Consider the following 67,345-nt stretch of genomic DNA (forward strand, 5'->3'; position numbering starts at 1 on the left):
GTGTATGAGATACACTAGGTTATTCCCCTTCAGTGGCATCACGAGCCGTTTGCATGAACTATCTTTGACTAGATGAATTAGATTCATACTTGAACAACTAGATATTAGTGTTTTAATGTTTGAATAGAGATTTAAACATAAGTTTGATGAGATCAAATTAGGGTTTTGGATGAGATTCATGACCTAGAAACACTAGAAACAAAGTTTTATGAAAAGAGTTTTCATAAACAAGTGTTAGGGTTTTAGAATTTTGATAGAAATCATCAAAACCATGAAGATTGGTTGATGAATTGATAAAAAACAGTACCTAACAGCAACTGGAACAGAAAGAAAGAAAAGAAAAAGAAGTTGGAACGGCAGGAATTTCCAAAAAAAATTTGGAAACCCTACTGGCCGGACCGGCCAGGACGCGTCCGGGCCGGACCAGCACGTCTCGGACAGATAGTCCGAGACAGACAGGGACACGGACTGGAAATCCCAGTCCGTGAAGGACCGGGAATCCTAGTCCGAGCTGGACTAGGAGTCCGAGACTCTCGGGTCTCGGACATCCCAGAGCGTCTAGGACGCGTCTGGGAATCCCAGTCCAACACGGACTAGGAGTCCGAGACTCTCGGGTCTCGGACGTCCCAGCGCGTGGGACGCGTCTGGGACATCCCAGTCCGAGACGGAATAGGATTCCGAGACAGGAGCGTCTCGGATATCCCTGACGCGTCTGGGACGCGCTCGAGGGAACCTATTTAGAGTCTCGGTCTAGGACCGAGACACTGGACGGGCGTCCGGATGCATCGAGGATGCGTCTGGAGCAACCAGAAGCATCTCGGATGCGACTGGAAGCTTCCGGACGCAACTCGGATGCGACCGGAGCATCCAGAAGCGTCTAGGACGCGTCTGGACGCGTCCAGAAGGCATCCCAGATGGGATGGCCTAGCCGTCTGTGCACAGAAGCGTCTGGGACGCGACTGTGAGGCACGGGTGCATCCCGGACCAAAAATCCGAGATGGCACATGTGCTGTCCCGAGACCAGACACGTCGGGGACGCGTCTGGGAGTTCCAACAGCTCTCGGATTAAGCATCCGAGAGGCATATGCAGCAACCGGATGGTCTGGACGCGTCTAGGACGCGACCAGGACGCATCCTAGACATCTCACCCGAGATGTCTATGGTCTGTCCTAGGACAGATGCGTCTAGCTGGGCTAGGACGCGTCTGCCCGAGAGACATAGCACGGCAGGAAGGTGCTGTCTCTAGGACCGGACCTTGACCAGGCTGAGTCAAGAGTTGACCAGAGACCAGTCAAGGGGCTTTGACCAGGGTTGACTCAGATTCTTTTTGAGTGAGACTCAATGGCCTTTAGGGCCATGATCTGAAAGGGAGTTTTTCAGACTTTTCTCCCGGTTCCGAGCATATTTTTTCCGACTTAGACCCGGGTTAGAGGAGTACCCGAACGGAGTTTTTCCTTATTTTGATTTTGGAAACAATTAAGGAAGAAACGTAATGTTTAGTTTAAGTATTGAGAATACGAAACTTTAGAAACATTAGACATAGAGATGTCACAAAATCCCACGAATAGCTATGCGATAGCAAAACCTAGAAACGAATCTAGGATACATACTTTATTTATTATGATTGTCATATTTTTGTATGTATGGATGTATGTGATTGCGTAGAATAGTATACCTTTAGATAGGATTATCGTTTCTTGTTCTAAGCGCAAGGAGTTGTGCCCGAATAATACTTAGAGTATAGGGTCTTAGAATCTATTGACGAACTGAATGATGAGATCATGGTTCAAGTGGGAGTAGTCAATAGAGGTTCTTGGATAAGAATCCAATCGAACCATAGGCGAACAAGAAATAAACTTAAAAGATGGGATCTTTTAAGGGGTAATACTAAGATTTAACAAATCATTACGCAAACCCACATAAACTTTTACGTAATAAATCATGAATGGTTATGCAAGAGTTCACAGTAACGCAACTTGATAAATTACGTAATAAGTCCCAAAAAGAATTTTGAGTAAAGCCTACCCAGATTAAGACACCTGTTGAGCCCTTGTTCATCGATGGTGGGTCATGCCAAAGCAGGGTGCCATCTTTTACCTCGGGACAATACGGGTAGATCTATGAAGAGGTCTACATGTCTAAATGGTTATTCTCAAACGAGTCAGCAAAAGGGTTTTGGATTTCGAGGCTAAAGGACGATTTAATGTTTAAATCGTTAACCAAGAGTCATATGAGATATGATCAGTAAGGAGTTACTCACCCAGGAGGGTGAAGTTAAGGGCAGTGCCAAAGTACGCTTAGCTTCACAGGAATGGGATCTTGGAATTATATTATTCTAAGGGGACAACAAAAGTAGAATAATATAGGCAAATTAGGAAAATTGCCAGGATAACAAGTTTAATCACTTTCGCATTTCTTACATGTAGTTTAATTATGACAACAAACATCTTCAACCTCTGCACCATACTTGAGAAATTGAACGACACCAACTTCGTTCAATGGGAGAGGAACCTGAGAAAGGTTCTAGGAAAAAGCGCAGAAATATTGGACATTCCGATCCCCGTGCTTTCAGAAACTTCTTCTGATGAAGAACGTAAGCAAGTAGACGATATTCGAAGGAAGTCAGCGCCAGTAACCGGTTTAATGCTAATGGCCATGGAAAGAAAATATATAGATATGTTCATTGAAATGGAGGCATACACCATTATTCGACGGCTAAGAGAAGTGTTTAGAACACAATGTCGAATAGAAAGATTTAGAATCACAATGGTGTTACTGGGGATGCGACTGGAGAAAGGGAAACCCGTTCGTTATCATGTTTTGGAGATGATTGATCACCTCAAAGACATGGAATGGATGGGGTCTCCTATGCCAGTCGAACTGGCAGTTGACATGATCCTGAATTCATTGGATGAAAGGTTTAAGGATGTAGTAGCAAACTTTGAAGATAAGTTTGGACGGGTATCCTTCGAAAGTCTACTGGCGATTCTGGAAGTTGCTGAAAGTGGTTTCAGCACCCCTGAAACTCTAGAAGAGATTCTAGGAATTCAGGAGACAGTAAATACGGGAACGGAAGACGTTAGGAGAAGGAAGCCGTCTGGCAGGAGAATGGGCAAGAAAGCACCAAGACCCAGAACCATCCTTCCTAACAAGAGATGTCTTGTGTGCGGTAGTACATCTCATATTCGATTAAGAGATTGCCCGCGATTCTTGGAAGAACAAAACGACGGAGCTGGGAGTTCCGGTCAAGGTAAAAATTGTTAAAAGTTATTCAATTAAATACACATTCCTCAAGGTATGCGATACCTAAAAGACTCTTATCATTGTGAATGACAGGAGCGAGAGGGAGCTGAGTATTTATTGAAGAGGAGATGAACCTGTCGAAAGCTGAAGAAGGCAAGAGTTGCTGGAAAAGCTCAAGAAGGATCATAGACTCGATAGGCAATACTTTAAAGTAGTTTTAGTATTTCTATTTCTTTTTAGAACATTGACTCTGTAATGAGATTATGGGAGTGAATAAAATATGAGATATTTTATGATGTTCTTAAAAGAGCCTATCTAACTTTTAAGTAAATTTTAACGGACGATCCGACTTAGTCATTCTAAATCTTGTAAGAGTATACAAGAGTACAGTTAATCGTAGAAAACAATGTTGGACATGAAAGTCTGCGATTAGTGTGATTAGAATGGACATAAGACTTGATTGTGGAGGAGTTTTAGAAACAAATCCAAAATCGAGAAGTGGATCTGGATGATTAAAGAATATGATGAGATCATGAGTTCGATAGTCATCGGTCTTCCAAAACACAAAGTCTAATACGTATCTGCCAAACCACTAAAAACCTAAAAGCTATAGTGAATAATTGAGTCCATCCGGATATGGACATCATTTTAGAAGGAGTTCTAAAATTATCAATTATTCGAATGTCTAAAGCGTGTTAGACATAGGTTCTTCAAGAAGAAGAACGGGGTTTTCCTGCCAAACATCGGAACACAATGAGATTGTTGCTCTCGATGGTGTCTTCATTAAAAGGAGGGTCCTTCTAAGAAGACAAGTGGGAGGAAAAATCGAATGGGATTCGATAAAGAGCAACAAGAGGAAGTAAGGAGTTACTTGCCTTTAAACAAAAGAGAGTAAGAGTTACTCGACTTAAAACGAAAGAGAGTAAGAGTTACTCGTCTTACGTGACAAGGGATGTCGACTTGAATGGTTCAAGGGACGATCGCCTAGAAACTTCTTAAGGAGTTAAGAAGGTTGCTCAAAAACCCCAATGAGTCTTGGGAAGATTCAAAAGAATTATAGCAGAAACCACTCTGAAATTGGATCGGAAATCCAAAGAGATAAGAGTAAGAATGGTTGAATCTTGTGAGACAAGAAGGTAAGTGGGAGTGAAACAAGAGTTGTTTCAGGGGTCCTGTATGTGGGAGACATACAAGAAAGGACAAGAAGACGAGGGTGAATTAACCATGGGCATCAAAAGTCTATGGAGATAGACCTTAGATGATAAAGACTCGTTCAAAAGGAGTTTTGGAGAGGTCTGAATAAGAAATTCTCTTGGAGAGAAATTCTACCCAACTCCCGTGATAAACACAGGAGAGACACTTATGTTAGGAAACATAAGAACGATCATGAGATGATTGTTGTTTACCCGTACATCTAAAAAGTACTTGGAGTACGAAAAGATGTCGTCGCCCATACAAGTCAGAAGATTGAAGAAAGTCATAAAAGTAATCTTCCGAAAACAAAGATAGGAATCTTTTAGGAAGGGCTAACAGATGGGAAAGAGTTTTCCATGCTGGGAGTCGTTACTTAACTCTACTAGATAAGAAAGTAAAATTAGAACTTGGGAAGTACTAATTTCAGTGGGAGAAAACTGATAATATCATAACAGCTTACGAAGAGTTCGAAAGCAAGATAATTACAAAGCGAAGTGAAAAGGAAACTAAACTGTCACCTTAGAACGATCATGAGATGCTCGGGTCTAAGGAATTAGGATCCAGGAGGAGAATCCTAAAAAAGACTTGTAAAATTGAGAACGTGAAGGAGTTCACGCGGGTGCTCAAATTTTACAAACTCTTGTTATCCGAAATAAACTGGGTTTATTTCGTCATCTAAATTGTGGTTTAGAATTTAGACGACAGTCCAAAAGGATGGAGTGTTCCAGGTAGGTTTATTAGATACGTGATCTAATGAAAGAAACCCTACTAAGTGAACATGAAAGCACATCATCCTACTATCCCTAGTCCAGGTCATTAGTTGGACAATAATGACTTATGAAGACTAGCATGAGTGATTGACAAGATAGCGCTGTTTCTTGGGCTATGGGAATAGGAGTATTCAAAGGTCAACTTCATGGGTGTATAGTTGATACACTGGAAACCCGCCGAATGAGAGTACTTCAAGAGTTGAAGTTATAAGATGTCATAACTCTCATTTAAGCAAATTGGAGAGATTCCTCAAAACATGAGTACTCACTCAGTTTATGGAAGGAATGTCGAACTTTGGTACCGTCAAACGCCATCTGTAAAAAGTGGTTATAAAAGCGGCATACTGGGGGAGACAGGATAGACATGAAATTGAGTGGGAGTACAAGAATGGATTATGTTTTCCTGAGTAAAATCGGGATAAAGTATCTCCGGGCCACTTGATGGGAAACAACTGAAAAATGCATGGCCGTGCTCAAACGGATTAAGAGTTAATCGTTTGGATTGGAAGTTGTTCTCGGGATCAAGAGAGTCTGATAAATATGACATATCAGATGAGATACGAAAAAACATGGGAATCGAGCATTGCACTTGTTCTAAGTACAAGTGGGAGACTGAAGGATATGGTGCCTGAAGTCTGAAGGAATGGTATCCTTCCGAAGGAGTGTCCTTCGACCAAGGATGCAATGCGTGCAATTTGGCTATTAGGATCTTAATGACCTTATTCGGAAGATCATTAGTCCGGTCCAATTAGGGTTCGTAATGCTTAGCTAGAAGCCAACTACGATCGTCGAATCAAGAGTTGATTCGCGGCTAACATAGACCGGATCCTACAAGGGTTACACAACAGAATAATGATTTGAACGGAGAGAATTGACTAGATGGATAATGGCAAATAAGTGGATTGGATCCGTTATTGGTAAGTCCAGAAAGATTCGGAGAAGTCCGAAAGAGATAAACATGTCCGGGCCCAAAAGGGAGGCCCGGAATGGCTTTAGGGAAGCCGGCCATGTGATGGCCGGCCAAGGCAATAGGGCCGGCCATGTGATGGCCGGCTAGGCCCTAAGTGGGCCGGCCAAGGAAGCCCATAAAGGGCTATGTTGGCCGGCCACACTTAAGTGACCCAATGGAGGGTATTTTGGGTGTTGCCTAATAATTAGGTTTATGGAATCCTAGTTTGAGTCTAATACCTCTTCTAGGGACTTCTATATATACCTAATTATACAACCTAAAGAGAGAGACATAAAACTGAGTGTCTGAAAGAGTTTCAGAATATACATCTCAGAGAGAGAGAGAAAAGGAGTTTTCTCAAGTATCTAGTCAAGAAGAAGGAGTTCTTCATCTCAACCTTCAAGAAGGTCCTAGCTGACTGAAAGGAGGGAGTTCAAGTCATTATTCGGTGTCTCAAGTAGAGGAGCTACACTTGAAGCTCTTATCTTCCGAATACTGATCGGAATTTAGTTCGTGGGAAAGCGATTAAGAGGTAATCTTCTTTCCAATCTAGTTCATTGGTATGTTCATGTATAGATCCTGGAATAAGTGTTAAACATATGATGTTTGAGATTCCGCTACCAACACTAATAGACAATTAGGTGTATGAGATACACTAGGTTATTCCCCTTCAGTAACAGGGCTGGTTCCCTCTAACCGACCTCCCAGTTAGGAGAGTGTAGCGGATCGTCAAGGATTCAGCGGTCCTGTTGCCTTAAGTCGGGTTGACCCGTTGGACTTCAGGTCTGATCTTAACTCTTCAGACGTTAGTCAACGTCTGAACATTTTTATGCATTATCAGTTATCACCTAAGACATCCCACTACTTTCTCTCTCATACGGGAGATCATCTGATTCTGAGCGAATACATCGACTACTAGTCATCCAATTCCCGACCAAAATACTCGATCATCGAGCAATCGGCAAATACACCCATTACTTCCTCTTTCATACAGAGCGAACATCTGAGGGATCATCGAGCTTCCTTCCTCTCACCTAAATACGATTACGGTCTAATACCCAGGTGCAAGACCCTTCCAAGTGTCAGACCCATGTCAAGTTCAGGACCATTCCAAGTACAGGACCCTTGTCACGGGACTCATCCAAGTACAAGACTGGATCAAGGGGCTGTCTACTTTTCTCTCTCTTGGGCGACCTGACAATCAAGGAAGTCCGACCTACATTTCTCTCTCTTGGTCGACCTAACATTCAAAGAGGGACGACCTGATAGTCGTTCTTTTCTCTCTCTTGTACTATCAAAGAAGGGCGACCCACCTTTATCTCTCTTGACGAACAAAGTAGGCAGGCTCCTTTATCTCTCCGGGATGTCAAGCCTTCCTTACTTCACCCACGTGAATATTCACAAGGTCAGACCTGAAAGCTTACAATTTTATTTACGGTTCATACCCTCGGCCAAGGCATACGTCACCAGGGAGGTCTTAGTGAAGGACATACCTTACCAAGGTTGTCTTACTCGCTCTCCAACCAAGTCAGTCAATCCGTAGAGAGCGAGTCCCGACCACTCTAAGAGTCGTGCCTAAGCTCCGATCATTATCCAGCTAACGGTAACATTTAGAGATATCACTCGCGTACTTGTTACTTCTCTTTCAAGCTTACTAACTTGACCGTTGGAGCCCCCTTAGGCCGACACCATCACAGTGTCCCAAGCGACTTACGGTCACGTGAGTTCTTGTCTCTTTTGTCACAGGTTAAGCCCAAAGACGTCGTCGGTGCCCGCACAATAATAATAGACGGAGGTTCGATATCCGGTCAACGGCCCAGGCCAGCTGATTTCTTGACCCGCGATTTCTTACCCTCACAAGAGACTATGAACGAGATCTTACATCGGTCTAAGTTTAAGTCCATGACTAACACAAGGAAGTCAAAAACCGAAAATGGTCACCAACTTTAGTAGTTAGTAAACGTGCATGCTTCGGAAATCCATCGAGGGAGTGAAGCAATCAAGAGTTGGAATCTTCGATTAAAATGGGAAATCAAAGACGTTTGATTTCTGCAAGAATGAAGAGAATCTTGAACCTAAGGATTCCAAGAAGGTTATTGGGAGTAACGGGTTTCCAGGTCCGGTATGCAGAGTACATACCAAAATTGAGAACATAGAGATGTTGGAAACAGTTAATGAAGGACCGCAAAGGATGAAATGTTTTGGGCATCAAAGGTCTATGAGTATAGATCAAAGATGACAGGACTAAAATAAGAAAACTTGGGATTCTTAAAAGTCTAAATACGAAAGACTCTAAAAAGAGACATTTGACCCAATCTTCATGGCACATAGCTCGGCAAGACTCAGAGTCGGGGGACCCTGATGAGTAAGCACGCATGAGGAAAATAGTTATGTTATACGTGATGCGTATTTAAACTAACCTAAATAATAGGCTAAAATAAATCCGTATTTTATACTAAAATTTTGCAAGTGCATGGGTTTATGTAATGTAGACCTAGCAAGTACGAGTCGATCCCACGAAAACAAGTTGGAAATCTATCTCAACCTAAAACTAGTAAAATGATAACTTTGAGATTTATTTTGACAAGAAAATAAAATAATGAAAATAATGGTTCAATCGGAAGAAAATTAATATGAGAAAAATCCTAGAGTTTAGAATCCACCACAACCACTTATAAAAAATTATCTAACCATTAATAATTTTCTATCTATTTTATAACTCAATATTTAGTATACCTCCTGCATCCAAATATCGGAAGATAAATATTTTTTTAAAAGCATATAGTCATCTAAAGAATTAAACCCGTTATATAAACAATAACAACTCAACTATCATTTATCAACTAATAAGTATAGACCATTAAAGATTGTAATCTAAATATGATAAATCAAATCGGAAGGATAAATGATGAAAAATATGTCATGTGAAAGAATAACAAGAGTTTAATATGTTCATACAATAAAGCACATTCTCAAGAGAATCATTATGATAAAATATTGTTTATTCATGTTGATGGTTTCATCTTTCACTCTAGGTGAAGAGTCCAGCAATCCATTACAATAATCAAGTAGTTGAAATGAAGAGAAAGAAAAAGATATCACCCATATTATGCTTCGTAGTTGATCTTCGTCCACATCCACAAATGAGGCGTCAACATTAATTTTAATGAAAGGGTGAGACGGAGGTTGCCATCTGGCCATAGAAACTGTCGGGTTGTTATGTTGAGTTCTACTAACCTTTGGGAAAGCCGTGATCAGATTAATGATAATTTGAAAGTTTTATAAAGTTTGTTGAAAGCAGTGATCACATCTAGTTTTCCATATATGCCATAAGATAGACAGAAAGTGAATATTATCTATGGTGCAACTAATTTGTTCCGAGTTTTGCCATGAGAAAATCCACTCAGATAATGAAGTTTTATTAGTGGATATAATGTTAAAATTGTTGATGTCGAAAATTGGCCTCCCGTTAAATCAGCGTGAAAAAGGGAGTTGATGCATGACAGCCTCCGTTATGATGGTATATTCTGTCGTGAGGGGAGAGATTCCTCTGTTTAACCCTGGTTCTCTGCTTTGGTTCTCTGTTCCAGTTCCTCGCTCCTTGCTCCTGGTTCCTGTTCGCCTGTTCACGAGGGGGAAAACCTGCAAAGGGTTCGAAAACCGCTTCGACGCTCAAGACAGTCAGGGTGCTCTTTGTAGTAAAAGAATGAATATTGATCGATCTTTTTGGGGGGCGAGTTATGGGAACTCTGAGTATTGGGTGATCTTTTCGGGGTGAAGAGATCGTGTCCTATGAAGGACGATGTGGGAGGCCTTTTATAGGCAAAGTTAGACCGACTGTAATTAGTGGCGAAGGTGAGGCGGTTGCCGTCAAACCGTAAGGGAAGTTTCCTCTTTAGCGTATCTAGGGGTTCTCTTTGAGTCTATCCCGGATCTTTGATAAGCGAAAGTTCCTAAGTTCAAGGATACTTTGTATGTATCTTGCCGGAGTGATAGACTCTAAAGGAGAAGTTTCCTCCTTCGGATACGTGGAGTTCAATTGGGCTTAAACACTTCAAGATATGTGGCCGAATGAGATCTTTCTAGAAAGTTCAGGATTAAGTCTTTAGGTCGCGCAACGCTGATATCTCCCCAGTTCTGGACGTAAGACATGGGCCGAACCTGTGGAGACCCCCTTTTTCTTTTTGAGATCCCAGGGTTGATCTATCCATGTCAAGGGCGTTTTGTGCAGAGCAAGTTTCTTCCGGCCGACCTCCCAGTTAGGGGAAAATGTAGTCGACCGTTAGGTATTTAGCTGTCCTGCTGCCTTAAGCCAAGTCGATCCAAGAGACTTCAGGTCTGATCTTGACTCTTCATACGTTAGTCAAGGTCTGGACATTTTGTGCATTATCAAAAATGGATCCCCTTCCTTTGATAACTTTTTATGACTTCGGCTATAGGTAACCAAATTGGTGTATGTATGGAAACCAAAGTAAAATTCCATTTAAAATAAGAGTTATTTCCTTAATAGCCCCCAACTTTGAGATCGGTTTCCTGCCTAGCCCCCTACTTTATCAAAAATACCCAGATGACTCCCTTTTTCAGATTCCGTTATAACACCATAAACTAGTCATCATCTCTCTCTCCTCCATCTCATCTCCTCTCTCTGCCACCTCATCTTCTCACCACCTCATCATCTTCACCGGTGAAGGTCGCCGGCTGGCGACCTTCAAACATTAAAAAAATATATATATTTTCTCTCTCCGCTCTCTCTAAAAAAAACTTTTTTTTTGAAAAGACCTAGATCTGGTCTTTTCGTGAAGAACATACCAGATTTTGGTCTGTTCGTGAAGACCATACCAGATCTTGGTTTGTTTGTGAAGAACAGACCAGGATTTGGTATGTTCCTCAAGAATAGACCAGATCTAGGTATTTAAAAAAAAAATGTTTATAGAGAGAGAGAGAGGAGATAAAAAAATATATATAATTTTTTAATGTTTGAAGGTCGCCGGCCGAAAAATTGGCCGGTCGGCGACCTACGCCGGTGAAGATGATGAGGTGGCGAGAAGATGAGGTGGCAAAGAGGAGACGAGATGGAGGAGAGAGAGATGACGACTAGTTAATGGTGTTATAACGGAATCTGAAAAAAGGGGTCATCTGGGTATTTTTGATAAAGTAGGGGGTTAGGCAGGAAACCGGTCACAAAGTTGGGGGCTATTAGGGAAATAGCGCTGCTTAATGAGTGTAACACCCTCACTGTATAGTGGTGCTATTAGCAAGAACGAGGGTGCAAATAGCAACACCCCTATAAAGCTTGAAAACCCTTTAACCTTTCCCGACCCTTTAATTTCTTTCACCCTTTTTATTTCTTTTCCTCTCATCAGCTGTGAATTGAAAGAAGGTAATACAACCTAGAGAGAAAGTGATTTCTAGAGAGAAGAAGTGTGGGAAAGTGAGGGAGCTTCAAAGGGTTACTAAAGGGTTTGGTTTCTTCTTCTTGGTGTTTCATTATCAGGTAGGTTTCTTCTTCCCTAGGGTTTACATAGCCCTCTTTAATTTTAAACCTAGTTTTGGATAATAGGACTATAATAGCTTTGAACCATTGTTGTTTATTAGGTTATCATCAACTTAGAAGCAATTAGTAATCCAATAGATATCCATTATGATTAGAAACTATTTACAACAACAATATAGTAACCCTAGACGATTATAGTTATATTAATGGGGTATGTATATACCCGGACAGCAACCTAGACTATTAGGATTATATAAACATAGTAGAAAATACATCCGGGCAGCAGCCTAGACGCTAATGATTATTAGTGTTTATGTTATTGTTATTGATAATTGATTGTATGAGATTATTTGTGTGATATTGGAGCATGGGTGCTACCAATAGTTGTGTGTGATATATTGCTTTAGGTTGTTAACCTAGAAAGCATAGGCTAGTCGGAACCAAGACTGGTTGGCTCGACATGTGAGTCGATTGCAAACACTAGTTATTTATGTGATATTAGATAACTTGGTGGACCATGATCTTGAGTTCCGTTAATGGAATGAACTAAGACTGGTTGGCTCGACATGTGGATCGATTGCAAACACGGGTTTGTCAATGTGATATTGGACAACCCAGTGGACCAGGGGTTTGAGTTCAAATATGGATTGACGATTCTAATCCATAAGTAATCGGCGGTTGGCTCGCTTCCTGCTCATATGTGCTCGTGTTGCACGGATCCCCTTTTTGGGAGGTATCCATAGTTTATGAAGAGGTCTAAGTTGATGCAAACACAAGATCATTCTTGTGGACCACATACTTCTAGTTTGAGAAATAATTACCAACTAGAGGTTGGCTCGCCTCCTGCTCATATGTAAAGTGCTCGTGTTGCACTGTGCTCGTGTTGCACGGATCCCCTTTTTGGGTGGTATCCTTTGTCTATTGAGGGGTTTAAGTCGATGCAAACACGAATGGCAAGTGACGCTATCTTGTGGACCTCAAAATTGGTTATGCCCCTCCAAAAGGGAAGTTGTATTGTATGAATCTCTTCAACCGTGTAACAGGTTGACTTCAATTGTGTTGGTACGAAAGGTGTAACATAATGGACTGTTATTATTGTTCTGTTGTTCGATACTTGATTTTGTGTTGAATTGGTCTATTTAGACCTTAGGTAATTAAAAATCTACTAGTTGGGTTCTGACCCAGCCTACTATTTTTCAGGTGATAGAGATCGGGGAGCGCCACCAGTTTGATCTCAGTTCGTCAGCTCGGAGTTTCTTTCTTAGTTTTCGCTTTCGGGATTAGGTAGTTATTCGGAGTTTCGCCTCCTAGACAGTTATTTATTTCATTCGATATTGTCCGACCTACGTCTCGATGATTTAGTAACATTGTTTGAGTTAAGAAAGTTTTAATGGATTTCTTTTAGATGATTTATTGATTCTTATGAGCTTCACATTTGATATTATTTGTCTCTTTTGATGGATATATCGACTATGTTTACTGTTCTGCGGAGAAATGCTTTGAGTTTAGGTTTTCATGGCGGCCGACGTGGAAATCTAGATTTGGGGCGTTACAATGAGCCTACCAATTACAATGCCAAATTAAAAGCATTTCACGTGGGCTACTGGTGTTGCATATTATGGAAACTAAAGTTTGCCTCTTGTTCACATTAGGTTCATGTTCTTCAGTCTATTGCGTAAAAGACCCTTTGTTAAACATCTATTACAAAATGATTCCTAAATTAACTTCGGTTGCTCCAAACAAATTCTCTTAGGTACCAAATCAAGCATCAAAATCTCATAATTCTCAACTTCTTCACATCTTTGGGTTATTTCTGGAAAACTCGGTAGCTCAATCAGTTTTGTCAAATATAAGAACTAACATACATAATTTTGATGACAAATAATTGAGTTCTAACAAACTCATCAAGACGCATAAGATCGGTCATGTGGGGCATGGTTTAGCATTTACCCAAGACATCTCGAATAATGGAGTATTGAGAGGTGTTAACATCCGAACTCAGATAAGACAATCTGAAACCACAACTAACATCTTAAAAGCCTTATAAAATTGCTAGGATGAGTTAGAGTCGAGAAAGTTGAACATGTTAATGCAAACTTCCAGACATGGAAGGAAAGTAGGCTGAAAGTGTTTCGAGTTGGGAACTGTTGCAGACTCTACAAAAGAAAGAATGGAAGTCTTAATTCTAGTAAAGGGTTACTAGAAATCATCAATGAAAATCAAAGGAAGCGACCTTCGATTAATTGATAATTAGCAATGTTTAATCGGACTACATTCGTAATCAACTAAACTATCACCTAAGACAAAAGTATGAAAGCCGTACAAAATGTCCAAGGCATATGGTATTTTCGGAAATAACCTCGACTAGAAAATTGAGTATGTAATAAAAGCGGTTTTACGGAAGAGGCTCATATTTACAAACTCTCGTTATAAAAAATAAGTTAGTTATTTTACAATCGTCTAAATTTGGGTTAGTATTTAAACGACAGTCGACGAATAATAAAACATTCCAAATAGGTTTGATAGATACGGGATCTGATAAATGAACCCCTATTAAGTGAACTTGAAATATTTAATCATCATCTCCCTACTCCAGGTCATTGCATGGACAACAATGACTCAGGAAGACTAGCATGTGAGGTCGACGAGATAGCGTTGTTTCATGGGCTATAGGAATAAGAGTATTCGAATCGACTACGTGGGTGTACTATTAGGAATATACACTGGATAACCCTCATGAAAAGTACATGATGAACGTCAAAATGCTTCTCATTGACAAGATTGGAGAGATTCCTCAAAACATGAGTGATTCACTTATCTTATGTAAGGAATGTCCGACTTTAGTTCCGCCAAACGTTGCGCCGTAAAAGGAGGTTATAAAAGCGGATACTGGGAAAGACATGATAGACATGAAGCTGAGTGGGAGCACAAGAATGGATGGTGTCATCCTAATAATATTAGGAAAAAGTGTCTCAAGGCCGCTTGATGAGTAGCAACTGAAAATGCGTGGCCGCGCTCAAATAGATTAAAAGTTAATCATTTTTCTTTGACAGTTGTACTCGGTATCAAGAAAGTCTGGAAGATGTGACGTATCAGATGGGATACAAATTGACACGTGAATCGAGCATTGCACCTGTTCTAAGTACAAGTGGGAGTCTGAAGGAGATGTCCTTCGACCAAAGATGCAACGCGAGCAATTTGTCGGATATGACAATTGGTGAAGAAGATCATCAAGTCTGTACGATTTAGGGGTCGTAGTGTTTAGCTAGAAACCAACTACGATCGTCGAATTACGAAGTAATTCGCCGCTAACTTTGATCGGATCCTACATCGGGTTACACAAAAGAACGTCTATTTGATCGGATGATATGACCATTGGGATGAGACATTTAATCATGGGAGAGTCCCATAAACATGTCTCATATGCCTAAAAGAAGTTTGGGCAAAGATAACACGAAAGGCCCGAAAGAAGGGATTTTGGGTCGGGGCATAAAAGTGAAGATTTAAGACCCGGATTGGGGCCTGCGGGATCTACCCAGTGGGGCTTGGTTTGGACGGCCACAACTAAGGAAAATAGAAACTACTTTCTATTTTCGACTATTTCCTTAATGTTATTCAAAATGGACTTTTAGAAAACCTAATTAGGGTTGGACTCTATCTTAGGACTCTATCTTAGGTACTTGAATAAGGTGTAGAATTTCTCAAGAAGCTTTCAGCCTGTACAACATCAAGTAGAGAGAGAAAGAGAGATAATTTCCAAGCTTTCTAACTAGTCATAAAGAAGAAGGTGTTCTTCATATCAAACCACCATTGGAGTTCTAGCTAGCTACAAGGTGGGAGATCAAATTGATCATTAGGGTGTCTTGAGTAGAGGAACAACACTTGGAGCTTTTGATCTTTGCATTCGATTGGAAAGGTTCGACAGAAAATTTAGCGATTAAGGTAAATTCTAACTCTTAGTTAATTATTAGCTTATGCATGTGATCCTGGGAATACTAGTGTTAGACATTAGATGTCTGAGATTCTTCTTAGAACACTAGAAGTCTTCATAACCTAAAAAGGGATTCTAGTTTGTCCTTGTTATTCAGATCTTTGAAGAATCGTCAATCAAGTTTATTATTAAGTTTATTATTTTGTCATTTATTATTATTTTATCGGTTTATTTATTTAGTTGATCATATTTTTAATGGTGGATTCCATTACTTTTACGCTTCCGCAACAATCTACATCATTTTCATAATGAGAAATAAGGACGGAGATAAACTGTGAGCCGAGAATAAATAAGTAGGGTGAAAGAGGGCACCATTCTCAGAGGCCTCTAGAGACTGTGAAATTACCATTGAGCTGAATATTAAATCTTGTGCTAGTAGCACATGACATAATTAGGCAAAGTATAAGACCACTGAACCAAGTGGCCTTTAAGACCAGTTCGAGGTACTCCCAACTTACTCGATTGTAAGCTAAGGCCGACCTAAGCTTGGCCGGACCAGCAGCTCGGGTTGAAAAGCTCGGGAGCCAAAGGAAAACCGAGAGGAGCAGCAAGATATCAGCTCGGGTAAGCTCCCACTGCTCGGGAGCAACAAGACCGGAACAGCAAGCAGCAGGCTAGCACGGGCCGTTCTTTACAGCAGTTCCAGACGCAAGGCAGCAGCCCGAGCTCCATTGGAGCAGCTCGGGATTTCTTCTCCCAAGATGGGATGCGACCAGCTCGGGACGGACAGCACGGGACAGAAACAGCTCGGAACAAGAAGAAGCAGCTCAGGACAGTAGCTTGGGATCCGGCAGGACCTTTATCTTGGCCGGAATCTTTAACTCTCGGCCGGAATTTTCTAGGGTTTCCGGCCACTTTATTGGCCGGAAACTTTAGGGCTTTTGTTCCCCATCATCTTGGCTAGCTACCCATGTGTTTGATTTTGGTTTTGGGTTAGAAATTGCTAGAGAGAGAAAGCTAGGGTTAGCTTTAATGGAGTTTGAGTAAAAATGGAGAAGATGTTGATGGTCACTATGGGGAACCCAGAAATTTACTAAGGGGAGATCGGCTGCAACTAAAGACTCATATTTTCCGACGATCTTAGCCTCGAACCACGTCGAAAAAGGGGGATTCTCTCATCATTTTCTTTCCATTTCTTATTCAATCACCATGTTTAGCTAACTTTAGTGTGTCGATTATATGAGATGAAATGTGATGAATTTGTGATTGTGTTTAATATGATTTGATGTTTTGATTATAAATTGATGTTCATTTATTTCGATTATCGTTTTGATCGTATTATCATGTGTCTTGTCAAGCACTTCACATAGTTAATAGACGAAACGAAGTATTCGATATCGATCGCAGTCTAAGTCATAATTTCATGTGTCTTGTCATGCACTTCACATAGTTAGGCGACTAAACAACACTTTCGTTGACTCGGGATTAACCGATTATGACGTTTGTTTGACTAAGTATGATCTCCGAATATACGTAGTGCTTATAGACATCACCTTAGGAGTCGAACATCGATTATACTTTGAAACATTAGATCGGACTACACATAGTCGTAGATTTATCATTATGGATTCCCGGACTTAGACGTCTCTCTCACTTATGTGTCTCCCGACTCTTGTTCCTCGACTCTTGTTCCTCCGAACTCTTCTCTCGAATCTCTCTCCCCCGTTTTACTTATATTGTTTAGTTAGTTTTGCTTGTTTTCTTGTTTTGTTACTCATTCAATCTAAACCCCCCCTATTTATCTTATTTCCTTTCCTTTTTAGCCTAAGTTAGTATTTGACATCTAAACCGAGGGATAGGACCCTTCATTATCCAAACTACCAACTTATCCTTGGATCGACTCCGGTTTTACCGGTTACTACTTGATACCTCCGCTTGGGTTGCAACCTTTTCGGGTGCATCAGTGATATGATAGCATTCAGGTCACCTATAAAGCAGATAGGATTAGTTATACATTGGATTCTCATCAATAAATTATCCCAAAACAGTAAACGGTCTTGTTGTTGAGGAAGACCATAAAGACAGAGTAGGTCCCAAGGTACAAAACAAGTAGCAGTAGTGACAATAAGGTGAATAACATTTGGGGATGCAAAATTAACATTAATACGTAACGTATCAGACCATAAAAGAAGTAAACCTCCATTACGTCCTCGAGATAGAACGTGGAAGTGATGAACTAGATTAAATTTATGAAAAGGAGAAATAGAAAGCATACATACTAATTTGGTTTCGGTGATGAAAACCATGGAAGGTTTGGTCGCTCCAAGGAATTGGTTGAAAGTTTCTTTTGTCGGATCGTTTTCAAGTCCAAGACAATTCCAGGCAAATAGATTCATTTATTTTGCGGCATTTCGGCTACCGTTGCCCTTTCAAGAAAGATGTCGGTAGAGAGATGTCTTGATGTTCGTTTCTACTATTTTTTAGCCCTCTCTTCTTTGGATCTCGAAAGTTGTAAATTCCTATTTGTTGCATCTGTATCACTAACTCGGAACCGCTACCTATAATCATGTGATGATCTTCTTGTTCTTCATAGCTAAAGGAAGCTTTAGATGAACTACCTCAGTCTGTTTGAACCTTTGAACGTTTAGCCTGGGCAAGTCGAGACAATAAATCACCAAAGTTAATTTGTAGTGAAACATCAGAGGGTGAATTTTCAGTATAACCCTAAAAAGGTAACTGTCTAGTCTTGATCGTAAGGTACCTGCCGGTCTAAGCCGAAAGGCCCCATTTCCTTGTCGTTTCCCTGACACTAAAAGGGACTCGAATAGAGTCCTTGTACTTTAGTTCCATTGCCATTAAAACTAATGATTTTTGTTCATCTGTTAACCGTTGCTTTTAAAGATCACCAAATGCGAGGATAGTTGGACATAATTTTGTTGTATGCCCCGTAAATCCACAAGAAACACAAAAACGAGGGAGTTTTTCAATACGAATTTTAATCGATATCAATTGAGTATTAGACAATTTGAGATTAACCCTCTGAGGCAAAGGTTTTAGCAGAGAAAATTTCACTTTAACCCGTCCGAACAGCCTCCATTTTGTGGCATTATCTGTGGTAGTAGGGAGGAAATTTCTAATCGAGCTTGCTATCCAATTTACGTTGTGTTGTTTAAATCTCCCAAAGGAATACCGTGAAACTGAGTCCAAAACCAAAGAGTATCAAAAGAATGATCTCCAAGAGACTTTTTGTTGGGGTCCCTCCTTATATAAAAAGGAATCCTAGTTGAAATAGGATTTCCCTTATTCCTTGTTTAGGGAAAAAATAGAAGTTTCTATTTTTTCAAGCCTAAAAAGGAATTCATATTTTTATTGGTAAACTTCCTTATTTGTCATTATAAATAGGGAATGAAATGGATGGAATTATTCATACTTTCAGGTTGGAGAGTATCATACTTTCAAGTCAGAAAGTATCCTCCCAGTTGGGAGAGTTACAAGAGAATCCTCTCAGATATATCTTCTCAGGTTAGAGAGAGAGATAAGAGAGATGAAACAACTTCCAGAACAAAGAGAAGTCAGAGAGAGAGAGATTTCTGAAGTGGTTCTTTCAAGAGATATTGAAAGAGAAGAATATTGGTTTGAAGAAAAGAAAATTATTAATTTTGTGAAGCAATTTAGTTTGTGGTTATCTTCTTCAGCCTTTAGTAATCTAGGATTTGTTCAAATCTTAAGGAGGAAGAGATTTCTATTTCTTTGTTTCTTTGTTCAGTTTATCCACCGTAGTTTTGGTGTAGAGTTGTCATTCAAGAGTGTTTCTACACATCTTGAAGAGTCGGTTAATCCTCTATTTGTTTAGGGAAGAATTGGTTAATCCCCTATTATTTTAGGGAAGAATTGGTAAATCCTCTATTAGTTTAGGGAAGAATTGTTATCCAAGAGTGTTTCCACACATCTTGAACAATTGGTTTATCCACCATAGGTTTGGTGAAGAATTGTGTAACCCATTATTTAATCATTGTAGAAGATTTCTGGACTAGGTCCCGTGGTTTTTTACCTTCTATCTTGGAGGAGTTTTTTGCTACGTTAAATAATCTTGGTGTCTCTACTTTTACATTCACATAGTTTATCTTCATATTCCTGAACAAGTCAATTAGGTTATTTTTCCTAACATCTTTGTGGCAGATGTGAACGACTATTAGGTCTTCCTGAATTACCCAATGAGAACTCTCCCAAGCCAAATCCAATTCCGATCTCGTTAAGAATCTAAGTAGGAAAAAATTATCCTTTACTTCTGTGAGGATGAATTCATTTAGGCCATAAATAACCCGTGAGAGACGCATCATGGCTTGGTTGATATCTATTTTCTTCTAACAGTACTGAAACCACGCTACGCAGCCCTTGATTATATCCACATCCCATGGAATTAAATCATCCCCTTCAACCACGACTGGTGTTTCTTCATCGGTCGTAAGGGCATCAAATTTTCTGAAGAATTGGGAGTGTTATTCGTCTATTCTGAGGTTGGAAAGTAGGGAAATTGTAAAAAAAAAAAACCTAGAATATGAAGAAAGACTTAATCCCATGAATGAGAACCCTCTAAAAGGAGGCAACTAATCTGGCTTTAAGTTGGAAACGAGAGGGTGCATTGGTTGGTCGGTAAATTGCCGCAAAACCGTCAACAACTAACTGAAACCGTCAAATGAATTAAAAAAGACGTGTAACTGTCAATATTAGTGGTGGCGCCACCTAACAAAATTATCTCCGCCGCAGAGCACAAACGAGACAGTTGGACTGTCTCCTCTCAAACCTAAATATAATTATTGTTCATTGTATTATATTAATCCTAAATTTATTTCAAATATTCTACAACTTGATATTATCCCAATCATTAAACTAAAGATACCCAAATAAACGAAACCCCAACTTTAAAAGAAAATCACAGCTTGAAGTCCAAATAATATTGAGAATGAGTAGATTAACACAAAATATTTCATAATTGTTATTCAGGAAAAATACATTCGAAGACTAAAATACTCTTTTGTCATTTTATATAACTAGTTCTTTTATTTTTTTTATTTACACTTTAAATCTATATATTTTTTCTCGAGATGTCGGATTTCATTGAATTTCATATATTTCTAGAGGAGTTTTCATTAACTTTCTAAAAAGATCCACATACACAATACCTTTCTTTATAAAAAAAAAATTCAGGAACAACGACGTTTTTTCTGACCGTTTTTCCGCAAACTGGGTTTGGAAATGTAAATTGCAAACTTGATTTGCAAAATCTAAACTGCCATCTTGATTGTGCAAGCTTTGCAGAACGTAATTTCGATTGTGGATCTTGTAAACTCGATTTGTAGATTTTGCTAACCCGATTTGCAGATTCTGCAAACTCGATTTACAGATTTTGCAAATCAATTCGCAAATCAAGGAAAAAAATGGAAGTTTCTTCTTTTTCAAATCTGAAAATTTCATCTTCATCATCACCAAATACATTAGGGTTCAGATCCAGCCTCACATCATCATCAACATCAGCATCATCATCAAAATCAAATTCATCATCCTCATCTAATGTATCCATGAGTTATTCTTCCTAAGAAGTAGAGAGAGGAAGAAGAAGAAGAAGAAGAGCATAAATCGAGTTTAATATAGGTTATGATGACTTGAATAGTAATTATTAAAATTATTCTAAACTTGCCTATTATTACTTAATATATTTTGGTAACTTCTTCTTAATAGGAAAAGATTAGGTTTTTTATTATTATGATATTTTCGAACCCAAACAACCATTTCCTAAGATGTTAAAGGGTCATGTGATGAGACTAAACTCCTTATAAATAATCTCAAACACTCTCACGTAAGATCGTAGCGTTACAACACAAGTATTAAATCCTAACCGGTATAGTATTTTTATTTTTAGGGAGTGCACGAAGAACATTATCATACATATTTCCTTGCACACTAACCCTAATAATTATATACTCATGGAATTATTTGATTACGTCCAATATATAAGTGCTTTGTCTACCACACAAGATGTATACTTTTCTTGATAATCCGTTATAAATAAGTCATAAGAAACAATATCATGTTAACAGATTGTACTACTAAATATTATACATATATATAGGAGTATACATATATACACTCCAGGTTATAATGTGAATATACATATTGGTACATTTATGCAAATATCTTTGCTAGATGCGCATAAGGTAGACTAATTCTAATTGATGGCATATTTATAACGCTAAGTGATATTAATTTGACGCATTATATATATTTCCATAAACTACTTTATTTTAAACTGGAGAAAAATTAAATCGAGTTTTTATATCCTTCTACTCATTATATTTCCATCAATTACTTCATTTTAAAGTAGGGAGGAATTAAATCGAGTAAAGAAATCCCATAAATACCTTATGTCAAATATTGTAGCTGTCAAATGAGAGAGTAGAAAGTCCTTTCGTTTCTGCATGGACTTGTTTGCTTGAAAAAACGTTTTTTTCTAAAGAAGAAAAAAACGTGTTGAATTTTGGCGATTAAAAATATATTTGGACTTTATAAATAGCAAAAACTCATTTTGGCGAAATTGAAATGTATAGAGAGAAATAAGAGGGGACGCTTGCTTGGTTATAGTGTTGTATTTTGGCGAAGGGTTCTTCTTAAAACCTTAAAAATTAGATCCATTTTCAATAACATTGCGGAATTCCTCAATCCCCATTACTGGTTGCACTTCAATCTTGTAAGTTTCATAAATTTATAGTAACAATTTTCACTAATCAATCTTCGTTTCGGTCTTTTCTTCGTCATACATTTCAATCTGTTTGTTCTCTAATTTTACATGACTCAAAAATTCAGATTATACATAGGTAGCAGTGAAAAACCCTAATTTTTGGTCTTTTCAAGATACTTCGTTTGTTGTGTAATGCTTTGTTGAATCTGCTGATGATTAAGTGTAAAGAATAAACCTTGAAAGAACATTATGGTGTAACAGAACATATCATGGAACCAGAAGCACGTACACATGTTCCACTTTCTTATTTAATCAAGTTAGGGTTTTTGGAATAGTATGTGGGTTTTAATTAGTTTTTTTTTTTTTTTTGAATAATTTGAATGAGGGTTTTAATTAGTTTCGTTTGATATTGGTGGATTCTGATATTTAAAGTTTGTTTTGATTGTACTGTTTCGTTTGGTTATTAAATCTATAGAAAAGTTATTTGATTTATGGCTATATTAGAATATGATTTTGATACTGCCTTCATTCCGTTATTTGCAAGTTTTAATTTAATTTCTAAGATTAGGGTTTTGGTGGGAGAAGTGCTACAATCACTTAGAGGTTTTACTCAAAGTCTTCCTTAAGGAATTGAAGGGTCAAGGCTTTTGTTGATTTTAGAGCACTGAGTTTGACAATAAATAGTAAAAGTATGTGGTTAGGGTGATGCCTGCTTCTTAGTATGCGAATTGAGTAAAACTCTAGGTGAAAGAAGCATTTCCTTTCTTTGATGGACAAAGTTCAATCCTTGAAGCAGTACGTGGTAAAATTAGGGTTAATGGATTAGTTATTTGTGCAATCAATCTTTTATTCCTATGTAGGGAACTAAGTCTGAAAATAGCATTACTTTGAATTATCTAACCTTTGTGTTCCGTACTGGTGATTATGTTCCTATTATATCGACGATACTAATTTATTTGAACATTTTTTAAGACCATACCGGCCTTAAGAGGGATTTACCGCATGCACGGTCCTGTCTATTAGTCGGACCAGAAAAATTAGAAGAATACAGTGGGATGCTAGCAGATAAATATATATAATTGACATCTCTACTGTGGGTTAAGCTTCTTCCAAGATTGAAATATGTTTTTTGGACCAAACGAATATTATTTTATACGATGTTAAAGATGGCAATGCAATTGATTGCTATGCTTTCTTATTATACTGCTAATATTTCTGTGCGGTTGCGTTTATTCTTAGTTTTTTTTACATGTTCTGATTAATAGGGATTATATCAAGGTGAAAACAATTTGGTGAACACCCTTCAAGCGAAAGACTTGTACGAGAGTGAAATTGGGGGCTTTCAACGTCTGTGCTGCACTGTGCTTGTCTTATATGCATTTAATGTCAAATAAAGAAGTTATAGAGAATAACAGTCCCAGTTCAGGGTCTGGACCATCTGAAAATGCAAACTTTTTACACCTGAATGAGAGCGTTGAGAAAGCGCCTGTTGTTAAGGAATCCTCCTTGCAGTCACAGTCTCAGACTGCTGATGATAGTGATGACTCGTACGTCGTGGAGGATGTAAGTAGTGATTCTCTCTGTTCTCTATGCTGGTATTTCATTGAGCATGTTTAATATTTTGTTATTTTTTGTTCTGGGTTAACTTAAGATCAGAAGATGTTATACTCTGTTTGATATGGTTGCATTCCTGGTACGTCAAGCTCAAAAGGCTCGTTTTCCTCAGTTTGTTTTGTTTAGTTAGTAAGGTTACGTCTTGTTCTTCATGGAGTAGTAGATCTCTGTCCATTACATTGTTGTACATTTTCATTTAAGAGCAGTCTTCGAAACCTCTTTACTCTGTTTGTTTTGTTTAGTTAGTAAGGTTACGTCTCGTTCTTCATGAAGTAGTAGATCTCTATCCATTGCATTTTGTGCTTAACATTTTCATTTAAGAACATTCTTCGACACCTGAATACATTTCCGGATCTTGCTTGAATGCTTATTAGCCATATGACATGGACATATTTGTAAGGGTATCAATAACAGATACAACAACCAAAAATTATCCAGTACGTGGACATTTTCAGACTCATATATATTTTATTGTGTTATTTATTAAGTCATGTTTTACTTACACTTTCTGGATAAACTATTTTAACACTATAAAAATGACATGAACCAGAATAGTATTTTAGGATCCTAACCCACTTCACTGCAAGCATACCCTAAATGAAACTGATACAATATTTAAGACTTATTGTAGTAGGAAAACGTTTTCTGATGAGTCAGATCTACCTACTTTGTCTCTATTGTGAGATTGTGTTTCAACTATTGTGATTAAAAGTTTCTGTTTGTTTTTGAAATGCAATGAATTAAATGCGTTCTGACTTCTTTTGTACAATCTGAAAACAGGTTAAGGTTTGTGATATCTGTGGAGATGCAGGTCGGGAGGAACAGCTTGCTGTATGCAGTAGGTGTAGTGATGGGGCGGAGCACACGTATGACTATTGCTTTCTGCTTTCTTTGGATCTTTATCAAGTGGGTGTATGTTCTCATTGTGTAACATTTCCAATTCTTTGGTTTTTTAGTTATTGCATGCGAGTAATGGTTGATAAAGTTCCAGAAGGTGATTGGCTATGCGAAGAATGCAAGTTGAAGGAAGATATAGAAAATCAAAAGAAGTTGGAAGTAGAAACCTCAAAACCTTTATGCTTGGATGAGAAAAATCTGAACTCAGGAAATGCCATCGATCTTAAACCTTCTACCAAGTTGGGTATAAAAGCGTCAGGTTTGGAGTCAAAAGTTTCTCGCAAGGTTGATTTAAGTGTTCAAGTCACTTCGAGCAGACCCTCTGAGCATGTGAATGCGATGAAACAGCAGGCTCTTAAGAGTACGAGCAGAAAAGCTACACTGTCACGGGAGAGTTCCTTCAAGGGCTCGGATCAGGGGAGAGTAAAGCCAATAAATTCTTCATTGGGGTCTTTAGCTAATAATTCTTCATCGCGTATATGTCCTCCTCCTCCAAGCCTTAATGCTTCTCTTATCCAATCACGTCAATTAAGTCGGGGTAATATTATGTAACTGTTTCTTTTTTGTTTCACTTAGCATGCATAATGTGTATTGCTTAGATGAATTCCAGTAAAATGGCTTGTAAGTTGTAACTAGTCTTCGAAGTAAATTTTTCTTGAGCTCTAAACATGTGGTTTCATACAGGTACTCTGTTAAAGTCAAACTCTTTCACTGCTGTAAATTCAAAGCCGAAAACCAAACTGTTACAGGAAGATTATTCTCATAAACCAAAACTGGCTAGGGATGCTGCAATTGGGGAGAGAAAGAAAGGGCATGTTAGAACAGTTGGAAAATCTCAGTCGTTCAAGTCTGCTAGTTCACGCACAAATTCTACTTTATCTAAACTTCGAACTAACACCCGTGATCTCTTTGGCAATGATGACCGTAGAGGATTGAAACTAACAAAAGAAAAGAGTTTCACTGAGATGAGGAATTCCTTCAAAACAGAACGTTCTATGATTACTTCACCGAAAGCTGGTTCCAATATGGCTACTCCTAAAGCTGAGGAAAATGTTTCTCGTGGTGTTCGATTGGATTGTGATTCATCAAAACCCACCCGCCCTATACATAATAGAGGATTGGAAAATCCAAAATCTCAGGGTAGAGACATCTCTCTTTTTCTCAGCCACATACTCGTACACTAATACACATACTGACACCAACACCCTCCCACACCCCCATGCACACAACGCGCACACAAACCCACACTCCAACAAAATCACAGAGACACTTACACTCCCACACACTCCGCACATCCACTTATCTGGATTTAGAATTTATTAGCATTTATAATTTCGTTGAACATCTTTCTCCTTATACTAACTATTCGTTTTTATTGAAATTTATCCATTCACGATATTTAGTCGGATGTCGTGATCTGAAGAGGCAGTCCTCGTCTTTATCACGTGGCAATATACCTCCATCTTTAAGAGGAGCATTGAACTCTTTTGAACGAGAGCCTAGTCGAACTAGCCGCAAGGAGGAAAATGCTAACTTTTTCCGCAGTTCTGATAAGCCTGGTCGCAGTTCAGAACTTTCCTCAATTCGCAGTTCTCGTGTTCCTGTTGTTGAAGCTTTTGCTGCAAGAAGTCCAATGGACGTAACAAGTAGAACTGAAAATTCAAAAGTTTCAGCTGAAGTTGCCACATCAAGATGGTCTGGAGCGAGCAGAATAAGTAGAACTCTTGATCAATCTGATGAGGTGTCCATGTCATGCAACGATATGAGTTGTGAAGTAGCATCTAAAGATCAATCATCAACTTCTTCAAGTTGCTTGAGGAGTCTGACTCCAGCTGATGCGGTTCTTGATGAAAAGGACATTTTCAGGATTACAGCTTCAGTCGTTCCGCAATATGACTACATATGGCAGTAAGATCTGTTCTCTCTATGATTTTATTTTTTGAGTGGACTGAATCTCTTAGTTCGGGTTTTCATTTTGGAAAACTGTAATGTTCAATTTGTTGTTTACATCCAGAGGTGGTTTTGTTGTGCAAAGAAGTGAGACACTTCTGAACTTCGTTGATGGAATTCAAGCGCATTTAGCAACTTCTGCATCACCTAGGGTTCCTGAGATGGTGAACAAGTTCCCTTGCAAAGTTCTCTTGGAAGAAGTACCTCGATTGACTACCTGGCCGTCACAGTTTCAGGATCAAGTCAGAGATGACAACGTTGCTCTATATTTCTTTGCGAGAGATACTGAGAGGTATCTGTATGCGTATTGATTTACTTCAGCTGCATTGTTCTCTTTCTCAGATATTCATTTATTTTGATTTATGTTCCCATGAAGCAGCTATGTAAGTAACTACCAAAGTTTGATGGAAAAGATGATTGTGAGTGATTTAGCCCTGAAAGCAAACTTCAATGGCATTGAACTGCTGATATTTCCTTCGAACCACTTACCTGAGAAGTCCCAACGTAAGCACTTATCTTTGTATTTTCTATTTATCTGCAGCAACCTTTGTTATTACATACTTTGCTTTCATATAAAGCTTTGTTAATTGGACACGGGTATGGGTATTTCTTATTTTTATCCAGTACCAATATGACGTGGTTGATATGACTTATTATGAGTACTAGTTTAGAAAAAAAATTATGCTGAGTGGAAAAGACCAGTAGGAACATGGCTGTATGAATGTTGTTTCGCAAATAAATATGTTGTTATTAGGTCTTTATTGTTTCAATGTTTTTTCACGAATAAACATGTTTTGTTGGTGTAGTTATTAGTTCTTTATTGTTTCTTTTTGGTTTTGACCACCTTTGTTACATTAGGAGCAAAAGAAGCTAACTTATAATTGTATTTCACTTTCCTTGTACGATTTTGTGCAAGCTCACAACTTCACCTAAAAGGTACAGAAAAGTATATCATTTCATTTCCATTGAAGTAAGTGGTGTGTATATGGAAGACAATTAGTTTCTGGCACAAGTGTATCCACGTCACGAGCTTAACTTTAAAAACTATCCAACAATCATAGTTATCAAGTGTTACTGTGTCTAAGAATTTGATCTTTTTGGAACTTGGTTTATTTGTCTACTTCTCATTAACTCTGATATGTATTTATTATAAAATGCGTGATTTGTTATTGACAGGTTGGAACACATTATTTTATCTATGGGGTGTATTTAAGGTCAATATCTCCGGAAATATACAAGGTTCGCAAAATCTCTTCGGAACTAATTTGGGCACAGTTCAGTTGAACAGGGAGTTGCCTACCCCTTTAAGTACTGGCACCGGGAATATGAGAGATATGTCAACATGTAGCAGATCTCATAATACACAAGAAGCAATAAAATCAGGTGACTCAAAGGGTTTCTCGTTCTCCAAATCATCTGGGAGGGCATTGGATTTGAATGTTTCTGAAGAAGCATCTCCTGGTCATGAAGGTACAAATCTGCAATCAATTAACCGTCTTGGGAGTATAACTGACATCAACTTGTCTGGAATTCAAAAGACCGAAGAACTTTTGCATGAAGAAATGGAACTGGACGATTCCAGAAAGGTAGTACTTTTCTTATCATCAACTTTGTGGTCAATTCTTCCCACTGGCTGCTGTTTTTAATCTTTCTCGATCTGATCGGTTGTGAGCCATATACATGTTGTCTGTTCTTAGCATATCATGCTCCTTGCTGATTGCCGTTTGGCTTTCTTACTTTTTAATGCACCTGTTTGGCCTGTTCCCACCTGAATTGGAATGCGTAAAAGAACTAGCAAATTGCATGCCCTAGTTCGTTTTATGATAGCGATGTTTGCTTCTAGTATTCTAGTCTTTTCTTGAGCAACAAGGTTGATACTTTTAGCAGTTGCGATATGTTAATTATCTTCATTACTTGTTTTCCTTTATGGCGTTTAGAGAATGCTCCTCATAGTGATGTAAGAACACATTTGAGAAGAAAAAAAGGAAAAATTAACTTCTAAATTTGCAGTTCATTAATAACGTGAATGTTGTATATACATTGAAAATTTTGTAGCTGTCTCACTTGGAAAATACTTTGAAAAATGCATATATTTTGTGATATATACTAAGGGTAAAGTAGAAGCTAATGTCTGTAAAATAATAGTAAGGTTAATGTCATAGCCTTTATATTTGCTGCAGGGAAATTGTAAAGATGAGAAGAGAGACATGGAGCTTGAGTCACGCTCTATTGTCACTAACAATGGTGGCCTTACTTATGGTAATTCAGGAAAGGTGAATTTTGATAAGTCCAAGTGCAGTAAAACAAGTCTTCCTTTAACTTCATCCAATCGGATCAAGATATCGACAGATGTAGTCGGGGCAGATTCTAATGGCAGCAGAGAAGAGGAGAACATTCAGGACAGTAAAAGAGGAGATAAAGTGATATGTATGGGACAAATGGCGAACGAGGAAGACAATGAAAATGCAAGAACTTCTTCCGAAGGTGACGAATCCAAGAAGGATGTGATCCCTGAGTCGAAGTCCAGCAGAAAACGACCACACTCGAATAACTCAGACATGGTCCTGCAAGCTTCTGGTGAAACCTCTACTAGCTCGAGCCAATCAATTCCGTTGAAGGCGGCTAGCGGCTATATATTGACTGATGAGGAAAGTGAACTCAAGAAGATGAAAACTAGTAATAGTGACGCGGGTAATACTCCTACAGGTCCGTATTCTATGGATGTGTTAAGAACAGCTGAAAGGTGTTTTTCTCTTCTAGGGTTATGTCCTCCGAAGGGCTGGAAAACGGGAGGAAGAAATTCTAAACCATTGGAAATCATTTCATCCGATGACAAGGAACCGCTGATATCAAAAGTCCCTGATCTGGAACTTGGTTTAGGGGCTGAAAAGAAGCCTACTGCTCAGGAAATCAAACCTTCTTTTCTCAGAACAGATGAGCAAAGAGAAGAAAATAAGCGCCTGATCGATATCAATAAGGACGAGGAAGTGGTGGCGCTTTCTCTCGCTTTTCCCTTCTCCAAGAACGAATAGACAGTAAAAGCCGCTGTTTCAACTTCAGAGCAGATCTTACTTGATCGTCGTCCCAGTATCGACACTTCACTCGTCCTCTTTGGTGGATTGTCTGATCCTTAATACAAGGCAATAGATGCAGATAAGCTGTAAATTTTGCCTTAGGCATTATAGTTTCAGACTGGGTCTAGGACTGAATAATCCTCCATACTAGTCCCTTAACAGAGGTTGGACCAAACTACCCATAAGTTCAGAAACATAGAAAATCGAGTCGGCAATTTTCTTTTACTTATTTTTTGGTCTATTTCTGTTTTTGTTTTTCATTTGTGTTGGATAGTTAAGACTGGCTGTTTGTATATATACAAAGAGAATTACTGAACTTTTTTGCTATCTCCACTGATGCTCTTTCTTTGTTGCCATACAAAGATGAGTTGGTGCATACATGATTTTGTTTGTTGCCATACAAAGATGAGTAGGAGATATATAGCTGGCTTTGGTACCATCTGTGAACAGCACCTACAATGTGTTTGCTTTAGATGTCCAAGCTCAACAAACACCTACATTGTTTTTTTTTGCTTTAGTTATCCAAGCCCAACAAAACCTAGGGGAAAATGGTTTATGTCTGACTAACATAGAGCGCAAAAGTGTTACCCTGAGATTTGAAGACATTTTCTGAAGGCATCTTTTGAAAAATATTAGTAAAAATATGTTATTTCAGATGATGATGATGATAAATAATATTATAAATATAATGATTATAATAAATGTCATTGCTCTAAAACTAAATTATCTTACTATCATCATTATCATTTTTGTTGAAGAGAGAGAAATGTCACTCATTTTCTAATGCACAAATTTGACTATTTCTCACACTAGAATTTAGCAAAATATTCAAGAAATGAATTCTTCAGGTCAAGCTCGAATTCTCCGAATTCGTCTCCAATTCCTTGTTTTGGATTTGATCTTCAAGTCTCGAAACCCTAGGGTTTCATGTACCCAAATTAGTCCAGAAAATCCTATAATTTGTGTTGTTCAATAAAATATTTCAGCGTTCTCCATGTCAACGAAATACTTCGTGGCGAGCCTACCACGAAACTGTTTCATGGTTCATCAATCACAAAATATTTTGTGGCCGACCAGCCACGAAACCAGCGAGGTGGGTTCCCTTGTTGGAACTTTGTGATAGAGAGACCGAGAAAGAGGGAAAGAGAGAGTGAGAGACAGAGACCGAGAGAGATGAAGAGAGATAAAGAAAGGGACAGAGAGAAGTAGAGCAGTAAAGTAAGAGTGAGATGGAGAAAAAAAGAGCCGAGAGAAGAACAGTAAGGGAGAGAAAAACATGAGAGGAGAAAGAAAGAAAAAAAAAAGATGAAGGTGATGTTTGTTTTCTTAGTTTTTCAGATGTTTGTTTTATAATTTAAGAAAATCTGAAAACCAATCTGAATTTGGCAAGGTCTGAATTTGGCTGAAAAATAACCCCCAAATTTCAGACTTCAAAACAAGTCTGAAATGAGGATTCAAATGCTGAAAAGTGTCAAATGACGCTTATACCCCTTAAATTTAGAAACATCTCTCATTAGAATACTCACCCATCACCCCAAACAGAACACCACCACCCCCACCACACCACCACCATTGTCCACCGCCACCACACCACCACTACTGTCCACCGCCACCACACCACCACCACTGTCCACCGCCACCACCTCAGACCACAAACAGACCACCGCCACCACCTCAGACCACAAATAGACCACCACCACCACCTCAGACCACAAACAGACCACCACCGTCTCACAACACCACCATCACTTCAGACCACAAAATGAATCACCAGCACCACCATAGCCCAAACCACCACCACCACCACCACCACCAAGGACTACATCACCACAATAACAGACCTCGCCACCATCACAATCTCAGATCAAACCACCACACACTAGAAATCAGACAACCACCATTCTCTGCAACTATAACCACAACAACCACCGCGACTATGAACCCTCACCAGATCTGGCGAGGTTCATCTACTTACCTTATTCGAAACCCTCGCCGAATGAGGGTTTAGCTTTGGTGCTTCTGTCGATGGTCATCTACTTACAACTCAAATAAAAACCATGAAGATTGAGATGAACAATATTACTTGGATTAGTATTGTTGTTGTTGCAGATAACTCCATTCCATCTACAACAATCTTCACCAACCCAAGATGAAAGATTATTTGATAAATCATCACTATCTTGTTTAAAGGGTGGAAGAGATTTTCTCTCTCTTGGATTCAGAGAGAGATATTCAGAAAGATTTTTGTAGAGATTCGGAGATAGAGATGTTCAGAGAGAGAGAAAGGGGAGAGAGGTGGAGACAGATGGGTTCTGACTTTGTTGGGAGGGGGGGTCGGTGAGAGAAAAGAAACCCTAATATAGGTTTTAGGGTTTTTTTTGTTAGAGAATAATGAGAAAGAATTTTTTTTTGTCCAAAATACCCATTAGGGGTATAATTGTCAAAATTTTAAGTCAGACCTAATAATTCAGATCTAAAAAACAAACATCAAATTTGTTGTATAATTCAGCAAATTCAGATTTAGCAAATTCAGTTCAGCAAATTCAGATTCAGCCAATTCAGATTCAGACATAAATAAAAAAACAAACAGCACCGAAGACTAGAGGTCAAAACTAAACTGAATGAATTTTTAGCTAAAAATATAAATATGACACCTGAGTCAATATTGATTGAGTAAGTCTTTATCAAAGCCGCAAGCTTCTAGAAAAAAAAGTAAAAAAAAATGGTCGGTCCCAGGCCGGGTTAACCTGGCCCGATTTCTACACGGGCCGATCCTGATCGAAATACCACTAAATTCAGGATTGACCGACTGACTATCCCCTACTTAAACTAGGCATCATATGGGAAATATTTTAATTTGAAGATTTCGCTGGGTTCATTAGATTCAATAAGCCAGCAACCCCTCTCTCTCTATCGTTTCTCTCTAGATTTTAATGGCAACTTCATCAGATTCAAGTAAGCCTAACTTCTCAAGAAATTCATCAAGGGCGACGATTCAGCGGAAATCAAATCAACTTGGAAGAAATAATAAGTTGTCTGTGTTTGCCCAGTGTATAAGTAAGTTTTATTGAATTTTAGTCCATTAGAAAATCAAATTGTGGTAATTTCGTGAAGGTCTTTAGTAAAGGGACCTGTCTCTACTTTATTGGGACACGATTAGTAAAGGGACATTAGTCCTTTTGGTAAGTTGACATTTTTCTCTGAAAAACAAATAAATCATCATATATTTATTTTCAAATGACAATATTAATATTACTTTAATATTTAAAATTAATCACAAAACGATAAAAAAATTTAATATAAAAAATTTCTTTTCGTATCAAAAAACACGGAACAAATGGTAAAATAAAATTTAACAGGAAAATTTCGGACGAAGTAATCGAAATATGTCCAAAATTTCAACCGATATGGTCGAAATATGCGCAAAATTTCGAACATTATTGTCGAAATATGAATATTGGTAGAAATTTTGGACATATTTCAACCACGATGGTCGAAATTCTGACGACGAAAAAAAAGTGATCACGGTAACCGAAATGTTTACTTTTTGAGAAAAATGTTCATCAACATTATATATTAATAGGATTAAATAACAAATGTGTTACATAGGAAAGAAAGAGATGGGAACAACTTAAATGTAAATAAGAATGTAGTGTTGATAAGTGATGGTTGATTTATATAATATGTTGTTTATAGGTGATCGTTGTTTCTAGGTTAAAATATGATTTTGTTTTAAGATATGTAGATTTAAAGGAAGGACATGAAAATAAAAGAAAACTTCGGATATTTGTATTAGTTCAATCTTAGTTCTTATTCAAATAAACATTAATTTATTCGATTTAAATATCTAAAAATAATGTCTATTTTTCAATTGATAAAGGGACCTTGAATCTAAAAATATGATATTTTGGCCATGTCCCTATACCATATATCAATCCCTATACTAAATCTCTTTCGTGAAGTAATAAATATAATTTTCTTGCCAATAACAAACTTATAGGTCAAAAGACTAAAACATGAACAATTCAACCCAATTGACACGAACAACAAGAACAAAACAATCTAAACGAAGAAAATTCATGAAAAAACCAGCTGACATCTAATCCTATGCTACCACCACCATCGACATATGAAGAAATTCAGATCAATTTTAGCATAAAAAACAACACACAAAGCTAAAATCACCAACTTCAGATAAATATCAAGGTAGCTAGATCTAAAACCCTAGAAATAAAAAAAAGTAATCGAACCTGAAATTCGTCAATAGACGGTCAGATCTGATACCGATGATGAAGAATTAGGAGAGGGGGAGAAGAGAGAGAGAGAGAGAGAGAGGAGAATCGAAGAAATGGCGAAAATGGGGAAGAGCTTCTTTCATGGGTTTGTATGTGGCTAGATTATTATTTTCTTTCTCTTGACTCTTCCTCTGCTTGTCGCTGTTTTTTACTTCTCTCTACGAATCTGTTCCCTGCTGCATCATAACGAAGGGGAACCCCCTTCATCTTTAATGAAAGAGATGAAGGGGATTCCCCTTCATTATCTTCTTCAACTCAGATTTTTCTGAATTATAGAAGATGGTCTTTAGAGAGAGAAAGAAAGACAAAAAAGGAGGGAGAGAGAAATGAGGTGAGAGATGGAGCGAGAGAGAAAGGAGGTGAAAGATGAAGATGGTGGCCGGAATCTGTGGGATGAGGTGAGAGGAAGATGAAGATTAGGGGCAAGTGACAAGTTAGTAAATTTTTGGGTCAAAAAATTAATATGCCCCCTAAGTCAATCATAGTTGACTAAGTCTTTATGCCCCGGAGATTTTTCTTTATTCCCCAAAGCCGCAGCCTAAATATTTTGCGAAAATTATAGTGTTATTAATGAAATTGAATAACCTGTAAATGAAAATGTCATTGAAGAAATAGTTCATGAACGCGTAATTAGTAATTTTGCATCTCAAACGGCAATTCACTTGGATACATCATAAGCACACTTTTTTTCTAAATAACATGATTACAATATACAATCACGTGTAATACATCAATTGATTTGGATACATCATAAGGATAAAATGTGCTCATAACTGCCATGAGACACTTATACACCATAAAGACCATAGAAACTACCCTAAAAGCCATTATTTTTACCCTAAAAACACAAAATCGATAAATGATGGATTTCCACCTCCAACGATTTCGATCATGTGACCTCCATTTTTCGAAGTGGATGCACTGGAGCAAGACCCCAATTGCATTAAAGTAGAATTGAACCATAGAAGTGTGTAAAAGTATAATCTTTTGTTCTTTGTGTTACCTTCTCCTTCTCTTTTTTGGATATGAGAGTTGTCTATCTGAAGAACTCTTGCTCTCGAGCAAACTGAAGAGAAATGAAGATGGGTTAGTAAAGAGAAAGGCAATGAAAGGAGAAAAAGAGAGAGAGAGAGAGAGAAAAAGAGATTTCACCTCTCTTGGGACATCATCAGCATTGGTCTGCTCAGCAATCCACTTCTGACGTTGATTAGGGTAAGAAAGAGGATGCCATGGCTTCTAATTAAGGTAAGAATGGCTCCAATCCGTACCTGCCTTTTCCTTGTAATCAACCTCACCATTACTACCACCACTGTTCTTGTCCATCTTCATCATCTTGCTCATAATCCCTCCCCCACAACCTCACCATCCTCCTCCATCACTACTCCTTCTTTCTATGCGACTTCTCCTTCTAGGTTTTGAATGATACTTCGATTCGATTCCTTTTCTACCCAAAACTAAGACAAATTAGTCTGAAACTATCAACATTAGTTGAAACTAACAAAACAAAATTCCCCTCACAGACATTTCGTTGAACACCTTATTTGCATACATTGAAACTACAAAATTTAAAACTAAACAAATTGTAAAAGTGAATATTTGAAAATCTATCAAATAGATAAAATGACTAACCTTAGAGACATTTCACAGTGAATATTCGAAAATCAAACACAGTAGCTTCACGGTTGGTAACAGGGAGAAAGAAAAAGCTAGTAGATTGATATTGAGAGAGAAAGAGATATTCGATTTACCATAGAGAAAGATAGAGATAGGGAGAAATAAAAACTGAACTAAAAAATAGGAAACTGAGATTTGAGAAAGATGTTTTTTTTAGGGAGAGACCGGAAGTAGATGATCGGTTAGAGGCTTAGAGCGAGTTGAAGTCGGGAAGAAAGGGAGAACGTGGGAGAAAAAAAACAAATTGGTTTAGTAAATGACTAAAATAACCTCTACTAGGGTTTCTAATTACTCAGAGGTCAGACTTATCCCCTGGATAACTAACTGAGCTGTTTTAATATATAGGATATCCAGGTTTACGATTTTCAGTTATGTTTTTGTGCTAATTTATTTCTTACGGAAATATTTTTCATTTTTTTAGTTTGTGTAAAAAAGATCCCGAACTTTTCTTTGTTTTAGGCCTCCCAACTACTTAGACCGGCCCTGTCGGACGGTCACGGATTCGGACTCAGGCGCTCCGTCGTGTGCGAGTTCCGGGCCAAAACCCCACCGGAGGACCGAAATAGTGAAATATCACTAAATTCAGGATTGACTATCACTAGGCGTCATATTGGAAATATTTTAATTTGGAGATTTCGCTGGGTTCATCAGATTCAATAAGCTAGCAACCCCTCTCTCTCTCTCTCTCTCTCTCTAGATTTCAATGGCAACTTCAAGCACAGCTCTTACCATCACTCGTACAGTCTCCTTACTTCAACCCTTTCACTCTATTCTTTTTTTTTTCGTTAGTAAATCTACTTTCTTCAATACTCGCTTAATTTCTGTTGATAGTTATTTCTATTTTGTCTTTTTTAGGGTTGATACTCATCACTTAGTACTTAATAGTTATTTCTATTCCTGTTATTATATTAATCTGTATCCAGTTTTACTTTAGATTATTCTTAACTCTTATATTGAACAAGTCAAATTGATTCTACAAACCTAATTTGCTATAGTTATTTATTCATAAATAAAATCCCTTGCTTTATCATTCCGTTAACCTAATTTTCTTTCGTTTGGTGGATAGTGTTTTGGTTAATGTGATTATTTGATGTTTTGTTACTATGCTATAAGTTTCTTTTGTAATTGCCACTGGTAAGATAAAGACATTGAGGTTTCACCAAGGAGTAATTTGAAAATTTCAAATTATGCTCGACCGAGGTGTTGTCTATCCTCCTCGTATTTATTGATATTTGACGTTTTATTTGGATATAGGTGGATCCAATTTCAAGTTGCAAGAACCATGTACTACTAAGCGTAACTTCTTGGCAAATTCATCAAGGGTGACGATTCCGCAGAAATCAAATCAGCGAGGAAGAAATAAAAAGTTGTCTGTGTGTGCCGAGTATAAGTAAGTAATATGGAATTTCAGTCCATTCAAGACTCAAATTGTAGTCATTTTCGGGAAGTTATAAATATAATTTTCTTGCCAACAACGAACTTCCGCCTTTTGGCTTTTGGTACTAGTTGCTTTATCTATTAAATTGATATTTGAAGCCCCACTCCTTTAGTTTAGAGTCTTGTTCTTACTGTCATAACGGACTTCAGATGCCCTCGTTACCATTAGTTAGTAATTAGTGGATCCGTGTGTATGAGACTATGAGCTTGGGCTAGAATGTTATGCCATTATTGTTTAATTTAAGGTACATGTCTTCTATATCGGTTGATGTTTATTTTTCTATCTCTTCAATGTTCAAGTGATGATAGTCGTGGTGGAGGTGGTGATTTTGTTGCCGGTTTCGTTCTTGGTGGTGCAGTATTTGGGACTCTCGCATATATCTTTGCTCCACAGGTAAATCAAACCTTTTTATTTCTAGCTCTCAGAACATTCTTTTTCAAATTATCTTTTGATCAGTGATCATGCATTGGCATATCCAGTCACGGATTTGCACCGAGGGGAGGCTAAAACTAAGACAAATTTACAATAAAATTTTGTTTAAAATTCGGTTATTCGCAATTCTTTTCTACCACTACGATCCGCCAAAGAGAATAGAAATAATACCCTTGAAGGTAGTTAGTTGAGGATCACTTGCACATAGACAAAAATCACCATACATGGGGACCATAATCAAATCGTGAAAAGTACAAATAATGAAGAATACCGAATCAACCTTGTCTGTTTGTTGTTATCATCAATATTTAAATCATCATTTTTGAAGGAAAACAAATAAAAGAAAAAGCGGGAAGAACTCAAGTTCAATATCTTTATGTACATTATGGTAACCAATTAAAGATCCACAAATATGATCAGAAAAATACCTAGAAAGAGGGTCATAGAAATTTCTGCGACAACGGAGGATGTACAAGCTTTGGTCTCTCTGGCAAGTAGCCAAGTAGCTAACAGTTCGAGTAACAAACCTTACATGAGAGGGAAACAAATGTGAAGCCCATTACGGTTGGATGGTAATATTTATATTTTTCTACCGTGGAGATTATATTGCAATTTAGAAAAATGTGAAGATTTGAATTTTAAGCCCTAGTAAGAAAAAGAAAGAAATGATTTAGGTAGCAACTAGCAAATCAACTTATAAAGAAAAGAGGAAAGATAAACAAAATAATGAGTATATACAAATTTACAATGTATTAAAAACAGTTTTCCAACTCAAGGCGGTTTCCTCTAAAGAAGCTGTGCCGCCTTTGACGCGTAGAAGGCATACATTGTTTTTTAAAAGAAAATGTTACACCACATTTATATTAACAGAAAATATGAAATATTGTTTTGTACTTTGCTATAATAATGTGAAGTTTTAAGTGTATAAATAAACTAACATTATTCTTAGTCTATGAAGAAAAAGTCGGGATTAATTCCCGAGCACACCCCGACTATTCCTCAGTCCCCATCTTGCCGACTCGACTAGGAGCCAAAACCCTAGTCCCGTGGAATTCCGAGTAAATCCCCGACTTGGTCCGACTAGGACCGAGACGACTAGTCGGGCCAATCGGGATTATTTAGCTGAGCCTTTTTTTCTTTTGCTCAAATCGACAAAGGTGGTTTAGGATTTGCTCATTCGGCTTTTCACCCTTCCTCTCCCCTCCAAATATCATTATAACCAGATTGAAGTAATTTTGAAGTTTTCTTGCTCTCCAAACAAGATTCCAAGTTTCTCTATCTTCTCAATCTTTTTTTTACTACTTCTTTTTAGAACCCATATTGTACTCTTTTTCTCTATAAACTCAAATAAATGTTAGTTGTTAGTGTTTTATACTTCATTAATGTTGTAGAACTTGTTGATAAGTATATGTGTACTTCTTAGGGATGAATTTTTAGTGTTTATACTTCATTAAGACCAAGTATATGTGTACTTCTTAGGGATGAATTTTTAGTGTTTATACTTCATTAAGACCAAATACTTATATTTATACCTATATATAATTATATATTTATATTCTACGACTAGTCCCGTGTAAATACGACTAGTAGCGACTATGCCTAGTCCCATGTCCGCCGACTAGTCCCCCTTGCCGACTTTTCCAACATAGTTCTTAGTCTTGCATAAACTCCACCTCGTAACAAATAACATTTTTTTTATTGAAAGTCGTAACAAATAACATGCCAAAATAAAAGCTAATGCTTTTACATTCTCCATATATATTTTTGTATTTAATGTTTTTCTTAAATTATGGATGGAAAAATATTATTATGACCCATTTTCCACAGTTATAACCCAATCTGCAACGTGTATGCCTTACAACTGAAACGCGTATGCATTGTTTCAACTTTCAAATGCATATGCCTTAGGGTTGAATCACCTTGAGGCGGGCCTCAAAGCGACTCGTCGGAATTTTAAAACATTGATCATATATTCTCAAAAGTTAAACCGTGATAAGAGAAAGAACGAGAGAACTAATAAGATTTTAGGAGAATTAGATAGTGAAATTAGGCTTTTGGGTTGTTCAATATAGTTTGTGAAGGTAATTTCAAGATAAAATGAAAATGCAGATAGTGGGGATTGGACAATCCCACATCTTTGACCATAGAAGCAACACTTGGTTGTTGTTTGTAAATGAAAAAAGAAATGTCAATTCATTTCAAATTGGTATGAATTGACACTTTACTCTCATATTCATGAAGTCCCGTGCGACTTCAGCCTACCCTCGTCCCACACTCCCACTGTAGATCTGCCCCTGGGTATATTCCTTACTTAGAACTCTAGTTGCCTAGTGAGGTTGGTAATACTTCAAGAGACTACGGGGACCATTGTGGCCGAAATCCCTTAAATATCCTCGAGGCTAACCTCATTAAAGCCAAGGATCACAACTTATCTAACACACACCTCTGAGGTTCCTTCCGTATTTTGTTATGTTTGATGATCATTTGGTTTTAAATGTTCTTTCAAACAGATAAGGAGGTCGATTCTGAACGAGGATGAATACGGATTTCGCCGAGCTAAACGCCCGATATACTATGATGATGGTTTGGAAGTAAGTTTAATTCTTTAACTTTTCCTTTTATTGCATTTTATGATGTTTTTCCTTTTATTGCATTTTAAGATGTTACTCTAAATACGTGCTGGATCTGAAAACAGAAAACAAGAGAAACTTTGAATGCAAAGATAAGCCAGCTTAATTCCGCCATTGATAATGTATCGTCGAGGCTGAGAGGTGGGAAGAACAACTCTGTGACAGACCCCATCGAGACCGACTCTGAGATAGAAGCTACAATGTGATCAAATCATCAACATCGGTAATATCAACTCGCGAACAAGCTCATTGCTCATGTTATCATATTAGATTTGCGGATATTTAAAATGTCTTTACCTAGGTTGAAAGGAACGACATAAGATCTTATTAATGGCATTGACTTTGTTTATTACCGTTTATTTTGTTTGCGACTGAACAATAGTTGATCTGACTTAAGAACATGTACCACCTCCGGGTCCCCCGAAAAACATAGCCAACTCGTACTCACACTCAAAACCATCGAAAATAAGATCATAGCAATTAGGTGATGCATATTTTTCAAATTTTACTCTACCAGGATCAAAATCAATCATATCCCCTGCACCATCAATGATCTTCATTTCCTCCATGAAGCAGGACCTGCTATAGTCTTTAGTAGGTAAATGCCCATTTCCCATTGGTGGGGGTGGTGTATTTGCCAATGAACTTGCTCTTCCACCAAATTGGATGATTGATGCATTGTTGGCTAGGTGAGTAAAGAGATTCTTTGGCCAGGAACCTATTGGATCATCTTTAGCGCCACCCATCAGCCACCAATCACCACTGGCTTTGTCCTATTGGATCAAATATGAATTTTAGTTATAACCATAAGAAAAGGTTGCTATTGACATTTGAAGGTGGAAAACCTTCACTTGCTGAAAACACAGAATTTAAACAAAAGAGGGAGAAAACCAAGGATAGGTGATTTGCAAAGGCGAGTGAGGTTCGACCATGTGCATGTAAGGTTCAATAAATATTTGCACTTCTATGAGATCAAACTTGGACCTCTTGTGTCACAGAATGAGTTCCAACTACTATACAAAGAAGTGTGGATTACACAATATTTTTTTGGAGGTCTATTTGTTAGACCTAAAGATAAAAAATGTGTTTTTGGTCCATCCCCAACGCTCCTCTTTCTCTCTTCCCACTCTCTCGTCCTTGCCATCTACCCGACAGAGTGGGATTTTGTGTTGGTAACTCCTTAGACATCGGGCGAAGATCCCCTTGTTTCATAGAAGGTCTTCCGACTACAAAGAGATCCTTTGCCCTTGCCATCTACTCTAGAGTGGAATGTTTTGTTGGCAACTCCTTAGTCGTCGGGCAAAGATCCTCTTGTTTCATAGAAGGTCTTCCGGCTACAAAGAGGCTCTTTTGCCGTGGAAACAAAACCAGAAGGTTCTATTATCTCTAGAATTTGGAAAATCGCACTAGATTTCCTTATTATACCGCACCCATAGTGAAACCTTTACTGCTGGAAACAATTACCAAATGAGAGATTTTATAGGCAATGTCCAAAGCTGTTATAAGCAATCTCGTTAAAGACAATTCCTTCTCCTCCTTCTCCTCCTCCTCCTCCTCCTCCTCCTCCTCCTCCTCCTCCTCCTCCTCCTCCTCCTCCTCCTCCTCCTCCTCCTCCTCCTTCTGCTTCTTCCTTGTCCTCCTTCCTTCCTTCCTTGTTATGGATTATGCAATTCCTTCAAATATATTAGAACATCCAAACGTGTTTGTGTTCCAACTCTAGTATGTGAGTCACTTCAATCACTTGATTTTGTTGTTCTTTACTGGACTGCCGGCGTAGGGGTTCTCCCCTTCGCCAACAACAGAGAGAGATGAGAGAGAAGAAAAGGAGAAGGAGAAGAAGAAGACCGAAGGAAGAAGATGAACAAGCATTTCTTTTTAATTAAGATCGCCGACCGGAAATGGACAACAAACGACTTTTTGCCGGGTCTGTGAAATTAACCTTCAAAGGTAGCATTGCTTTTAAATTTGGTCGTAACGAATTAACCAAATTAAACTTACAAATTAGATCGCCTTTAACCACAAGGGCATTGCCTATAAAATCTCCCTTACCAAAAACAATAGCAACGTAACGTCTCGGTTGAAAATCAACCGTTGTCATTCGTAAAGTTTTACAAAAATACAGAGAACCTTGTTCTAAATATATAAAGGTATAATCAACAAAAAGATTATCTAATAAACGTTAAACGAAATTAGTGCGTTATAACGATCAAAATTTCTCATTTTATCAAAAACAATTCATACGTAAGGTTTCTATCTAATTTGACACATTCGTTAGGTGAAACGGTAAAGTCAAAAGAAAAAAGTGATTCACAAATTTACAAAATTAAACCTATACCAAATCTAAATAGGAATCAACCGTCTATCAAGAGAGTAAAAATGTTCATCAAGAGAGACAGAGAGAGTTGACTAAATATAATGATTGTTGATTTGGTATATGTCAAATTAGACTAAATTGGAAATAGAAAAATTTACCTTGAAAACCATAACAGCAATGACATAAGATGGGCCACCATAAACAGAAATTTCATCCAAATAGGCACCAAAGGATATAGTTGGATGAACTTGCACAAAACCTGGGCATAATATATTAAAGCAACCTTTTTTTTTTTGTTAATAATATTAAAGCAACCTGTCTTGTTATACCCATCAGCTGTCCAATAACTAAATAGTCTAGTCTTATTGTCACCAAATATTCGTAGGGATACCTGAAATTTTCGAACATTCTTTATAGTAAGTAGAAATAATATTTTCCTTCATCAAAAAAAAAAGTAGAAATAATATTTGCTAGAAAAATAAAAATTACTCTTCTACAGCCACTTAGGAAATCATTAAGAAAGACAAATTATTGTCACTTACAGCCCATCCAAATGCTATGCTATTCAATTGGTTTCCATGGCCGTTCTGGATCCATATTTGTGCAGAACTAAACTGGTCGTTATATACTGCCGGATTGTGTGATGAAATGAGAGCCCTTCCTCCATAGTACACTTTACCTTCATCATTTACTTGAATAGCTACCAACTAAAACACATATAATCAAATGAATAATTAGTTTTTCCTTTTTTTTTTTGTTTTGCTATAAACGACTCAGGTAGTTTCGGTTGTTTATTTGAAATCTGACTGGAAGTCAAAATTGACTCAACTATAGTACTTGTTTTTGTTAAGTTTGTACGGTCTGTCTGACTCATCTAAATTGATGTTGGATTAAGATAGTGAGAGAAAAAAACACCAGTTGAATTTGATTAATCTTGAATAACTCATTACATCTGATTTTAGTGAGTCAAATATCTACCCCTGAATTTAGAATCTAACACAACTCAATTCGATCCAAAATAGCTCTAGGTATTGTATTTTTCATAAGTGAGATTCGACGAGTTTGAAATGCAAAAAGAACAAAAATAATTTGAATTTGAACTTAAATTGACTCAAACCCCAAGTCAGATTTCGCATCTGGCAAAATCTAAATTAGGTTGTATTAATTATTATTTTTTTGGTTGAATCTGAGTTGGTTGAATCTAAATTGACTGAATTGAATTGACAAAATTCGAATTGAGTGAATCCTTTTACAAGCTAGAATGTTTATTTTATCAATCTAAAGTATTGTGTCTTGACTTTTTTTTTTTTGACAATTATATAGAATTTTTGGACTTATAGCCCAAATAACGGATCCTAATAGCAGATATAGTCTCTCTAATCCTATAAAGGGTTTCAAAACCAAAAAAATAATATAAATGGATATCTAGTCCATTTGGTCTCATGAAGAGAGAAAACACAAATCCCTAGAATACATATTAATTTATAATACCTATACTAACCTTCTTTATATATAAAATCTGATTTACATTCTAAAATCCAAAATATTTTATCTCCACATTCTCTCTCCAATCACGTTTAAATTCAAAGTAACCACTATCTTTAATATCTTCCGTAACTGAAATCTGGAAACTTTCTCTCTCTAAAAACGAAAGCTCCAATAAACCTCCATTAATCTCACCAACAGCAGTACAAACCTCCATTGTTTCATCTTCATTACAACAGCAGTAAAAACCTTCATTGTTTATCAGGTTTTAAACTGTGAAACTCTTTGTTCAAACTATTGATAAGATCTAATATTGCTTCTCAGGTTAAAGAATCATATTCTCTCTATCTCTCTAACATTAAACTTTTGATTTTGTTTTCAAATGTTTGTTTACTAATTCATTAACTTCGTATTTGTGAGGTTTATTTTCTCTCTCTAAGATATTCATAACTGTTTATGATCTTGATGTTTAATCCTTCTTTACTGATTCCTTCAAATCGATTATGTTTTGTTTTCATCCGTATATCAGTTTTCATTAGATTTAGGTTTAAGCTTCTTGATTTTCTGATATTTCTTCACCTCAGATCTTTGGTTTCGTACAATTTTATGAACCAGGTGTTATTCCGTACGTTTATCATAACAGAATATACAATATAGGTAATTTACTGTAAATTTTCAAACTTTCTAGTACATTACGGAAACATCTTCCGTACCATGTTTTTATAAGAGAATGTAAAATACGCGTAATTTGTTATACATAATATATAATTTGTAATAAATTCTAAAACATTGTATAAGTGCACATAAATTATGTATTATTTATTTACCATTACACGTACTTTTCACCCAAAACAGTAGCCTTGTTAAGCTTACCAAATTACTCAAAACTTTCAAATATTGTCAAAATTTGACAACATTATACATAATTTACGGAAGTGTACATGTAGTTTATAATACAATATATGATTTTTTTTGTTTAATGTATGTGTATTTATGTGTGTAGATTTGATATAACAGATGAAATTTCAAACAGAATCATCAAATCAAAGTAAATCAACAAAACTAAATCTGATGGCTGGGATAAAATATTTACTGAAGTAGGTCAGTTGTTTCTTGGCGGTGCAAAAGCATTTGGATATGCTCTTCGACAATATAGTGTAACCGTTGTTTGTCCTGCTCAAGACTACAAATGGAGAGTACATGGATGGGCACCGTTTTTGAACCCGAGAAGATTTTGTACGTTTTTTTTGTAACGGAATGTAAACGATGTGTAATGTAAAAGAAATTATGTGTAATTTATTGAACATGACCCACATACATTTGATAAATTACGTTGTATACATGACAAATGATGGTTCCCTCGTCATAAATAACACATAGTTTACGTATTTGTTTCATAATTTGTATTCGATGTGTATTTATGTATGAGTAAAAACGAAACAAATGCTGCTGTAATGTTCCCAGAAAAATATACTATTTCCAAATCTGAAAGTTAAGTGAGAGAAAGTTATATACGTTTTGTACATTAACCCCTAAATCACGCTAAATTGTTCCCACAAAATATACTCTTTCCAAATCTGAAAGTTAAGTGAGAGAAAAGGATAATAGGAAAGAGAAAATTTGATTTCCAAATCTGTCTAGAGGAGAGATAAATTATGATTTGAGAAAATATTTGATTTCCAAACCGGTTTAGAAGAGAGAGAAAAATCAATTTTGCTCTTGCTACCGTTGCCAGCTTTAAATCCCCCAAATCATGCCCGCTCACATTAGAAACTTTTCGGATTCACCCGAAAAATTAAAAATCCCGCGATTTTTTTGGGAGGGACATGGACGGTATAATTTCATAAAGTATGTGTTATTTCTGTCCATAATGTAAAATGACTAAATATCCATATTTTGGAAGATTGGATCATATACATTTTTTGAACATTATTTTGGTCTATATACCCATGGACCCAATTATATATTTAGATGTAAGTGAGGTGTTATGTCATTTCCAAACCCTAACTCATCTATTTTTCCTTTGTGTTACTCCCTACACCTCCTTACGCAACCTAGTTCTCGAGACTCAAACCCTAACTGGTTTCTTTCTCCTCTTTCTCTAGCAAAAGCTTATCTTTTTCTTCTTTTCCCCGTCACCACCAATTTCTCGCATCTATAGTACCAAATTAAGCTTCCATCCGAGTTGTAAATGTTGAATTTAGGTTTGACCTACTTCGAGTTGTTTTTGTTAGTTTTATTTAGAGGATTAAGGAATACCTATTTATTAGGGATTAGTTTTTTGCTTTCCAAGTCACTAACTACGTTAATGGAAGTGTAAACGTTGATATATATAGATATAGATAGTTTAGTTGTATTATTCAAAAAGAGATATTTTTTTGATTCCCAACAGTAGAGCGAATTATAGTGAGGGGCTTCCGCAGAACCACCTTCCTTAACTCATCACAAATGATAAGAATTCAATGATACTCGTCCTCTACTAAAGAGATGAGTTAGATCTATAAGGCCTCCCAATTTTTCTTAAAGGGCCTCCCACAAACACATTGACTTGGGCAATTTACATTAGCTGAACTTAATTATAGGGTCTAAAGGAGATGTCTTTCGATCAAGATGACAATGCACTCAACTTGTTGAATAAGACAAATGATGAAGAAGATCATCAAGTCGGATCGTTTTAGGAATTGTAATGTTTAGCTAGAAACCAACTACGAACAACGAGTACTTAGATGACTCGCGAGTAACGATGATTACATTCTACAACGGGTTACACCAAAGAGTGTCGACTTGATTGGAAGATATGATTAGAGTGAATGGGACGAAAGGGCTCGAATTAGATCCGCCTAAAAATTCCCAAAAGGTTCCGGCTAAGTGCCGGACAAAGATAACCAAGTGTCCGGGCTAAAATAGGGGACTAGGCACATGGTTGGGATATGCCAAGGCCGACCCTATGTGGCCCGACTAATGGCATGTGCGAGCCAAGGAAGTCCCGTGGGAATGGGACTTCCTAGGCTAGCCACTTAAAGAAATCCCAGATGGGACAAACTTACCATCTAGGAATTGTACTTAGCGTAGGATTCTGACTCTTTCCATTTTTGTGGCTCTTACTAAATCCTAATTTGACTAGGATTTTGACTATATGAGTCTTTATGTTAGGACCTCATTAGAACAGAAATAGGTGCTAATAATTCTCAAGAAGATTTCTGTCTCTAATTATATTAAGCAGAAGATAGATATAAAGAACTATTCCTAATAATCTAGTATAAAAAAGGAGCGGTTCTTCGTTTTAACTGTTGAAGATGGTCATAGTTGACTTGAAAGACAGGAGATCAAGTCGATTGCTCGGGTGTCTCAAGTAAAGGAGCTTCACAAATGGAGCTCTCAGTTTTTGGGATCAAAGCGATCAATTTAGCATGTGGGAAAGCGATTTAAGGTATATCTCTAACCTAACTAGTTCATCTAAATTGTAATGGGTATAAAAACTCATTTTGAGCGTTTTTAGCACCGACATTAGCAAGGTATCTCTATCTCAACCCTATCCTAAAATTGTTGTTGTTCTCAACTAAAATTTGGGAGTGGGCTTCTAAATTCCCAGCCACGACACTGTCTTTTACTGAAACAATTGATGTCTCTTCTTCCCGAAATGAAATTTCGATTTTCGTGAAAATTTTGGTAGACATGGAAATGAAAATATTTCGATCATTTCGACCAAAATATTTTGAATTTTAATTCCTTACTTCTAGCGCCATCTTCCTTCTACTCTTTCACCAATTTTCCTACCTGTCTGCCATTCTTGTGCTCGTGGTGTGATTAATCCAAATTTCAATTTATGGCCCTTTTGTGGTTCCCCTTTCTAAATTATTCTCTCGATCTCTGCCTGTTTTCTTCTTATTGTACTCTTTCAAGAGAAAAAATTATTTACATATCTATGTGCTTTTGTGTGTTTTCTGAGTGAATAAATTAAGGGAATAAGTGAGAATTCAATGAGGAATCTTGTTTGATGGTGTTGTGGTGGGTGGCGTTGGTGTTGGAGTGGTGATCGGTGGCGGTGGTGGTGGATTGGTACTGGAGTTTTTTTTTGGAAATTGACTATGATCAACCATAGTCAATACATTTGGCATTGATACATCAAAGATGTGATAAGCTCGATAACCGTCCATTCAAACTCTTACAAAATCGGGCCTAAAGCCCAATTAAATTATGGCCTAAAGCCCAACTACATTATTTAGACCCTAATAATCTCAATTCAAATAACCAAAGGTTCCACCTTCTCAGAGATTCGAACCAGAGAACTCCAAAGCTTTTTGGAGTTTATGTCTACACCTTGGAACCTCTTGGCTGCCAACTTTTGACGACTGGCACTGGAGTTGAAATGAGAAAGAATACGAAGATGAAGATAGAACAGTACTTTCCACGGGGGTACATTTGTCTGGTGGATATTTTAAAATGGTGGGTTTCCATTTCTGATTTAAAGTCTAAATTGAGTGGGTCTTTATTCACCCAATCAGACACGTAGCCAATTTAGTCGAAAAGTCAATTTGTTGTTTACATGAAAAACACAAACATATGAAATCTGAATCGGTTCTAATTCAATTTTCGAGCACAACAATTAAAAAACAAATTGACTTTTGGACGGAAATGTTTTATATTAAGAAGAAATAATATACGATAAAAATAAAAATGAGGATGACTTACATTTTGATGATTGGGTGATGAAGAAGGAACATTTGCAGGCTGGATCAATTTATGGAGATATCTAGCATTGAGTAAGTCTTCTTTTTTAGTTCTCTTAATAGGAACTGTTCCAAATGGACATCTTTCACCGTGAAGTTCTAGTTTAGTTCTTGAAGCTTGACTCTTGCATGAAGTTTTTTTATTGACCAGTACTTCTGGAATATAATTTGGTTTGAGCTGCATGTAGTTTCTAGGTTTAGGTAACCATGATAAATGTTATAGAGATCCAATTCATGAATGATTGTGTCCAAATAAATTACATGCCATTACCCATGAACTTCAAATAAAACATGATTAAAATAAAAGAAATCATCTATAACATACCTGAAGTTCGTGGTTTTTAAGCAATGGATGGTCAAAAGCTGGTTGTTTATTGATGTTTATGCAATCAAATATGTCACCACTTTTTGTCTGCACACAAGAAAAACAATAAACAGAAGGATTTATAGTTTTATACTTCCCATTAGAATATTTTAGGGTTTTCCAAAACATAATAAGATATTGTAAGGTTAATTTCAATTTTGGTCTCTAATAATTTTCTAACTGAAAATTTAGCTCGCGTATTTGTCAAGTATTATGAAATAGCTCTCAAGACCATATTTTCATTTAGTTAACTTTAACAGTCCAATTTTTCTTTGTGAATGAGAATGAGCAGGCCGATACGAAAGAGAGAGAGACGAGCAAACTCCATCACTACGGCGGAGATGAAAGAGAGCGAGGGGACGGGCAAAAGAAAGATCCATTAGGATTTGGTTGAGGTGAGAGTGAGAAGAGAAAATCTAAGCTTGTGGTTAAATATATGGAGCAAAAGAAAGATCCATTAGGATTTGGTTGAGGTGAGAGTGAGAAGAGAAAATCTAAGCTTGTGGTTAAATATACGGAGGAGCATTTTACCATTCTAGAAAAAAAGTGACATTCACCTACGAGGGTGTGCAAAGATTTTTTTACTAAAACTGCAATTTGATTGTATTACTTTGGCTCAAACAGTTATTTGGTCATATTATTTCGACTCAAACTACCAACTGGTCATATTATTTTGGCTATTAAACAAAGATATTTGGCCCAAACTGCTATTTCTGAATGGGAATGTACCTAATAAGGGTAAAAGTGGTACCCAAGTCAACAACCATTCCTACCTAAGATATAAATGAAGGGATATATTCTCATATATATCTCCAAGATATGGATAAACTAGAATTAGGATTATTTCTATATTTACGTTATTTATTCCAACCATTATAATTCTCTTCCATTATAAATAAATATGGAGGTATATGGTTTCCCTCAACCAAAACTTAAATCTTTCAGAATGACATCCCTTGTGGTGTTGTGCACCTTGGGAGTGTAAATCAGAGCCGTGTTTGAAGGGAGGTGGGCAGGGCGTCCGCCCTGGCCCCCACCTCAAAAGGGCCCATTTCTAATGAAAGGGCCACAGCTAACGGTTATATATAATAGAGTACCAACTTTATTATCTAATGAATAATAGCTCCGCTGGGAAGGGTAATGGGTGTCCATACAACTGACTCGGGTTTCGAGTCTTGGGCACTTCATTTTGAAGTTTGTTTTTGGATGAGAATATAATTGTTAAATCAATCACTTTGTCTTAACCATTTTGTTGTTTTAGGTGTATTTTGTTAGTTTTTGAAGTGTTTTATAAGAAATAGAAAGCTAAATGGTTTTTTCACAAAAAGAAAACAATAATATATAAATACACATGTGAATCATCTATAATTTTCATTATCTTATATTTTGTTCAATTTTTTGCTCGTAATTTATTTTTGTACGAAAGGCCCGCAATTAAATTTCACCTAAGGGCGCCCTCAAATTCTCAGCCACGGCTCTGGTATAAATAACAACTATAACTGCAACAACAATAACAATGCTTCCTACAACATAGATGGTTGTCCCAAAAACAACACCAGCCGGACAGTGAAGGTCCCTTTGGCCAACATCAACATCAATTACCCAGCCATATCCATAATTTGTGCAGCTCAAACCTTTCCCAAAATCAGAAATTACAAAAGAGGCAACCTAGATATACTTAATCTAGGGCTGGGGATCGGGTGGGTTCGGAAGCCCACGAGCATTGTTGTATTGGGTTGGGGCAGACCGAGTAAGGTGTTGTTTGTTTTTTCTTTCTAGATCTGAATTTGAAATGTGAAATAAATAATGTGTAATTTGAGCACTTGCATGCGTTTACTTTTCTATTTAGACCTTAAAGTATTTATTCTTCTCCAATTCAGACTTGTTTTGAAAACTGAAAACAGATACATTGCATGTGAAGATTTGATTCAAGACCTTAAGATAAAAACATGCAAAACAACTAAAATTACATTTACAATCATTTCAGGTTTAGATTCAGACATACAGAAAAACAAACAGCACTTAAGTTTCTCATTGACCATTGGGTATGTCGAGTCTATCTGACGGGCAATATTAAATTTTTTTGTGTCCATATCCGGTCTGAACCCATTAAAAATCTTTGGCCAATCGAGCATCCGACACTCGGGGGACGGGTTATTTAATTTTTTTCACCACTAAAAATGTAAATAGCATGTTCATGTGTTTGTGCAACTTTAATTGGGTGCAACTTCTCCTTCCCTCTAATAAAAGTTCTTTAACTTCTTTGCGGTTTTAAAGAGGTGATGTGCAATTAAAAACTTTAAACTGGACCTTAAACACCACCGTCACCACTATTTTTCGGTCATCCTCATGTCGAAAATCCATTGATAGACTATATCAGTGAAGGGTCACTTATGAAAGTCCATCAACAAAAGATTTTTCTTAGAAGAGGTTACAAGAGAAAACCTTAATAAAACAAAGTATTAGAACTAGTTACTTACATGAATGGTCTTTATTGGAGGCTTATTGAGGATACTTAGTTGTCTTTCCAACTCTAAGTCCTCTTCTTTTGATAAGTTTTTCAATCCTTTTGCACTACAATTGTAGCTTAGGTTGTTTAGAAACAAGACCACTACTAAAACTGCTAATAACTCGCTCATCTTCCTACAAATTTTTCACTGAATCAAACTGAAAATCCCAACTGAGAAACCAAACTAATGTGTAATCCAAGTATTTCGTTCTCTTTAAATGATTCAGGGATATGAAAAGATGAGACTTCATCATAATTATTGTGCAATAGTGACAATTTTCAAATGGGTGTCACAGTGGTGTAATTATGTAAAAGGCCAAGTGTTTTTGGATAATAACTAATATTGCATTTGTCAAGAGGATTATTGGATAGTTAATACGCATTTATTAATGTGAACATCTTCCTAATAAATGCAAATTAATTACTATCAGATAACCCTTAAATCATTTGAGAAAACGGCCGGCTCATGTAGCCCCATTTCAAACTTCGTATTTTTTTTTTTTTTTTTTTTTTTTGAGAATATTCATTACTTATCAAATTAGAATTACAATTTTAGTCCGAAAACGATATAAACAAAATAAAACTGAGGACCAAACAGTAATTGAATTTAACAGCTAGGAGCAACTCCATATTCCAACTTCATAGGTTTGAGTTGTCGTGAGCAAGGATATGCGCTTCCTGGTTGCATTGACGAGGACAGTGGATGAGCTCCACGTGTTTTAATCTTAGCCTTCCACGGATGTTAAGGATAGTGTTTTGTACCCGCCAAGGAACCTCATCCGGACCGTCCAGCACCAAGTTAATTGAAACCCTAGAATCACTTTCAAGTATAAAGCTTTCCAGACACAACTTCTCTCCCAAGTCTAACCCTAGATTAATACCCATCAGTTCACTATGGAGGGGTGATAGAGGATGATACTCTGCAACTAATGAATCAATGGTGAATCCTTCGTGATTTCTTGCTATAGCCGCTGCCGCTTCTCTCGAATCCTGGAAAGACCCGTCTACATTGATCTTAATGACTCCATTGGGTGGAGGAAACCAGAGAGGAGGCTGCAAATCAGAGTTAGTCGAGATAGTAGCAGGAAGAGGGAAGACAAACCTGAGATTATTCTGAAGGTTCCACCAGATCCGATCTAAATCGACAGGCTTACCATTAAAGATGAACTGATTTCTAGCATTCCACCATCCCCACAAAAGATAAGTGTACATCCACCAATCTTTTTGTGTATAAACCTTATCAGTTAATAAATTATTCAGATTAATGATTGGATCTACCCCCATATTTTGCAGGAAAGGGACTCCTGTGTGTTGAAGGAGTTGTAGAAGTTTTGGACACGAGCCGAACAAGTGGTCTGTAGTCTCGATCTGAAAACCATCACATAGGCAGCATTCCTGAGGTATATCATTCCTTCTCACCCCAATGTTAGATGAAGTAGCAAGACCATTATGTAGAAGTTTCCAAATAAATAATGTAACCTTAGGTTCGATTAATTTTTGGTTCCAAAGTTTCTTCCAAGGAAATGCTATTATTGTGGTAGTAAGGTCAGGAGGAGGAGTAATAACCCTATAATAGGATTTGGTGGTAAAACGACCATGTTTAGATGGTTTCCAGATAAGCTTATCACTAAGATTCTCAAATTGGTTCAGTTCTATCTTCATAATAGCATCCACTGTATACAAATCAAAATATTGGTTTAGGATAAGCTGATTCCAGGTTCTAGAATCATTGTTAAATAAATGTGATACTTTAGAAATATGATCGGGTAGGTTGAGTATCAAATTAGGTTTGTGTCCTGGAATATCTGGTATCTAAGGATCAGAGGTAATTTGAATTGAATTTCCATTCCCAATTGACCAAATGATGTTAGCTTGGATAGTGTTTTTAGTGGACTGAATTGATTTCCAAATGGTGGATGAGGACTTTGAATTAGAACAAGTCCAAAAATCTGAGTTTTTAATATACTTGCTCTTAAGTAGTTGAACCCATACCTCATTTTGATTATTAATCAACCTCCATAACACCTTTGCGAGTAACGATTCATTCACCTGTTCAAGACTTCTAATTCTAAGTCCTCCATACTGTTTAGGACTTTTAAGAATTTCCCACTTTATAAAGTGCATTCTTCTAGACTCACGGTCTTTACCCCACCAAAAATCACGTTCCTGACGTTCAAGAGAATTGATAACCTGTTTAGGCATTTTTTGAAAACTCATAGGGTAAGTACAATATGAACTAAGAATTGATTTAATAAGGACTGTCTTCCCTGCTTGTGTAATTAATTTGTCTTTCCATCCTGTCATGGCGGAAGAGAACTTGTCAATTAGCCACTGATGACTATTAATTCTGTTACCAGGTTTTAAAATCAGAGCACCGAGATATTTCGCCTTTTCCGTCATAAGGGGAGCATTTAAAGTATTAACAAAATCATTCTTGATGGAATCTGCTACACCGGAGCTGAAGAAAAGTGAAGACTTTTCATAGTTAACTTTCTGACCTGAAAAAGCAGAATACTCCTCCATGATTTTAATAATGTTCTGTAGGTTAGTATAGGTAGAAGAACCAAAAAGGATCAGATCAGCAAAAAGTAAATGAGTGATAGTAGGGCTGACGGAGTTGATTTTGTAACCTGTATAAGAACCTTGAGAAGCATAATAAGAAATAAGAAGTGAGAGAGATTGAGAGGAGAGGATGAAGAGATAGGGTGACAAAGGACACCCTTGTCTCAAACCTCTCGAAGAAGAGAAGTCACCATGCAAATTACCATTAACTAAGACCTTGAACGAGGGGGTCGAAACACAATGTATGATAAGATTCAAGATCCTGCCCTCCAGGCCAATAGACCTCAAAATGGCTTCAAGAAAGCCCCAGTCGACTCGGTCATAGGCCTTGGCCATGTCCATTTTTAAAGCGAACGCCCCGTTCTTCGCCTTAGACTTACTCATAGAATGTAGAAGTTCTTGAGTAATCACGATATTATCCAATATTTGGCGATTTGGCACGAACGCATTTTGAGTCCAAGCAATACAATTTTCAAGATAAGGGCGAAGTCTATTGGCCAAAATTTGTGTAATAAACTTATAAATAGTATTGCAGAGAGATATTGGCCTAAAATCCGAGGCCAAAGACGGATTCCTTCCCTTAGGAATTAAAGCTAGAATTGTAGAGTTAAGAGAAGGGTGAAAAGAACCTGTGACAAACACCTCTTGGATATAAGATGTGAGATCGAGACCAATGGATTCCCAATGGTGTTGATAAAAGACACAAGAGAGACCGTCTGGGCCCGGGCTTTTAAGGGGGCCCATTTCCATCACCACAGTCTTTATTTCCTCATAAGTGGGGATTTGAGAGATGTCCTCTATTTCTTCTGTTGAAAGAACGTTATAGTCAGCCAATAAGTCCAATGGAGGAGTAGCAACCGTCTCTGAAGTAAATAAATGTTGGAAGAAAGACAACAAATCGTTCGCAATTTCATCCTCCTTGATAGAGTTCTGTCCTGACTGAAGTTGTAGACGATGAATTCTGTTCTTCTGTCTCCGACGAGTCATAGCTGCATGGAATGCTTTGGTATTCCTGTCCCCATTATGGGACCATTTAGATTTTGCACGTTGTTCTGCCCTAAGTCGTTGGACTTCTTCCAAGTGAATTATCTGTTCTTGAATATTACTCTCTATGAGTATCAAAGCTTCTGTAGGTTGAAGAGTTTGAATATCTCCAAGACGCTTGCGCAAAATTTTTAATCTATTCTTAAGAATGCCAAAGGTCTGTTTGCCCCAAATATGTAGGTTGTCTTTCACCGCAATAACTCTGTCATGGAAACTCCCTGAACTGTTATCCCAATGTTGAGTAAACTGGTCATGATATTCATTATGTTTAGACCAACTAAATTCATATTTGGGAATGTTGTTGAGCACGGGACCACGAACCATAAACTTGAGTAAGATAGGAGCGTGATCACTATTATATCGAGGGAGATGGAATACCCCTGACCCCGGGTATTCTTGTAACCAGGAAGTAGTACAAAGAACCCTATCCAAACGTTCTCTCGTGAGATGATGAATTGCTTTGTTGTTAGTCCAAGTGAATGCTGGACCATTGAATCCCAAATCCATTAACGAAGCATCCTGAACAAATTTCTGAAAATTGGACAGAAACGGAATATGGTTAGAGCCACCCCATTTATCTGACGCTTGACCAAGTGCATTAAGGTCACCTAAGCAACATATAAGCCTGGTTATGAGTTGAATCCTATGTAACAGGTCCGTCCAAAAGCATTGACGATCTTGGACCCGAGGAGGTCCGTAGATACTAAATAGATCCCATGGATCCGTATGAGTACTTGTACTCACAGTTGAATGGATAAGATTTTTAGAGGCATAGTTAATGTTTAAGGTAATGTTATTCGACCAAAGCAAAAGGAGACCACCACTCCTACCTTGAGAGGGGACAATATGATTATTTACAAGACCAAACTTAACAAAAGACTGAATAAAATTACAAAGAGGAATTCTAGTTTCAGATAAGAAGACCACATCTGGTCTAGTAGAGGAAAGGAACTGGTAGAGAGTTTCTCTTGTCGGGGCGTTCCCACATCCCCGACAATTCCACGCGAATATACTCATGTTGATTTCGGCGTTTGGGTCGCCGTTACCCCATCGGTTGAGTGAGATGTCGATATGAGCCGAGCACTTCTTTTAATTCGCATAGAAGAAGAAGAGTTTCTGTCAATCAACATGAAATGTTCCCCATCCTCATTATCTTCTCTAGGTCCCGAACCACTTGCTTCATTAATTGGTCTAGTAGACGACAAAAATAGTGGATTCGATTTGGTAACTCCCGAAGCAGTTATAATTTTACTTCTTTTAGCCTGAGATGAGAGTGGAGGATCCGTAGATTCTGTATTCTGTAAATCAATTAAATTAGGATCCAAAACATTAGTCTCAACATAATCAGAAATTTTCGATTTCAATTGATTAGAACTAAAATTTGAATCAAAGGATCCTAATTCCCTATTCTGGCCTCTAGCATTCAAAGGGACTTTGAACGATTCCTTGTATTTTGGCGTCATTAATTTGTGAATATGGGCACGGACAGGAGGAGTGATACTCTGCTTGAGTATGTCGTTAAAAGACATTAAAATAGGGCAGAATTTTAATGTGTGACCTATATGACCACAATAAAAGCAAAATCGAGGCAATTTCTCGATTCGAAGTTCAATAGAGATAATTTTATTGGCCCCCAATTTCAGATAAACTCTGTCCCTAATAGGTTTATGAAGATGATATTCAATTTTGATTCGTCCAAAAATGCTCCATTGAGAAGCATCCTCTTGAGAAGCAGGGATAAAATTGCCCAACGAACTAGCCAATCGATTCACCGTAGCCTCATTTAACCGACCACTCGGGAGACCATGAAATTGTGTCCACAGCCAGACCGTTTCAAACAAATGATCTGCTGGAGCCAAATCCGGTTGACATGGTTTCAATATCACCAATTCTTCTTGAATAACCCATGGAGATGACTCCACCGTGAGGTCCAATTCTGATGCAGTGGCAAAGCGCACCATAAAAACATTTGGTTTGACTTCTGTTAGTGTGAATTTGTTCGGGCCATGGAAGACACGCGAGAGTCTTAACATTGCCAAACCTATGTCTACCTGTTTCACACTTTGAAACCAAACCACACCTCCTTTCATGAAATCTTCATTATCAGGATTGAGATCTTCTCCTTCCACCGTGATAGGAGGGATCTCCTCTGTGGTTAGTGCCGCAAATTGTTGGAGGAAGTTGATATCATGAGAATCCATAACAGAAAGAAGAGAGAACAAGAAAGGATAGAAAAAATCACAAGAGAGACTGAATCTCGTTGATTAAGGCTCCTAAAGAGCAAAAGAATCTAAGAAATAGGGATAAAGTTAACCGAAAAGAAGTGTCCTTTCGGGATTAACTGCTAAATCCCTAGAAAACCGTCACCTGTAACCGAATTAGAAACTGATATCACGGTGGCGCCACTAGTATCACAAAATCGCTCCGCTCGGGAGTAAATTTTCCTTTTTTAACTGTTGTCACATTTCAAACTTCGTATTAAAGCCATTCCCATTCTTCTTTTGACAAAAACGTTTCCATCTATTGGGTTTTTATTCAGTCCCACCTAGCCCACCTAGGGGTGGGTTTCGTTCGGGATCGGATGCCCGCAGGCATATTTTTGATGGACTTGGGCGGATCGGACACGGGAAGTTGAAGCCTACTATAGAATGTTGGCCGTCGGGCTGGACACTTTGCCACTTTCTCCTGCCCGTGCTGGCCAACCCGCTCGGGCTTCCGTGGTCATGGGCCGAACGGGCTCGGGTTTTAAAAAAAACATGATAATAAGTAATTAACTTAATTTCATGTATTAATATTTGTTTTAGCCAAATACTACAAAAGAATTCATCCATGATTTCAGATCTCAATCTCAACCCATTCTAACCCAAACAAAAAAATTTCATAAATACAAAGATAGAATCAAAATATCACAACAATATTTCATAGAAGATAGAATCAACCCAAAAGATCAACTTTTCTAGGTGTACATTTGAGATTCAAAATCGGAAATCTCTAGCAAAATCAAATTCTGAATCTAGTAATGTTCTTGGAATCTTCTTAATTTGGCAGCAAAGAAGAATCCTTGCCTCTGAAATTTCTACTTCAATTTTTCTAGCTTCAACCCTAAAATTTTATCCATAAGAACTTTACATCTGAGATTTCTACTCTCAAATTGATATCTTTCTAGAGAGGGGATGGGTTGATGAAGAGGGCGGAATGCGGATTCAGCCGAATTAGGGTTAGGGTTAGAAAAGATGGGGAAAGGGGAAGGAAGAAGAGGAGATGGGTTAATGAAGTTGCCTTGATCTTCTTTGATCTTCTGTAGAATACTCTCTCTCTCTTGAACTCTACAAAACCCATAGAGTAATGAAAGTTATTCTCAAACTAGTTTATATACTCTAACCCTAAATGTTATGGGAGAAAAAGCAACCCAGCCGTTGGATTGTGTAGCCCTAAATCTGACGGTCTAGAAGCACGGGTTTATTGGGCGGGCTCATCGGACCGGACGTCGGGCAACGGGCTCTGCCCGTGTCCCGACCGCTAAAGCCCGTCTAAACGGGTTGGTAAGCCCGAGTTGGGTTTATTTCGGTCACCGGGTCCCAATGTTCCGTGCGGTTTGGGCCAGATCTCAGTTTTCCGGACCGTTTTCCCAGCCCTAGTCCCACCCCTGAGCATATGAACCGTTATGAACAAACTAGTGATCATATGAAATACTCTTTTTGCCAAAACAAATATAGAAACACAATTGATTGACATACTATTAAGTGCAACTTGATGAGGAGCATTCTGCCGAATAATCCAAATATTGGTCATCAGTGGCACGACTCAATAAGTCAAAGAAAGACCAACAACTAATTGGTAAACATGTTTCCTAGTCACCAGAGGTGAATCAGAAAGAACTGTACCACCTAAACCCGAAATTAGGAGGTCGGCACGAGCATCCCAGGCGGCTTAAGCCCTGCTCTGGCTTTAAAAACAACCACATCAACCATGGTCAAAACTCTGCTATAGATCTTGGAGTAGTAAGGAAGATATACGAAAATCAGCTCGTCCCTTAAGCCCGTCTTGCCTCAAGGCATTTGAAAATGAATCCGAGACCAAGTTTATCCAGCCTAAGCCTTGACATAATCTAAGGTTTGGGGAGGAGAAATCAACAGAATTTTAGTGACGTGAAGGTAAGAATATGGATGGAGGCTAGCGATCTACAAAATTGGCAAGTAGATAGTCATCTCGAAGAAGTTCCAGCGGGAAGTTTGGAGGGAAAATTTATCTTTCTCCCTCTAAGCAAGAAGTCCAACCTCTCTCTCCTTAACGACTTCAAGTTGCTTCTAAAAAACAGATAGACGAGAGTTTAGCAGTTCGGCTTGATGCTTCCAAGAGTCCCTCTCAATGCAGATGATCTTCAAGTCAGAACTTAGCTTTTCACTGTCAACCGTGGAAGACTGGGCGTCCAGCTCGAACTGCTTCTTTTCTCTGTCCAAATCTTCGATTTGGTTTAGATAAGTGACAACATTCTGGCTAACCCAGGAACTCTACAGGAAAAGAGAGTTAGCAAAGACGAAGTAGGATACGTCTTGGGAAGGAGACGCTATTGCTATTGAACAATATATTTTGGCAATGCAAAGAAAGAACAATGGTTTCATTTTTTCAATGGAAGTAAATCATAAGTCTCGTTTACGTAATGTTTTTTGGGCAGATAGGAGGAGTAGAGAGGCATATATAGAATTTGGAGATGTCGTGATATTTGATACGACTTATCTAACGAATAAGTATCATCTTCCTTTTGCCCCGTTTGTTGGAGTGAACCATCATGGGCATTCTATTTTATTGGGTTGTGGGTTGTTGTCTAATGAAGATGCAAAAGTTTTTTCATGGTTATTTAGGACATGACTTACTTGTATGGACGAAAGAGCTCCAGACGGGACTATAACGGACCAAGAGCAACCATGCAGATTGCTATTTAAGATGTATTTCCAAATACAAGACATCGATAGTGCCTATGGCATGTAATGAAGAAAATATCTGAGAAACTCAAAAGTTACAAAAAGTTCAATGAAATAAGTTATATTCTTACTCATCCTGTCCACGAAAAGCTTAGCATAGAAGTGAAGGTATTGAAGAAGATGTCCTTCGACCAAGATTGCAATGCGAGCAATTTGCCGGCTAGGACAATTGATGGAGAAGATCATCAAGTCCGGTTGATTTAGGGTCGTGGAGTTGAAGCTAGAAACCAACCACGATCATCGAATTACGAAGTAATTCGCGGCTAACTTCGATCGGATCCTACAACGGGTTACACATAAGAGTGTCAATTTGATCTAGGATATGACTAATGGGAGTGAGATATAACCATGGGAGTGTCCCATAAACATATCTCATAGGCCCAAAGAGAATTTAGGCAAAGATAGTACAAAAAGCCCAAAAACGGGGTTTTGGGCCTAATTCGATTCAGACACTTTTAGGGCTCGGATTGGGATGATTTTTGGAGGGACGTTTCCTTATGTTATGAACATAAAATCTGCCGATTTTGGCTGGGTAACGTCACCCCTCAAGGAATTGAGAAAATATCAAGGGAAATTTGGCCAAAAGTCCCTAAAAAATTTGAGTTTTGGTTAAAAAGCATTTATCAACTTTTTAAAGGCTTCAACTCCCTATGGCATTTTTGTAAATAATCTAATATAGGGAAAAGACGAAACTGACCTTATTGCAAACGAGATTGCAAACCAGTTTGCAAAGCTCTCCAAACCAGATTGCAAAGCTTTGCAAGACAAATCAAATTGCAAAGTAGTGAAAACTAGTTTGCAAAGCTCTGCAAACCAGATTGCAAAGTGTGTGCAAAGTCATTGCAAGGCAAAACCAGATTGCAAAGCAATGCAAACGGGATTGCAAAGCTCTGCAAACCAGATTGCAAAGATGTGCAAACCAGTTTGCGAAGCTCTGTAAACCAGATTGCAAAGCAGTGCAAACCAGTTTGCAAAGCTCTGTAAACCAGATTGCAAAGCAGTGCAAACCAGTTTCCAAAGCTTCGCAAGCTAAGATTCTAAGGGCAATTTCGATATTAGAAATGGGAGTGCTTTTAGAATTGTCCTTCAAGCCTATTTCCAAACTATATATGGGGCCTAAAAGGACAAAGAGATAACTTGTCTTTTTGACAAAAAAAACATGAAATTGGGCCTCCCGCCCAATTTCCTGAAATATCAACTAGTTGCTATTTTCGGCAATTTCCTTCAGTCTTATTCTAAAGGGTCTTTTAGGAAACCTAATTGGAGGTGGATTCTTATTAGGGTTATATATAAAGACTTTTAGGGCAGAGAATAAGGTGTGGAATTTCTCTCTAAGCTTTCTTACTCTACCACATCAAGTAGAGAGGAGAAAGTGAACTAATTCCCAACTATCTATCTAGTCAAAGAAGAAGTAGTTCTTCTATCCAACCACCCTAACAACAAGGTGGGAGATCAAGTTGATTGCTCGTGTTCCAAGTAGAGGAGCTACGTTTGAAGCTCTTGATCTTCTCAAAAGCGATTGGAAAGGTTCGAGGAAAAAACTAGCGATTAAGGTAATCATCGAACTAGTTTTATTTACTTAGCATTATTGGTTTATGCATGTGATCCTGGGGATACAAATGTTAGACATATGATGTCTCTATCCGCTATAAACATTAGTATAAGGGCGTAAATCCCAACAGTGGCGTCAGAGCCTCTTGCAATTAACTAGTTTTTGCTAAAAATCAAACTACTCCATATTTGATAAACTTGATAGTTTGATAAATTGAGTTTTAAAAGTGTTCTAAAAGTATTTTAAACTCACAATTTGATTACAATGAATAAGATTCAATAAGTTTTCAAATTTAGAATCAAAATTGATGATTGAAAGTGTTTCAAAAACCTAGATTTTGATCCAATCTATGTTTGTTTAGATAGATAGTAGTGTTTACAAGTATTTTAAACATAATATTTTGATTGATTTTGAATTGGATTCAAGAATTTGTCAATTTGATTTCAAAATTTGTTATTGAAATTGTTTCAAAAACCTAGATTTTGATCCAAAATTGGTTTGATTAAGAGTTGTTTTTGAGTTTTGGAAACTTTAAAAACAAAATTTGGAATTTTTAGAAGTGTTCTAAAAGAATTGGAAGTATTTTAGAAGTGTTCTAAAATTGAAAAAGAATAGCAACTTACAGTTGCAAAAGAAAAAAAATTTGGAAACATGAGTTTTTTTTAGAAACTCATGAAATCCGGCCTGGAAGCTTCCTGGCCGGACCAGTAGCGGTTGTGGACGTGTCTGCCAGTAGCGGGTGTGGACGCGTCTGCCAGACGCGTCCCAGCACTGGTGGACGCGTCTGGCTAGACCCGTCCCAGATCCTGGTGGACGCGTCTGGCAGACAAGACACCAGACGCGTCTGGGGTCCTGGGTGTCTCGGACTAGGTTCGAGACACCATGTGCTGATCCGGTTCAGCATCAGACGCGTCTGGAGCATGGACTAGCGTCCTGGCCCCGGCCAGGACGAGACCAAGCCTAGAAGGCCTCGGCCAGGACATGCCGGCCCTTTGGGCCGTGCCATGTCCGGGCCTTTGTTCGAGCCCTTTATGGCTTTGGGCCGGGACTTGTCTTGGACTTGTCCCAGGCTTTTTCAAGACTTTTCGGACCATGAAAAGGGACCATCATTCGAGTGGGATTTTTGCCAAATTTTCTTCCGGTTACAACCAAATTATTCCAAAATTGAACAAGGCCATCCAAAAGGCCGAAAAGGGTTTCTCTTAAAATTGATTTATGAAATCATTAAGAATCAAACCAAAGTTTTTCCGAAATTGATCCGGGATTTCTAAAGCCCAAATCGGAGTTTTTCTTAAAATTGATTTTAGAAATCATAAAAGATAAAACCGGAACGCACCACTAGTCAAATTCTTCGAATTTAGACTTAAGGTCCGTATTGTGACATATGATGTTGACAGAAGTATCTCCCGGATTATCATGCATATATAATTCTTAGCCTAGATATATTATATATGAATGCATGTGATGTGAATGTGGGAAACTAGTATGGTCATAGATTTGTTTCCTTATTCTTGTTTTAAGCACGGATGGCTGCATAATTTGTAATTAATTTTAAGTTTATACGATCTGCGAATCGTTAGAGTCTTGTAATTAGAGTTTAGGGTCAATAAGGCCATTGAAGAAGCTCGAGGAAGGAATCCAAAAGCAAGTGGGAGAAATCAATGGAGGTTCAAAGATGGCGATCTAAGACGAACCAAAAGGCGAAACAATACAAAAACTAAAGGAGATTAGATCTTCTAGGTTAAGGGCCATACTAGGATCCATGTCTGCTTGATTTACTTTCTCGCGCGCATTTACTTAATTATTTACTCTTTATGTCGTGGATGTTAGTTAGGCTAAATAGTTCACTATAACAAACGTCAGACTAGCGTAAAAGTCCCTAAAAGTAATTTTGAGTAATGTGTCTATCCAAATTAAGACACTCGTTGCGCCCTTGTTTGAGGAAGGTGGGTCGGCCTTCGCAGAGTACCTCCTCTACCTTGGGACAATGCGGGTAGGCCTATAGAAGAGGCCTACATGTATAAATGGTTCTACTTAACGAGATCAGCAAAAGAGTTTTGGATCCTCGAGGCAAATGGATAGATTAGTCATTCAACAATGAAATCTATCAACCAATAGTCATATAGTATGATCAGTGAAGTAGTTTACTCACCCGGAACGACGGAGTTAAAGGGTAGGGCCCTAGTTCGCTTTACTCCGAAGAACTGGGGTCTTGGAATCACTTATTCAATTAGGGACAATTTTATATTGAATAATGTGGGAAAACTAATGTTTTTCAAAACAAACGATAACGAGTTTTAAAATTTTGCCATTTCTTTATGTAAAATTAAGATGACGAAAAAGAATTTCAACTTCCGCTCACTTCTCGAAAAGGAGAAGCTGAATGAGCACAACTTCCTCGACTGGGAGAGGAACTTGGGAATAGTTCTCAGGATGGAAGGCAAGCAAAATGTACTAGAAACTCCAATACCAATATTGGATGCTACTTCGACTCTTGAAGAAAAGGAGCATGAAGAGAGTGTTCGGAAGAGGGCAGAGCCAGTAACGTGCTTGATGTTAGCAACATGGAACCAACTCTTCAAGAACAGTTCATAGACATGGATGCTTGCTCCATGATTCGACAACTTCGGGAAATGTTCCAGAAACAGTCGAGATTGGAGAGGTTTGAAACCTCAAAAGCAATTGTGGACATGCACCTCGAGAAAGGAAAACCAGTTGGGCCTCAAGTTCGTTAGATGATCAGGCTCATCGGCAAACTGGCTAAACTGGGTTATCCTTATAACCAACAGACGGCTACCGACACTATCCTTCACTCCCTCCATAGTGGTTTCAATCAGTTTAAGATGAACTACAACATGAATGGATGGGACAACACATTAGAGGAACTTCATGATATGCTTCTAACAGCCGAAAATGATGTAGCAATAGTGGAGACTAAGAAAGATGTTCTTATGGTACAAAAGGACAAAGGGTTCAAGAAAGGTGGGAAACAGAAGAAGGAAACCACGTCAAAAGGAAAAGGCAAACGGGTTGCCAAACCTAAAGACAAAGGTCCTCCTTCTGACACCAAATGTTTCTACTGCGATGGCAAGGGCCATTGGAAAAGAAACTGCCTTAAGTTCTTGGAGGACAAAAAGAATGGAACATTGGTTTCCACTTCAGGTATAAACAGTTAATTTATCAAATACCGTATAATTCCCAATCTTTGGTATGTGATACCTAAAATGCCCTATCATTGTAAATGTACAGGAGCAGCTGGGAACTGAGTATTTGGCTAAAGAAGACAAGATCCAAGAGGAAACAGAAGCCTAGACTGCTAAGGATGCTGAGAGATCAAAGTCTACTTTAGGCACTAATCTAGATTAAGTGTTTTTCTAGTTTTTTAACATCAACTCTGTACTAAGTATTATGGAGAATCAATAAAGAAGTCTATTTCTATATTGAGATGTTATTAAGTGCTAAATTAAACAAACCATACCAAAAGATTCTAAACATGAATCAATTGACAAGAAAGAAAGTCTTGAGTCAGAAACAAAGATTGATCGTCGGTGTACTTCTAACCTATCCACATTTGGAGTGTCCAAAAGGATAAAGATGAAAAACACGAGTCAAACTCTATCCTCCAAAATCTACAAAATATAGACAAAGCTTCCCACACATTTACCAAAATCCGTCTAAAAGCTAAGCTTGTGTAAGGACACAAAAATTAGCTAAAAGACTGACACAATTTCTTTAGAAGAAATTTGGGCTTTTTCCACAAACAATCAAGAGAACAATAGTGTTTGTTGCTCATGATAGTATTCTTATAGTAATTAGCATAGCTAGCGTTCTAGAAGAAAAATACTAATTATTACAAGAATAAGTGGGAAAAAAGTACAAGTCGAATTAATTCGACCATGAGAAAAATCATGAAGAAAAATCATGAAAATTGTACAGGCCGATTAAGTTCGACCAAGAGCATCAAAACTGTTGAAAGACAGTAAGTCGCGGTTCCTCGGAAAAAGAAAAGTAGAGATGTGATCTTAAAAACCTACCGCACAAAATCGAATGACCTTCGCAGAAGAACTCTCAAGCGAATGAGAATACTCCAAATTGTTGTTCAAAAGCCCTAAAGGTCAAGAGAAAAATCTCAAAGATTCAGAAGATAAAGGTTATCTCTGAAGACCTGCGTAGAGACGGAAAACTGACTCTAGGTTTTGGCTAGAAGCCAAAATCATCATGGAATCCATATCTCGTCAAGACATGTAGCTTGATTATTTAAGTCAACGGAAGACCTAAATTAGTTTTCTAGAATAGAAAACTGAGAAGGACAGAAACATTCGAGTTTCCCGAAACTAGACAAGAGGAATCAAATTCCTCCAGTCCAGTTATGTCCATACGCACGCTTCAGGAATCCACCGACGGATTATAGCAAGCAAGAGTCAGAATCTTCGATTCACAGAGGCAATCAAAATAGTTTTGATTCCTGAGGAATGAAGAAATTCTTGAATCACGAAATTTCAAGAAGGTAAGTGGGAGTAACAAACCTTCCGGGTCCGTATGCAGAATAAATACAAAAGATTGAGTACAACATAAGATGTTGTATAACAGTAACGAATAGATTCAATAAAAGGAGCACACACAAGGATGAAATGCCATTTTGGGCATCTAAGATCTATAAGCGTAGATCAAATAGATGATAGGATTAGAAAGACTCAGTACGCTGAGACGCTTGAGATCCAAAACCAAAAATCTGAGACTCGGAAAAGTCTAAAAGAATTTCGACCCAAAAACTCATAACAGAGAGCATTGCAAGACTCGGAGTCTAAAAGACACCGATGAAGCAAGCAAGCGTGAGAGTGACATTTATGTCCGAAAACATAAAGTCAATCATGTTGAACATGATTAGCATTTAAATATCCAAATTCGGATTGAAAACCGAAACACTACTTAGAAATATCCTAGAATGCTAAAGGATGAAGTAGTACAAAAGTTGAACATGTCATCGTAGCAAACTTCCAGACATGGAAGGAAAGTAGGCTAAAAGTGTTTAAGCCGGGAACTGTTGCAAATACTCAATAAAGAATTAAAAGCCTTAACTTTAGTAAAAGTTACTAGAAATTATCAAGGTTGAAGAAAACAATCTTCAAATTAATTGATAATTAGCAAAGTTTAAACAGACTACATCCGTAGTCAAACTAAACTGTCACCTAAGACAAAGTATTAGAGTCATACACGAGTCTAAGGCATAAGGTATAATTTTAAACCTTGACAAGTAAAATTGAGTGAGTAAAATGAGTTTTACGAAAGAGGCTCAAATTTACAAACTCTCGTTATCGGAAATAAGTTGATTATTTCACAGTCGTCTAAATTTGGTTTAGTATTTAAACGACAGTCCACAGATAATAATACATTCCAAATAGGTTTGTCAGATACGTGATTTGATGAATGAAACCCTATTAAGTGAGCTTGAAATATTTATTATCATCTCCCTGGTCTAGGT

The 67,345-nt window shown here is 37.7% G+C and overlaps 5 protein-coding genes across 6 annotated transcripts; 3 read left to right on the forward strand and 2 right to left on the reverse strand.

The window, feature by feature from the left end:
• Positions 1-2,433: 2,433 nt before the first annotated feature.
• Positions 2,434-3,564, forward strand: LOC147544418 (uncharacterized). Its single transcript, XM_086635700.1, has 2 exons — positions 2,434-3,250; positions 3,337-3,564. The coding sequence occupies exons 1-2, from the start codon at positions 2,434-2,436 to the stop codon at positions 3,351-3,353; spliced, it is 834 nt and encodes a 277-aa protein (XP_086491826.1). The 3' UTR covers positions 3,354-3,564.
• Positions 3,565-22,021: 18,457 nt separating this feature from the next.
• LOC147544419 (ASI1-immunoprecipitated protein 2-like) lies at positions 22,022-30,168 on the forward strand. Its single transcript, XM_086673024.1, has 10 exons — positions 22,022-22,326; positions 23,583-23,880; positions 24,712-24,797; positions 24,888-25,366; positions 25,513-25,968; positions 26,232-26,736; positions 26,843-27,070; positions 27,158-27,282; positions 27,955-28,364; positions 28,959-30,168. The coding sequence occupies exons 2-10, from the start codon at positions 23,692-23,694 to the stop codon at positions 29,808-29,810; spliced, it is 3,330 nt and encodes a 1,109-aa protein (XP_086529150.1). The 5' UTR covers positions 22,022-22,326; positions 23,583-23,691; the 3' UTR covers positions 29,811-30,168.
• Positions 30,169-32,754: 2,586 nt separating this feature from the next.
• On the forward strand, positions 32,755-40,680 carry LOC147544420 (uncharacterized). Of its 2 annotated transcripts, XM_086673026.1 has the most exons (6): positions 32,755-32,770; positions 36,508-36,558; positions 37,076-37,211; positions 37,559-37,652; positions 40,202-40,282; positions 40,387-40,680. In XM_086673026.1, the coding sequence occupies exons 2-6, from the start codon at positions 36,525-36,527 to the stop codon at positions 40,525-40,527; spliced, it is 486 nt and encodes a 161-aa protein (XP_086529152.1). In that variant the 5' UTR covers positions 32,755-32,770; positions 36,508-36,524; the 3' UTR covers positions 40,528-40,680. The 2 variants fall into 2 exon arrangements, with proteins under 2 accessions (XP_086529152.1, XP_086529151.1); XM_086673025.1 differs by lacking the exon at positions 32,755-32,770 and having other exon boundaries at positions 36,279-36,558.
• Positions 40,681-40,713: 33 nt separating this feature from the next.
• On the reverse strand, positions 40,714-51,930 carry LOC147544421 (protein neprosin-like). Its single transcript, XM_086635701.1, has 7 exons — positions 51,695-51,930; positions 49,176-49,262; positions 48,813-49,028; positions 43,178-43,342; positions 42,951-43,026; positions 42,794-42,918; positions 40,714-41,094 (listed from the first exon to the last, which is right to left on the reverse strand). Exons 1-7 carry the CDS (start codon positions 51,851-51,853, stop codon positions 40,714-40,716), a joined length of 1,209 nt encoding a protein of 402 aa, XP_086491827.1. The 5' UTR covers positions 51,854-51,930.
• Positions 51,931-52,362: 432 nt separating this feature from the next.
• Positions 52,363-57,530, reverse strand: LOC147544422 (uncharacterized). The gene is made up of 3 exons (XM_086635702.1): positions 56,376-57,530; positions 53,716-56,208; positions 52,363-53,535 (listed from the first exon to the last, which is right to left on the reverse strand). The coding sequence occupies exons 1-3, from the start codon at positions 57,528-57,530 to the stop codon at positions 52,363-52,365; spliced, it is 4,821 nt and encodes a 1,606-aa protein (XP_086491828.1).
• Between the last annotated feature and the right edge of the window lie 9,815 nt (positions 57,531-67,345).

This window comes from Eschscholzia californica, unplaced genomic scaffold (genome assembly GCF_041429995.1).
Source record: "Eschscholzia californica isolate CP2 unplaced genomic scaffold, dmEscCali1.0.p SCAF_4, whole genome shotgun sequence".
NCBI lineage: Eukaryota > Viridiplantae > Streptophyta > Magnoliopsida > Ranunculales > Papaveraceae > Eschscholzia > Eschscholzia californica.

Bases quoted from the DNA above. Each gene is read 5' to 3' on its own strand.
- LOC147544420 (XM_086673026.1), top strand. From the start codon at position 36,525: ATGGCAACTTCAAGCACAGCTCTTACCATCACTC. The intron at 36,559-37,075 runs GTACAGTCTCCT...ATTTGGATATAG, and splicing joins CACAGCTCTTACCATCACTC to GTGGATCCAATTTCAAGTTG. The intron at 37,653-40,201 runs GTAAATCAAACC...TCTTTCAAACAG, and splicing joins CATATATCTTTGCTCCACAG to ATAAGGAGGTCGATTCTGAA.
- LOC147544421 (XM_086635701.1), bottom strand. From the start codon at position 51,853: ATGAGCGAGTTATTAGCAGTTTTAGTAGTGGTCTTGTTTCTAAACAAC. The intron at 49,263-51,694 runs GTAAGTAACTAG...TCTTGTGTGCAG, and splicing joins CTCCAATAAAGACCATTCAT to ACAAAAAGTGGTGACATATT. The intron at 42,919-42,950 runs GTTGCTTTAATA...AAAAAAAAAAAG, and splicing joins TGATGGGTATAACAAGACAG to GTTGCTTTAATATATTATGC.
- LOC147544419 (XM_086673024.1), top strand. From the start codon at position 23,692: ATGCATTTAATGTCAAATAAAGAAGTTATAGAGAATAACAGTCCCAGT. The intron at 24,798-24,887 runs GTATGACTATTG...TTGGTTTTTTAG, and splicing joins AGTGATGGGGCGGAGCACAC to TTATTGCATGCGAGTAATGG. The intron at 28,365-28,958 runs GTAGTACTTTTC...TATTTGCTGCAG, and splicing joins AACTGGACGATTCCAGAAAG to GGAAATTGTAAAGATGAGAA.
- LOC147544422 (XM_086635702.1), bottom strand. From the start codon at position 57,530: ATGGATTCTCATGATATCAACTTCCTCCAACAATTTGCGGCACTAACC. The intron at 56,209-56,375 runs GTAACGGCGACC...AATTTTATTCAG, and splicing joins CATCTCACTCAACCGATGGG to TCTTTTGTTAAGTTTGGTCT. The intron at 53,536-53,715 runs GTATGGGTTCAA...TCTGATCCTTAG, and splicing joins TGATTAATAATCAAAATGAG to ATACCAGATATTCCAGGACA.
- LOC147544418 (XM_086635700.1), top strand. From the start codon at position 2,434: ATGACAACAAACATCTTCAACCTCTGCACCATACTTGAGAAATTGAAC.